This window comes from Lactuca serriola, chromosome 4 (genome assembly GCF_051521515.1).
Source record: "Lactuca serriola cultivar US96UC23 chromosome 4, Lser_US96UC23_V15, whole genome shotgun sequence".
Classification (NCBI taxonomy): Eukaryota; Viridiplantae; Streptophyta; class Magnoliopsida; order Asterales; family Asteraceae; genus Lactuca; species Lactuca serriola.
In genome coordinates, this window is record NC_136411.1 from 14,529,389 (window position 1) to 14,600,495 (window position 71,107).

General features: G+C 39.2%; 1 long non-coding RNA gene across 1 annotated transcript; it reads left to right on the forward strand.

Annotated features, from left to right (window-relative positions):
- The first annotated feature begins 38,449 nt into the window (after positions 1–38,449).
- Positions 38,450–46,178, forward strand: LOC145101057 (uncharacterized). Its single transcript, XR_013705437.1, has 3 exons — positions 38,450–39,662; positions 39,758–45,472; positions 45,767–46,178. It is a non-coding gene; the product is annotated as an uncharacterized LOC145101057 (long non-coding RNA).
- The last annotated feature ends 24,929 nt before the right edge of the window (positions 46,179–71,107 follow it).

Genomic DNA, 71,107 nt, shown 5'->3' on the forward strand with positions numbered 1-71,107 from the left:
TATTTGTTATTAACCAATTAAAAAAATTATTGATTTTTACATGTGGTCCCACCATTCCCATTCACCAAATCTTTCACGTGATCTCTCTCTCTCTCTCTCTCTCTCACACACACACACACACACATATGGACTCACTCTCACGTCCACCACCAGACACCATCAACCACCATCAGACACCTCCATCCACCAACAACCATCACTAGCCACCAACAACCACTACCGAGAACCAAAAATCAACTCTAAAAAAATATGACCGGAAACCTAAAAGTCACCACCATATCCACCTGAAAATCTGAAATTAAATACACCACCACCACCAACCATTTTTGCCATTAACGGCCACCACCACCCACTTCTGTCATTAACGACCACAACCAATAATGCACCCCTATTGAAGATTAAACTTACACTTCAAAATTCTAGATCCAGAGGCTCCACATTCCCATCAAACCCATTGTAAAGTTTTTGTTCATCAATACTCTTCTGATTTCTGACCAACAACGAACCCTGATTTTTTTCTTACCAGCCTTCTTTAGCATAGAAAACCCCCAATATCCATTTTTTTAAACAATTCCCTATCATATCTGGGGGTGTAGAGGTGAACTAATTTCAGAACTACATCAATTTATGTATGGTGGCTTATTCACGTTTAACATTTTATAGGTACAGAGGAGGGTGTCTCTGGTTTCAAGGGTAGGGATGTCAAAAAGTCTCATGGGGGCCCCGTCCCGTTTGGGGGAATTTTTTTTAAAAAAATTGAGGTTGGGGACGGGGCGGGGGCAAGGTTAACTCCCGTTTTAATTTCGGGGGCGGGGCGGGGATAGGCAATCCCGTCCCGAAACCCCAATGGGGACTCCGTTAATAAATTACACATATATTTACATATATTAAATATATAAATATAATAAACTATTACATGCTTTTGAGCTTCCAAAATTCATCAAAAAACATGTTTTTAAATTGTTAGTATAATGTTTTTAAGATGTCATAACCTTTTTATTTTTAACATATAAAATTCTATTATACATAATTATTTGTTATCTAAAAAATAGTTTCTTTTAGCATAAATAACAACTTCTTTTAGCCAAAAAAAAAAAAGACAGCCCAAAATCAATCGGGGGCGGGGGCGGGGGTAATAAAGGGGATTCGGGGGCGGGGGCGGGGGTAGGAAGGTTGAACATTTCGGGAGCGGGGGCGGGGGATGCACTCCCCGTCCCGTTTGCCCCCGTTGACTTCCCTATTCAAGGGAAGGTGTCACATGTTTCTGGATGGAGGGCAATCAAAATCTAGATGGTTTCTGGAGAGATACCCAAATCTAATATTTGTTGTGGTAGGAAATCGAAGGCGTACTCTTGAATACTTCCATGTCGTCATCAAACTCACCTGTTATCGGTGTCGTCATTATGGGCTTCGTCGGATCTGTCGATGAACATGAACAACTGTAGTGGTGTTGGAGAGAAAGGTGAGGGTGGTGGTGTTGGATAGAAAGGTGGAGTAAAGAGGTGGTGGATGGTCTGCGACGACAGTGCTGGTTGTCAACGATGGTTGTGGTTTCCATATGGTGATAGTTGTACAGAAGACCAGTAAGGGATTTAACAGAGGAGAGGTGTCACTGAGATTAGAAACGGGGATAGAAATGGGATAGGTAAATGGAAGGGGTGGGTAGGGTATAGGTAGGGTGGGGTGGGTGCGACATCCTCATTTTTATGGCCAGAAAAGACCGATTTTTTTATGCTTGTAAAATCAGAATATTCTTTTAAAAAGGTTAATTATGCAGAATTTGTCCAAAAAACATGATAATGATATTATCAAATCATTTTCGAACAAAATGTGTTTTATTTATATTTTTAAAACTTGGGATGTCAAAACTGATATAAAACATATGCATAAACAGTGACTTACAATATCTCAATATACTAACGGTCTACATTTCCTTGAATCTCACATTGTACATGCACCTTTGTATCGCTACCTGTGATACAAAAAAGTTGACTGGGTCAGGTTGGGGAACCTGCTGAGTACATACGGATTTCAATACCACAGTGTTATAATATATATATATATATATATATATATATATATATATATATATATATATATATATATATATATTGTGACATCCCTAAATTCACGGTCTTTTTAAAAATTTTATTTATGCTTATTTTAAAATCTGAGTATTTTTTTTTTGAAGAATAATATCAAATATTTCACATATAAACATATTTAATACTTTAATTAATACTTGTATTAAAATCATGTTCATGAAAGGGATTATGCACTCACTTGTTAAAGTGATGACTCGAAATTTGGACAACGCTTCGCTTTTAACAATTTTCTTTTCCTTCGACGAAACTTAGTATCATTATTACTAAATTTTAGTCTAATATTTATTGTGACTAATTATTAGTTTAGATTCATCATTAACTCAATGTCTACTTCATGATCTATCAAGTAAGGAACAACTAGGTAGAATCATATCGGAGGTAGGGTCCTTTTGGTATACGAAGTATATTGTTTGGAAAACCCACTTTAAACACCTCACTAAATCACAACCTAGACATCATCCCCGTAAGTAGATCAATCAGTATAACGACTTGAAATCACTGATAAATCTTGTTTATAGGTTCATAATAATGATAATGAACTTAAACATAAGTTATACTTAAAATAGGGTAAACTTAACTCACCTACAAGGGAGTTGAGCGAGAAGCCGGGTCCTGCGCGAGCAAAACTTCTGAGCCAAAAGCTCTTCTTCTCAGAGCCTTCTGGCGCTCCGGGACACGCCTCTAACACTTAAAAAGTGCTAGGGAAAGAAAGAGATGATTTGGGGTATTTGGGAGAGAAAGTTTAGAAAGGTCTGGAGAAAAATGAGGAAAAATGCCTCATATTTATAGGTTGGAGGATCGGGTTACATTTGGCGTAAATTTGATGTACGTGGGGTGTACCAGGCGCTACGCGGGGTGTACATGGCCACATTTCAAGATCCGGTGCACAACCGTGGGGAGGAAGGTACAGTTGGGATTTAGCCACGTGCCACCTCCGAAGTTTATTAAAAAAATAATTATTTTCTAAAATCCGTAACTTTCGCATACGAGCTCCGTTTTTTACGTTCCTTATATCCACACGTAGGTAGCAACGTGATCTACAACTTTTGTTTAGATTCCGTCAGCTAATTTTGAATTTATTTTTAAAGTTATATTTTAACAGGATTAGACAGTTAAAGTCCGTTAAAAATTCATAACTTTGTGATCCAATGTCCTTGTTGTCTATCTTTATATCATTGAGCTCTTATTAATGAGATATTCAATTCTCGTTTAGGTTGTGTCGGCTAATAATCGATCGATCTAAAATTCAATTTCCTGGCTATGCAGTGTTATGCTAAATCTTAGAAATATCTTAATTTCCTCAAACGAATTCAGATTTGGACGTTCTCTATATGCACGCTCTCGGTTTAACATATATTATGACTTTCGTTTAGGTTGCTAAGGCTAAAAAAGTATTTTTGTTAAAAATTCACTTTTTTACGATACGCGGCGTCGTGCCGGTTTGGTAGCAAAACTTCGATGTGTCATAACTTCTGCGTTATAAGTCAGATTTCAGCATTACTTATATGTATGGAATCCTTGTAACATATACTATTACTTTGGTTAAGATTATTTATTCTATATAATCTTCTATCAAAAAAGTCATTTTTAACGCTTATTATCTCTAAATTGACTAGCCCGAATATGCGGGCGTTACATGAGTGCTTCGCGGATTTATCGGGGATGTGTTATGAACTTGTTCAATGACAAGTACTCTATTGACTTGGTGTTGATTCCTCATCGAGGGTCAAAGTTTATTATCGGGATGGACTGGTTGGGTCCCAATGGGGCCATGATTGATTGTGAGCGACAGCTAGTGAGATATCGAACCCCAAGCAGGGGAGAATTGGTTATTACTGGTGAAAGGGCTTTGCATGGGCCAAATCTCTATTCAACTACAAGGTCTAGGAGATATCTTCAGTGGGGTTGTTCTGGATTTTCCTGATGTATTTCCGGAGGATCTACCTAGAGTGCCTATGGAGAGGCAAGTTGAGTTTCACATTGATTTAGTGCCTGGTGTAGCTCCAATAACCAAGGCACCATATCTCTTGGCACCACCAGAGATACAAGAGTTTTCTACGTAGATTCAGGAGCTGCTAGACAAGGGATTTATTCGCCCGAGTAACTCACCTTGGGAAGCACCGATCATGTTCGTGAAGAAGAAGGACGGTTCACAGAGGATGTGCATTGAATATTGGGAGCTGAATAATTTAATGGTGAAGAACTGTTACCCACTCCCGAGGATCGATGACTTATTTGACCAACTTTAGTGCGCATCTTGGTTTTCCAAGATTAATTTGTGATCGGAGTACTACCATATGAGATTCAGGGATGATGGCATGCAGAAGACGAACTTCAAGACTCATTATGGTCATTATGAGTTCGTGGTGATGCCATTTGGGCTCACCAATGCACCATCAACATTCATGGATCTCATGAACCAGATTGGCAGGCTGATGCTGGATCGGTCGGTGATAGTATTCATAGATGATATTTTGGTCTATTCCAAGACCAAGGAGTAGCACGAGGATCACTTACGAGAGGTGTTAGAGTCCCTATGGAGTGAGACGTTGTTTGCAAAATTCTCCAAATGTGATTTTTGGTTGCATGAGGTACAGTTTTTGGGGCACATCGTCAACCAGAATGGTATATTGGTTGACCCAGCTAAGATTGAGGTCGTGTTGCGATGGGAGGTTCCAAGGACCCCATCTAAGATTTGGAGCTTCCTTGGTCTTGCGGGGCATTATCGGAGATTTATCTAGGATTTCTCCAAGATTGCAGTGTCGTTGACCCACTTGACAAAGAAGAATGTTACTTTTCGGTGGTGGCCCGATTAGTAGTCGGTATTCGAGACATTGAGACAGAGATTGTGTGAGGCCCCTATCCTCGTGCTTCCCAAGTGTGTGGATGATATTGTGGTTTATTATGACGCTTCTTAATCGGGTTTGGGAGCTTTTCTCATGCAGAGGGGGTCGTGTGATTTCTTACGCTTCGAGTCAGTTGAAGCCTTATGAAGCGAACTACCCTACGCATGATTTGGAGTTGGGGGTTGTGGTTTTTTCCTTCAATATTTGGAGGGACTATCTATATGGGGTAAGTTGTACTATCTACACTAACCACAAGAGTTTAAGGTATTTGATGGATCATCCAAATTTGAATATGCGGCAGCAGAGATGGTTAGATGTGGTAAAGGAATATGATTGTGAGATCTTGTACCACCCTAGGAAAGCCAATATGGTGGTTGATGCCTTTGAGCCGTAAGGAAGTGAATGCTCCTATCGGGAATATTTGTATGATGATGGTTATTATTTATCCTCTATTGGATATGATCAAGAAGGCTCAGGTGGAGGGATTAAAAAAAGAGAACTGTAAGGCATAGCGTATCAGGGGGCAGATTCCTTTGTTTGTAAGAGACAGTAGGGGATTGTTGACTCGATTATATCTGAATTATAGTTATGGTATGACAAGGTGATTATGATATGGTACCCATGATTGAGACTCGTGTTAGGAGTCGCCTTGTTATCAAGTGAAAAATTTTCGGCAACAATGAATGGTCTGTGATTGTGTCTCCTAGTAGAAATAACAAGATAGTCCATGGTCGAAATGGTTTATGCTCAGTTTCATTGCAACATGGAGTTGATTTGGCAGTGATGTTTGTCTATCAGGAAGTCATACAAGTTAATCTTCAGTGGTTAATGCTAGTGGGGTAAGGATTTGTTCATTGATAGGGTATGAGAGCCCTGTTAAGGTTGGGTTCGATTATCGTTTTGGAAGGTTGTTGTATGTATGAGTCAACTTCTCATTCCTTATTGGGGTTGTGGGAGTATCGTCCAGGTTTTCGGGCGTCTGGAAGGTAGAAAGGAGTGATTTCGAGGACGAAATATAATTTAAGTGGGGGACAGTTTTAACGCCTGGATCTTGAGATAATATATTCGTAATAAAATTATCATTTTGAGGATTACCACAACGTGGTGGAGGTACCACCACGATATGGTGAGGCGAGAAGGGTTCACGTGTTTTATTCAAGCTACCACGGCGTGGCAGTATTGGCAACGACGTGGTGGATGACTGACGTGAAAATCTTTTTTTTTCTGGGTTTGCTCCATATTTAATGGAATGAGGAGGCTAGGTTTTTCTCATCCTCAGCCTCCATCAGCCCTTTCAATCCCTAAAAAAAACCTAACCAATTTCCTCTATAATTGAGCTAGTTTTGTTGTTCCTTGAAGCTAAAGAAGAAAGGAAGAGGAAGGAAGAAAATATCAAGCAATCAGGTATCTATTCTTCACCTTAGAACTCTTCTGGACCTTTGTAAGTGTCCAAGACTCGATTTTTATCATGCTAGATTGCTAGATCTTGAGTTTTGTCCCATAAATTTCTTTTTCTTGTTAGTTGGGATGGTAATATCTCTTAAAGTTTGCAACTTTATGAATCTTTGGGGTATTTGGTGTAATTTGTGCCTTGGATCCCTAGTTTGGTTGGGTTTTCAATCCATGCATGAGATTTAGGTCATAAACCCTCATTTTGACCTAATATGGGTTCAAGACATGCATTGGACATGCATGTCTATAAATCACCAACTTTTAGGTTAGTTTTGGTGCTAGAATCACTTATAGAAAGGATGGACTTTGGACTTTATGGAATAAGTTCTTATTGGTTAATTTCTTGCATTGCTAAGCCTTTTGGGTCTTATAGATTTGGGTTTTGGACCTTTTGGGTGGTCATAATGGATAAAGTTAAAAACTTTATCCTTCTAGATCATATTTTGGACGAAATTTGAGCTTTGGAGCTCTTGGAATCGAAGAAAACAGCTTTAAGTATAAAGTTGTTGGAACCTCGGCTACCAAGGTGTGGTCCTAGGACACCATGGCATGGCGACTGGGATTTTTGTTGTATGCGGGCCACGACATGGCCAAGGAAGACCACGAAGTGGCGGTCAGCTAAAGTCGACTCTAGCCGTTAACTTTAACCGTTGACTTTTGGCAAGGGTTGAATTTTTGGTCAATCTCTATTTTTAGAAGGTAGACTTAGGGTTTGTCTTGTGTAGATTATTAGGAGGTGTTTTGCACCCATGTTTTGGCAGGAGAGTAGTTAGCTGTGCTCGACACGATTTGGAGCTGTGTGTTAGTCGGCTTTGTAATTCAACTCCTCACAGTACTTGCGGGTCGAAGGCACCAATGCCAGCCCATTGGATTATGTTATAGTATGGTAGCTATCTTTGTTACTATTGCATGTATTGTATGTGTTTGTATGTATATCAGTCAGCGCCTGGCATGATGAGTGTGTTGGGCAGGGCCCATCACTTGTTACAGATAGATCTATTCCAGGCAGGGCCCAATGCCACACGGGCCCCGATGGTTGTTGGGCAAGGCCCATTGAGTGTATGATATACGGTATTTTGGGGAACTCACTAAGCTTTGTGCTTACGGCTTATGTTTATGGTTTCAGGTACTTACGGTTCGAAAAGGAAAGGCCCGACGTGACTGCATATATAATCCCCGAGAGTTTTCCGCATTGGCAATTAATGAAACTATTTTGATGTTTAACTAATATATTCACTTTGTTCAGCTTTGGAACAACTCGTTTGTATAATTTACTGTTTTAAAAATAAAAAATTTACTATGAATTTTTGGGACGTTACACCAACCCTTCTCACTTCCCAACCTCCATTCCTCTAAACCCTAAGAACGAAAACCCTTGCCTTGAGAGTGAGATTTGAATCTTTTGAATGAGTTTTGTGTATTCTTGTGTGTGAATGAAGATCATCAAGGAAGGGGTTTTGCTATTAAGTCTTTGGCTCCAACAACTACTCATCATTATGCATCTTCTGGAGGTATAAAGCTCCAACCCTGCTGCATATTTCTTTAGATCTTGTTCAAGCTTATATTTACACTCTTTTTTCCCAAAGCTTTGACCTTTGTGAGTATGGAATACTCCAAAGCCTTTAAGTTGTCCTATCATACATTTTAGGGTGATTTATATCCTTAAAATACAAGTTTGGGTCTTGGTTTCTTCCATGCAAGATTTATTGAGTTGTAAATGATTGAATAAAATAGGTTTCTATTTTTAGGATCCTTGTAGCCATGCAAAGGCATAAAGGTTGCAACTTTATGGCCTTAGATGTTTTATTGAACTCAGATATGAAGTTTGGACGTAAGATCTTAAGGAATTAAGACCTTCATATGAGGTTTTGAACCATGGTGTGTAGGCTAGGCGTAAATCACGTACGATGTGTGTACTGCAGCTCGGCCTCGACTTCCCTTTCTACATCATCCGCTTGTATGCAGGGCGTACAAGGATGTATACAGAGTGTACTACTAGGACTCGGTGTTTGGGCCATTCTTTTAGGGCTTAGACCTTTAGGGTTGGGATTAATAAGTTGGGTTGTGATTAGAAATAAGAAATAACCTTCTTGCCCTTATTAGGATAATAGAATAATTGGACCATTTAATATGGGTTAAAACCCAGATTATCAGTTAGGATCATTTTTGGAATATGATTAGTGTGAGGAGCCGTGTTAGCAGCAGCTTGAGTGTGTGGTTCAATTATATTCATTTAGAGATGAGTCTTCTTACTACACTAGTGGGTCGAAGGCACCAATGCTGACCCACTAATTTGGATATGTTGAATATACATGGTTATGTTGGGTTGAAGATTCGTTTGAAGATTGTGTCAATGGGCTCGGCTGATAGTCCGTTTATTTTGTACTCCGGTTTTGGGCCTGTCCATACCGTGAGCTTGTTAGGTTTATTATATAAGTATATGCTTGCATGCATATTAGGTTAATGAGTCAACGATCTAGAGAATAACGATAGCATTACAGATTTCTTTATCATTCTTGTAAACCTCCAATCCTCTACAGTTGATGTTCTTGATCGAGCTCTTCTGAGGGTTATTTTATAATCATTCGACACGTTTGATTCATACTTGAGTTGTTCATTACTTTTACGTTCTTGCTGTTTGATCTTTATTTACCTGTTTAAGATCTAATCGATCTTCTAGATTAAGTTTTAATCTCATCAATTGGTATCAGAGCAGCAGGCTGTGTAATCGATACACTTCTTTTCTGTGAAAAGGTTTCAATTAGGGTTTTTCCGCAATTACTAATATTTATTGAGCCGTCATCTCATTATTGACGTATCTTGATATTTATTGTTTTTCCCTAATCTGATTTATTACAAGTCTGATCTTTGAACAGGTTTTTCGATCATAATGGACGAGTCGCAATCAAACCCCATCAATATTTCCAACAGCATCGGTTCAACCACGAAGATTCCAATCCTATATACCCATGATTATGAAGTCTGGGTGCATCACTTCGAAGACTACGTTATAGGATCTGAGGATAATGGATACCTCATATGGGAAGCAATCATTAATGGACCTTTTTCTCATTCTGCAACGTCAAGAATTGTTAAAACTCAAAAGGAGTATAACGATCTGCTGAAGGATGTCAAAGATATTGCACAAGATGAAAAGGATAAATTCCAATGTAATATCAAGGCGTTAAGATTGATAAGATTCGCCCTTCAGTCCGACACCTTCAGATTGGTCAGCTCATGCACGACGGCAAAGGAAGTTTGGGATAGACTTCGCGAACTGTACTCTACAGACGAGGATCTTGAACATTATATCCAAACCTTGCTCTTATCTGAGTTTGGAGAATTTAGGCAAGGAGCCGAAGAAACTGTGACCCAGACGTTCGACCGCTTCAATCATCTTCTCAGCAGGATGATCAAACATGACATCGAAAGGAAGCTTATCGAGCAGAAGGTTACGTTCTTAAATGGTCTAAGGTCAGAATGGAGAGCCGTGGTGTCAACAGTTAAAGCCCATGAGCAGTTCAAATCATACTCTTTGGCGAAACTGGTGGGTATTCTCAAGTCTCAGGAGAAGATTGTGTTGCGGGAAAAGAATGTTGTTTCAAGCCTAGGTTCACTGGCCCTCCTGTCAAAAAGTAAAGTTGTGATGGAGGATGAAGACTTCAACTTGGAGGAGTATGACCTCACGACTGAGGATTATGCTATGATGGTGTCTAACCCCAAGATGTTCATTAAGAAGAGATTCCCCAGCAACAAAAACCGAAACTGGCAGGGGAGTTATAGTTCAGAAAAGGTTAATAATGAACCGAAGGTTGAAGAGCCCAAGAAGGAACCGAAAGCAGATGGTGATTCAGGAGTAAGCTGTTACTACTGTGGAGGGAAAAATCACTATGCTAAGGATTGTGTCCTCAAAAAGATGGCTGAAAAAGATGAGGAAAAGGATGAGGAAGCTTTGCTACAGAAAAATCTTGATGAGATGAGGAAGAAGAAATCTACCGCTAACCCTTCCATGAATGCTCTTATTGTGCAGGGTTCGGTTGCTGATGACGAGTTCGGTGGAGTGGAAGTTTGGTCAACCGACTCTGAAGACGATGAAGTGAGGAAGCCTTCTCATGGAAAGGCTTGTGTGGCAAAGGAGGGGAGCAGTGGAGGAAGGTGCTTCATGGTGTCCGATGTATCTCAGATGAGGGGATACAACACTGATGGTGGAAGTGATGAACCGAAGGAGCAGCAGGATATGTGCTGTACGGCCAAACCGCTCAGCGTGCAGTTCAACGAGCTCGATGAACTGATCAAGAAGGTACAATCGGTTTTCGTTTCATTTAAAGTACCACAATCCTCATATGAGAAAGAACTAAAAAATGTTAATACAAGAATTTCTCATCTAGATAGTAGTTTAACTCAAACTCGAGTCACCAATTCTAACCTAACTGATCAATTAAGCAGGGTGTCGTCGAAGAGTGAGGAGCGGCGCATGTGGATCGAGTTGAAGGAGTCTGAATTAGTTAAAGTTAAAGACGAAAACATTTATTTACAAAGAGACAATTTAAAGTTGTTAAAACAGCGGAATGTTTTTTGTTTAATTGCAAAACGTCTTTATTCTAATATTACTCAGCTTCACTTGGACTGTGAAATAGGCCAAAAGATCCATCGCATGATTTTGCCCTTCCTTGAGTTTAAGGAGGATGAAATCGATGCTGAAGCTTATAATTGTGAGAGTGTGATATCATCTGATGACATTAATCCGACCTACATGTATGGACTGGACAAAATAGAATCTTTCATTAAATCCAAGGACCACAAGGACATGCTTAAAAACCTTTTGGATGAAAATGATAGACTTAAACTGAGAACCGAAACCATACAAAAATTTGACTCTTTAAACGCCAACTTGAGCTCAGAAGACAAAATTGATGTTGAAAATGCATCTGAGCTTAATGAGGACGACAACATGAGTGAAATTTCTGTAGAGGACACGGTTGACTGCTCAGAGTTTGTAAAAAGCGAACCTGAAAACCACAAGAATCTAATTTCTGAAAATTCTGTGGAGTTCGCTCGATTGTCCCAACAAAAGTCCCCGATCTTAGCAGAGAAAGCGGTTGTATATCAAAAGGTCCAGACCACTCCAAATCAAGTGTACAAGGTCACTGGAGTAACCGAACATCAGACCGTTGAACTCACAGCTATTGTAAACGAAGACAATGCTGATGGCTGCGATGAGTTCTTCTGGTCAGCTCCAATCGATAATGCAGATGAAACGGTGGGCTTGTCAGAAAGGACTTCATGGATTAGTAAAGGTAGATACATACCAGAACCTCTGAACAAGCCGGATAATTTCGATGTGCCAAGTACTAGTGGTACGAAAGACATTCCTCAAGAGAATGGAAGTTCGGCAAAAGAAGACATTCCCTCTAGTTCCTCAGTTCAAAGTGAAACTCCCACAGTTCAAAATGAACCAGCTAAGGAGAAACCGAAAACGAAAGCCAATATCCATCATCAACCAAAGCAGATGAGGAATCTGAAACGTGAAAGGAACCAGAGATACAGGAAGAATCTCTCTGAAAGGAAACAATTCTGGCAATCCCAGAATGCATATTTCTCACATCAAGACAAGAATCTGAAGTTTGAGAACAATCCTGTCAAAAAGCATGAGAGCCACAACAACCGAAAGCCAAGGTTCGGTTCAGAAGAGAATACCAACCGAAAGCAAAGGTTCGGTTCTAATATTGACTCCAACCGAAAGCATAGGTTCGGTTCAGAGAACTGCTCCAACCGAAAGCAAAGGTTCGGTTCTGAAGTCAAAAGAGATCAAAACTCTAAGGTTAGTCCCACCAATGATCAAAAGCAAAAGGGTCACCTAGAGTCTCCAGCCAAGAAGTCATCTCAATCTAAGCCTACTCCTTCTCATTCTTCTAATTCTTCCGATTCATCTCCATCTTACTCTAAAGCTCATTCTGTTCGTTCTCAAAAATCTCATTCGTCAGCTGAACAAAAAGGCAAACAGAAGGTTAATGCATCCAAACCAGAGTCTAAACCGAACACACCTAATCCTAACAAAATCAAAGTTTTTACTATTAAAAAGAAAGATGAAACAACACTAATAAAACGAACATATCTTGTTGACATCTCTCTTACTATTCTTGTTCCTATGAAAAGCTCACGAGGACCCAAGAAACTTTGGGTTCCTAAATCTGCTTAACTTTTGCAGGTTATAAGTGACGAGCAGTTCGACGAAGAATGGTACATCGATAGTGTCTGCTCACGTCACATGACAGGGAGGAAAGAAGAGCTCAGGCAATACAGGTCTCTTTCAAATGGTGGCAACGTCAAGTTTGGAAACAATTCCTTCGACACCATAAAGGGATACGGAATGATAACTAATGGCGATTTTACTATAAGGAAGGTGGCATATGTGGAAGGACTACAACACAACCTCATCAGTGTATCTCAGCTTGTTGGAGGTACAGGTCTCAAAGTCTCATTCGACGATGAAGGTTCTGAAATTATTGAGAAGAAAACAAAGAAAGTAATCCTCAAGTCGGAACGTAAGGGTGAAATGTTTCCTCTAAATCTTAAACCCATCAAAGGAAACCCAGCTATATGCCTGTTATCAAAAGCTCAATCTGACGAAAGCTGGTTGTGGCACCGAAGACTCTCTCATCTCAACTTTAAAGATATTAACAAACTTGTCACTGGAGGTCATGTTCGAGGCCTTCCACTGCTCAAGTTCGACAGAGATCATTTGTGTGCTGCATGCGAAATGGGGAAGCAGAGTCGTCAAAGTCATCCATCTATAATTAACACAAAAGTTGTTGAACCACTCGAATTACTTCATATTGATTTGTGTGGTCCATCATCTATCGAAAGCATCGGTGGTAGCAAGTATATTCTTGTTATTGTTGATGAATTTTCACGATTTACATGGGTGTTCTTTCTAAAGCTCAAATCTGAAGCGACTCATAAGCTGAAAGTGTTCATCAAGCAGATTGAAGTACAGCTCAAGAAGGTCGTTCGCAACATCAGGAGCGACAATGGTCTGGAATTCAAGAATAGGGAATTTGAAGAATTTCTAGCAGAAAAGGGAATAAGTCACAACTTCTCAGCTCCCTACACACCTCAACAGAACGGAATTGTCGAAAGACGAAACCGATCTTTGTGTGAAGCTGCCCGAACTATGCTAAGTTTCGCTTCCTTACCTCTTTATTTTTGGGCTGATGCTATTTTTGCTGCTTGTTTTACACAGAACAGGTCCTATCTCAACAAGCGATTCACGCTCACACCTTATGAGATTCTCAACAACAGGAAGCCCAATGTGAAATTTTTCCACGTGTTCGGCTCACGGTGTTTCATCTTTAACTCTAAAGAACACCGCAACAAGTTCGATGTCAAAGCCGACGAGGGAATCTTTCTGGGCTACTCTCTCACATCCAAAGCATACAGAGTCCTAAACAAGCGTTCAAGAAAAATCAAAGAAACCTATTACGTGACTTTTGACGTGACTTTTGACGATAGCTATGTCAAAAAGCTACAGGCCAAAGAAGACACCGCTGGGGAAATCTTTCCTCAAACTGGCCAGGTCACAGTCTCGATCGCTAATCTATTCGAGAAGTTTATGGAGCTATTTGACGAACCAGAGAAAGCTACTCTCTCAGAAGCAGGAGCAGCAGACAACAAGGTAGACCATATGAAGCAAATTGTCGAAGAAGCTGCCAGGAGAATGAACGAAGGAGGATCGAATTCTGATGAACCTCCATCCAACGATGCTTCAATTGAGGGGGAGCCAAGCTCTACAACTGCAACCGAAAGCACTTCTCCAACCGAAAGTGCTTCTCCAACCGAAGGTGCATCAACGCCTGAATACCAAGCACCACAAGAAACCTCTGGACCTCAAGTTTCTCCAAACATTCCAGAAAGCTCATCTATCGAGGGGGAGCAAGCTGATATGACGCTCGACTACGAAAGCCAATCCGAGCCAGAAGAAATGATCAACGCTGAACTAGACCCCACCTTTGATCCAAACTACCCTCCTCTTGTCAAATGGACCAGAGATCATCCTATCTCTCAAGTGGTTGGTGATGTCTCTGAAAAGGTTCTGACCCGATCACAACTGAAGGCAAAACAGACATCCTTATTTTCAAAGGTTGAGTTTTGTATGTTTAACTCATTCGTATCAAAAGTTGAACCAAAGACAGTTAACACTGCTCTCGATCACTCCGATTGGGTTCAAGCAATGCAAGACGAACTGAACGAATTTGAAAGGAACAAAGTCTGGCGCCTCATTCCAACTCCTCCAGATGCCTCGGTTGTTGGTCTCAAATGGGTCTTTAGGAACAAAATGGACAAGGAAGGGAATGTTATAAGGAACAAAGCTCGTCTGGTGGTAAAGGGATATTGTCAGGAGGAAGGAATTGATTATGAAGAGACTTTCGCTCCTGTGGCTAGGCTGGAATCTGTAAGAATATTTCTTGCTTACGCTGCCCACAAAAACTTTGAAGTTTTCCAAATGGACGTCAAGTGTGCATTTCTTAATGGAGAACTCAAAGAAACTGTGTATGTGGAGCAACCTCCTGGGTTCGTGAACGAAAAATATCCAAATCATTGCTACATTCTGGATAAAGTTGTGTATGGCCTCAAACAAGCTCCGAGAGCCTGGTATGAAACGCTAACTAAATTCTTAAAGATGTCTAAATTCAAACAAGGTTCGGTTGACCCAACCTTCTTTCGCAAAAAGGAAGGTAACCACCTTATGATAGTTCAAATTTATGTCAATGACATCATCTTTGGCTCAACGAATCCCAGCCTAACAGCTAAATTCAGAAAGCTGATGGAGACTAAATTTGAAATGAGCTCAATGGGTCCTATTAACTTTTTCCTTGGTTTAAATATTAGACAGGGACCCGAAGGCATCTTTATCAATCAGGAAGCTTACACGAAGACTCTCCTAGCAAAGTTTGGTATGATGGGAGACTCCAAAGTCAAAGTCCCAATGGCATTCGGCACCAAGCTAACTCCATCCCTAGACAAACCGGCTGTTGATATCATGCTCTATCGTCAAATGATAGGCTCACTAATGTATCTTACTGCTAGCAGGCCTGACATCATGTTCTCTGTATGTTACTGTGCTAGATTTCAGGCAAACCCACGTGAACCTCACATGCTTGCAGTGAAGAACATTCTACGCTATCTCAAGCGAACTGCCTCCTTAGGTCTATGGTATCCTTCCAACTCAGGCTTTTTCGTTCAAGCCTATTCAGATGCAGACCTTGTAGGATGTGGACTCGACAGAAAAAGCACCACTGGCGGCTGTCAATTCCTTGACGGGAAGTTGGTTAGCTGGCAATCCAAGAAACAAACGTGCGTGTCGTTGTCTACTGTCGAAGTGGAATACATAGCCGCTGCATCCTGCACCTCTCAAGTGATTTGGATCCAGAGTCAACTTCGAGACTATGGACTCAATATGAAGAAGATCCCACTATATTGTGACTCTGAAAGTTCAATTAGGATCTGTCATAACCCAGTGCAACACTCTAAAACCAAACACATAGCACTGAGGTATCACTTCATCAAAGATCACGTGGAAGATGGAAACGTCGAAGTTCACTTCGTAAGAACCACTGATCAACTGGCTGACGTCTTTACCAAAGCTCTTCCTGAAGCGTCATTCAACAGAATATTACAAGGGCTAGGTATGATGGAATCAGAGTCAGTACCTCAAACTACCTCTCAACCTCAAACGTAAGAAGCGAAATTGACCGAACGTTCAGGTTCGGTTCAATCATCTGACTCGCTCATCACCACAAAGGTAGTTTTCTTGGTTGTATATTTCTTGTACAAAGTTGTTTATCTTATTGTTAAAAGTATTTTCTGATTACATGTCTAAATTCCTTGGTTTTCTCAAAATTTTCCAAAACCGAAACCTACCGAAGGTTCGGGTTCGGTTTCTCAAAATTTTCCAAAACCGAAACCTACCGAAAGTTCGGGTTCGGTTTCTCAAAATTTTCCAAAACCGAAACCTACCGAAGGTTCGGGTTCGGTTTTTCAGAATTTTCTTGAACCGAAACCAACCGAACGCTCGGGTTCGGTTTTTCAAAATTTTCTTGAACCGAAACCAATTGAACGCTCGGGTTCAGTTTTTCAAAATTTTCTTGAACCGAAACCAACCGAACGCTCGGGTTCGGTTTTTCAACTTTTTCTCAACCGAAACCAACCGAACGTTCGGGTTCGGTTACCAAATTTTTCAAAAGTTTTTTTTTACTCTTTCTAAGTCTATTTTTTCTTGCTTATTTTTTTTTATTTTATTCTTTTATTTTATTTTTTTCTCTATTTCAAAAACTCCAAAAATATTTTTCTCTTTTACTTTTGTTTATGTTCGTTTGTTTATGGGGATATAATTGTTGGATTACTTAAGTGTCCCTAGAAGCATGCTGCTGTATGTGTCCCAAGCCTCATAAGATTTTGAATAATAGCCTTCATGACCTGGTATAAACAAACCTTGTCTTCCCAATAAGGCTACTACATTTATTCTAATCGTGAGCTACCTCACTCTCTTCTCACATGAGTTAAGAGTTTTTCTGCTTGGTCCTTATTTTCACAGCAGAGGTACTTTAATTTCTTACACCATCTCCATTACATTTCTCCATTACATTCGTTTCATCAACGTAACCCTTGAGACTCTCAGAAATTACCACTGAGGTTTATGGTTACACAACATCTGTGTTTATGATCTTAGTTTCGTGTCACTACGAGCTGAGTGAAACCCAAAATTCAACACCTAAAGAATTGACGGTGAACAATTAATTTGCTCAAGTTTTCACCAACGAATTGACGGATGTATCCTACTGAAATCTCAAATTCTTATTTTTTTTATTCCTATGAAATTGTTAAACACCATAACATTTCTTCCCTTGGGATCCAGTTTTTAATTTTTTTTGAGATTTTATATTTTCCAATCTATTTAAAATTAATTCCTACCTACTTGTTCAACAGACTACACCGGTCTCACAAGTACTTTGTTCACTTTCTTTCTTATTTCAAGATTAGAATTGCTGAATCAAAGCGAAAGCCACCCTTACTTAGCCTAATTAAAAGAAGCCTTTCAACATTTATTAATAAATGTTTGATCGTCATTCAACGGGAATCCACATAAACACTTTAAGGTCTCTCTTGATCTTGAAGGAAGAGATTCGTGCCCGGGATCACTTGTTTCGTGTCATTATTGACATCACATTTATTCCTAAAAAGAGTTGTTTTATTCCTTTTTTTTACACTCTTAGCACGAAAATCTTTGATTTTCCAAAATTCCGTTACTAATTATTACAGGCTGTATTATTGCTTTGGTGGTTAATTATCAAGCTGTGGTCAGAAATCATCCACGTGGGCAATTAATTCAAAAGATGCCATTTAAAAGATAAGACGAAAGGTTGCTGACTCAGGCGGGAGTTAAAAGGATTGAATTTCAAACGACGGTAAAAAGGGGCGCGTGTGAATTTGAAACGCCCACTCTTTTACTGACATCATGGACGCGTGTGCGAATTTCAAGGGATTTCTCTCTGGCACTTAAAGGCGCGTGAGGATTTGAAACGGTTTTGTTCTGAAACGGCGCTTGTTGGGTGGCGTGATCCTAGGAATCTGACACTCTCTCTCCTACGTGATCATCGCATAGAAGATTTGAAACGATTTTTCTCTCTCCTTTCACCCACTATAAAAGGCAGTCTATACTCTTATTTACCTTTTTACTGCTTCCGGATTTTCTAGAGCGCAAAAACTCCCAAAAGCTTTACTGTTCATCTTCTTCTTTCAACCTTTAACAATGGTGGAATCATCCTCAGTCCATGCTACCTCACATATACTACCCATTCGCCCTCACCAATGCTTGGTGATCGACCTCAACCCTCTGGCGTACGACTCTTATATTTCGCCGATCATCGAGTGCCTGAAGTACTCCCAAATCGCTCCAGCTCTCTCCAGGATTGAGTCTGTGCCCATGGCGATTCTCTCGCAGGTGTATGCGACTGCCTATTACGACAAAGCAGTCGAGCGGGTGTTCTTTGAGGTTGCTGATCACAAGACCTCCATTTCTCGACAACGTTTCTGCACATTGCTAGGGTTGGCTACTGACCCATCGAGAATTAATCCGGAGACGATTCCGGTTGGGCATCTTTACAGCATGTTTTATAACATGGGGTACACGGAGGTGCTCACCTCCGTTGCGAAGTTCAAGAAATCCTGCTTGCCGCCACAGTGGAACGGCATGTTCACAGTCCTCTTCAAGGGCTTATCTGAATGGAGCTCAGGATCCGACGGTTCTAGTCGACTGTTCTTGTCGATTATGTATGCTATCTACAACGGAATCAACCTAGACTTTGGGTTGGTCCTCTGGCAACAACTCATCCATAGCCTTTCTTCTTCATCACGACATTCTGAGGTGTCGTTTGCCCGGTTCTGGATTCATATCACCAAATGGGCGATGGATAAGCATGATGTCCCAACTGCTGCTGGTGCATCGATGTCTTCGATCGGTACGTTTCATACCACGAAGATCATCATCTCTGATGCATCTAAATTTTCCTTCATTGGCTCTATTCCGGAGACAATGTATGGCGATGTTCCCTCTGACAGCAGGATCATTCGGACGATTAAGGAGTTCAGGGCAACTGGACCTAAGGAACTTACACCGGAAATGCTGAAGTCCATCCACGATGCTGACAAACCGGTTAACAGGGGCAAAAAGGCGGAAAAAGGGAAGCAAGTGACCAAAGCTCCTAAAGGTCCTTCTCCCAGGAAGAGGAAACAAACGAAACCTGCCCAGTCACCGCAGCTGAAGAGAAGGAAGACTCAACCGAAGCGAAAACTTCTTATCCCTTCTTCTTCAAGTGACTCAGAAGACGAGCGTTCGGGTTCGGACGGCTCTCCAAGAGGCGAAACCCCTCAAATAGGCAACACCCCACCCCGATCACCTACCCCAGACATGGAAATTCATGTCTCACCAGTTCCTTCACCTCCTCAAACCATCCCTACTTCCATTCCCACCATAATCCCCACTACCACCATTCCTCCAACCTCTTTCCCTATACCACCACCCATTTTCACAGATACAACCACAACCACTGTAAAGGTTACAACCAACGTATCTGATACGGGGGTTCATACCACTGCAACCAAAACACCACCCGTAACTGAACCACCTCAAACCGAAACCCAGCATACAACCGAACCTACCCACACTCAACCACCACCCGAAACTACCCCCACCACCAATCAACCTGAACCTACCCAAACCACCACACCCCCAGCTTCACCACCCCCACCATCTCCAGATCATGCATCTGATGGAGATAACCCGTTCCTTGGCGGTGAAAACATGACCTTCGATTCGGTCTACTTTAGTCCGTTTCAGGTTCAAAGTGACGAAGAGGATGATGCTCAAGTGACAAAGAAACATCTAAAGGAGCTTAACGAGAAGGTTGATTTGCTTCTTGCGTCATCCACAAACACTCAATCATCTCTCTCTGAAGCCGCTCTTCAGAAGATTGTTGATGCCTTCTCCAGGGCTCAGCATGATTCTGTAGCTTCAGCCACTGCCGCCATAGACGCCTCCACAAAAGCATGTGAGGCTGCGACCGCAAAAGTCGATAAACTATTCTCAGACGCCTCTTCCCTGTTGAAGTCCTTACAGGAGAGCGCTGATGCCACTAAGACAACTTTGGAACCAATCGTTCAGCAATTGGCCAAGTTCGTCTCAACGGAGTTACAGTCATTCGCTACTCTTCGCCAATCCATCAGCGATGACAACTCGGCCCTTCGTGCCTCCATTGATGAGCGCCTCGCTAAGCTACAGGAGGATCTCGCAGCTGAAAACTCATTAATGGACGTTCTGGCAAGCAAAACCACCGCCCTCAAGGTCAAGAGCACTCAGCTTTCAAACTCACAGCAACAGATTGAAACTCTTCGATCCGAACGGGAGGTCATAAAAACATGTGTTTCGGATGTACACGCTGCCCTATCTAACATCCTAGAAGCACACGATCCGATTCTCAATCATTCGGTGAGGCGAACCCTTGCTGAAAAACTTGCTCCTGCCATGGACCTTCTCAGCAAAATTGAAGGCTTACCTAGTTTCGTGTCCGATCCGAAACAAGGGGGAGAAGTGAAGTCCGGATCGAAACCACCTCCTTCCTCCAAAGCTACTCACACAACCGAACCACCTCCGACTGGTCAAGCTTCGGGTTCGGGTGTGAAGGATAAAGGGAAAAACATAGCTGAGGAAGAAGATGAAGATGATGAAACCATTGCGGACATGTTGAAACGCAAAAACAGTCGCAATGTTGATAATGATATCAATCGTGTGGCGCGAGAGGCTGAAGAAGCCGAACGCAAGAAGAAGGAAGCCCACGATCTCCTTGAGAGCAGGAAGACTCTCTTCCCTGCCTGGACTCGGGAGCGAATGATTAAGGAGGCCATAGATACTCCTAGCATCCTATGGCTCGAGCCGGTTATCTCATTTGACTGCTATAATTCTGTCGATTCGCTGTTCGACATGTCGTTGACTCGAAAGGCGTTTATCTTCCACGCCTTCTCAAATATTTATGAAGTCCCTCATCCGAACCCTGAGGTGGATAGGGAGTTGATCGAATTCTATCTGAAGGCTGCTCGTCCTCAGTATCAAACATGGAGCGCCCAGAAGATAGTGAACGTTCGGGTCTTAAAGCCTTACACCGAAGGAAGATTCATCAACATTCGGTTCAAGGTGATTCGAGGGCCTGCAAGAACTGAACACCTTATATCTTTGGCAGACTTACTGAATCTAAATCCTCATGATTGGATTGTCTTGCATAATATCCTTTTGACTGATGAAGCCGAATATGGTCCCATTATAAACCATCTCAAAAGGATGTTAGTCTGTTATATCATGGAGGTTTCCCTTATGGATCAGGAGGTTGCCATAGTCTTCAAGAAGAAACCGAAGATAGCTCCTGTGGGATCGGCCAGTGATCTCAATCAAATGAAAATGGGCAAGATCGACCCGAGACGCAATTCGGTTATGTTCACTAGAGCAGAAGGACAGAAATGTCTCTTTGCTTTAGCTGACAAACATCTTTACACCACTGCTTGTCTAGAGCAAGTGTTATCGATCATCCGAAGGTGTAAAGAGAATGCAGCGGATGATGTCAAGTACTTCAACGACATGATCCAGTGGTACATCAGGTTTAGACAGACAATACTTGCTCTCATCACGCGTTTGTTTAACACTGTGAAGAAGAAGGTACCTGCCTCCGCTGCTGGCCCAAGTAACAAGTAAATATCTCGCTCCAATTGACGCAAAGGGGGAGATTGTTGGGTTGAAGATTCGTTTGAAGATTGCGTCAATGGGCTCGGCTGATAGTCCGTTTATTTTGTACTCCGGTTTTGGGCCTGTCCATACCGTGAGCTTGTTAGGTTTATTATATAAGTATATGCTTGCATGCATATTAGGTTAATGAGTCAACGATCTAGAGAATAACGATAGCATTACAGATTTCTTTATCGTTCTTGTAAACCTCCAATCCTCTACAATTGATGTTCTTGATCGAGCTCTTTTGAGGGTTATTTTATAATCATTCGACACGTTTGATTCATACTTGAGTTGTTCATTACTTTTACGTTCTTGCTGTTTGATCTTTATTTACCTGTTTAAGATCTAATCGATCTTCTAGATTAAGTTTTAATCTCATCAGGTTATATGACTATGACTGATATGGTTGAGTGATATATATATATATATATATATATATATATATATCCAACCTGGGTTCGGGGTTTGATATGAACCTGACATAACTACTTGCAGTCATATAGGGTTGATATAGACCTGACATAACTACTTGCTGTCATATGGGGTTGATATGGAGCTAACACAGATACTTTTTGTCATATGCAGTTGATACGTACCTGAAATAGACATGTGTTGTTATATGTTTATGTGTATTGTATGTGGTACTTTAGGGAAGCTCACTAAGACTTGTGCTTACAATTATGTTTATGGTTTCAGGTACTTCCGGTATGAAAGGGAAGGGTTTGGCATGATCGCAACGCATCCAACCATGTTCCGTATTTTATTATGATTTGGATTTTGTACTCTGATGATTATTCATATAATGACATACTTTGTATGGGGCTGTTACAACATCATACCGAGTAGCACCACCAGAGATACAAGAGTTGTCCTCTCAGCTTCAGGAGCTGTTGGGCGGGCGATTTATCAGACCAAGCGGTTTTCCATGGGGAGCACCGATCATGTTTGTGAATAAGAAGAAGGATAGGTCTCATCTCATGTGTATTGACTATCGGTAATTGAACAAGTTGATAGTGAAGAACGTTACTCGCTTCCACGAATTGATGATCTCTTAGGTCAGCTTCAGGGTGCATCTCGGCTCTCCAAGATCGATTTGAGGTCATGGTATCATCAAATGAGGATTAGAGAGAAGGACATGGAGAAGACAACGTTTCGGAATTGTTATGGTCATTACAAGTTCGTGGTGATGCCGTTTGGGCTGACCAATGCGCATGCGGCATTCAGTGATTTAATGAATCGGGTATACAGGTCGATGGTCGATCGATCAATCATTGTTTTATTGATGACATCCTTGTATATTCCAGGGCCAGGGAGCAACATGAGGAGCACCTTTGAGAGCTTCTGGTAGTTTTGAGGTGGGAATGACTATATTCCAAGTTCTCGAAGTGTAAGTGTTGGTTATGGGACGTCCAATTTTTAGGACACCTCGTTAACAAAATGGGATTTTGGTCGACCCGGCCAATATTGAAGTTGTGATGCAGTGTGGGAGGTTGCAGACAACTAAGATTCTGTAGAAAATTTATGTTGACGGGCGTCGATCGGAGTTGGAGTCGCAGGTCGGCGACATGGTTTTACTGAAGGTATCACCCTAGAAGGGTGTAATACGCTTTAGGAAGAAGGGCAAGTTGGGCCCCCAATTTATTGGTCCGTTTCGAGTGATTGCCAAGGTTGACAGGGTAGCCTATCGATTGGATTTTACTGAGGGGATCAGTCAGATTCACAACACCTTCCATGTTTCCTAGATCCGGAAGTGTGTGGATGATGATTTAATAGTAGTTCTTATTAATGATATCCAGGTCGATGAGTGCCTGAATTATGTTGAGATACAAGTGGCGATTCTAGACCGGAAGACGAAGGCGTTGCACAACAAGGTTCTACCTTTGGTCAAGGTCCAACGGCAACATCGGAAGGGTTCCAAATGGACCTGAGAAGCTGATGCAAAGATGCGAGAGCACTACCCTGATTTATTTGTAGCACCAAACTTCGAGGACGAATTCTGATTCAAGTGGGGAAGAATTGTAACACCTGTTAGAGGTATGGATTTAATTTACTAATGTCAAATATTATTCTGGCCGACCATGGCGTGGTGGAGTCTTACCACAGTGTGGCAGTATTTTTAGGCCGCAAGCTTTTAATGGACTGCCACGACATGGCTATAGGTGCCACGACGTGGCATCTGCTGTTGGTGAAACCCTTAATTTTTAAGGTTTGATCCCTATTTAAGCATCATTAAATCCCAAGACCTTTTTCCTCATTATCCTCCTTTGCCCACTTCATCCCTTAAAACCCCTAATCTCCATTTATGGTATATTGAGATCATTTTGGTGTTTGGTGACCACTTTGAAAGAAGGAGGCCATTAGGAAGCAAGGAGTAAGCTCCGAGGTTTGTAGATCTGAGTTTTAAACTTCTTGAACAACCCCCAGAAGGTATAAAGTTCTGAACTTGATGATTATCTCTCTAGATCTTGCTAGTTTTGCAAGTTATGTGCTTTTAGTCCCGTATTCTTAGTCTAGGTGAGTTTGGATTGCTCTAGACCAAATAAGTTGCCCTTTTGGACATTTTGTGATGTTTAGAGTTATAAAAATGGGATCTTGACCCTTCACTTTTCTCCATGAATGTATTATGTGGCTTAGAACATTGTGAAATGTTAGGGTTTAATGTTTGGATAACTTATAGCCATGAAAGGTCATAAAGTTGGAAACTTTATGACTTAGAATGTTATTTGAGACTAGGACTGAGTTTTGGACGAAGGGACTTTAGTGATTCAGAGCTTATTGTTTAAGGCATTTTGAGATTTTGCTCTTTTTGGACATAGAATGGAGATATTTGCTCATTGGAAGGTCTTAAGGGATAAAGTTGTAAACTTTATCCATTTAGAACCTAGAATGGACCATATTTGGGCCTTGGAGCCCTTAGGATCGAAGAAATAGACTAATCATATAGGTGACCACGGCGTGGCTTGGACTGCCACGACATGGCGATTGGGCTAAGGCCCATCTATTTTGGCGATTTGTGGCCACGACGTGGTGGTCAGCTGTATGTTAACTTTTGACGTTGACGAAGTTTGAAATAGGGATATTTTGGGTATTTTGATTTATAGTTGAGATTTGGTTATTTTTTGATGTATAGGTGACCTGTTTAGTCAGCAGTAGGAGTTGTGACATGTTCAGCTATCTTTTTAGATTGTGAGGTGAGTTTTCCTCACTGTACTTGTGGGTCGAAGGCACCAAGGGTGTCCCACTAGATTTCATATCCTGTTGAGTATGTGTTAGATTGGTAGATCTGTATGATTACCTGTATTCACTGAGTATGCGTTAGATTGGTAAATATGCATGATTACATGTGTTGTTGGTTATTGACTGTTATTGTATATGTCGACATGTTGTGGTTTGTTGGGTTGAGGCAATTTGTGTTTTGTGCTGAAGGCCAAGATACCAGGGGTGGTCCGGATAGACTTAAGGCCTATGAGGGGGTCCAGTTAGGCTGAAGGCCCAAAGAGCAGTCTAAATAAGTTGTAGGCCCTACGCGGCGGTCCAGTCAGGTTGAAGGCTCATTTATGCATGTTGTTATTTGTTCTGGTTGTGTGTGGTACTTTAGGGGAACTCACTAAGAGTTGGCTTACGGTTTAAGTTTTATGTTTCAGGTACTTCAGATGATCGTGGTAAAGTAAATGCGTGATCGTGCACATCCTTCTGGTTTTATGTTATTGGATTCTGGAGATACTCTAATTTGTGATTATTGCTTTTGAGAACAATGTTTTGTAACAATTATTGTTTTTGGTTGGGTTTTAAAAATGAAAAATTTTACCTTGATTTTTGGGATGCTACAAGTTGGTATCAAAGCCATAGTTTGAGAGAATTGGATGAGCATTCGTGTGAATCCAGACCCAAACTAAGGATCTATAAAAGTTTTCAAAATTATTTTCAAAATGGTTTTCAAAATTGTTCTCAAAAAGTAACCAAGGAAGGATGAGATGTGTACGATCAGTGAGCAAGAAAGTCTACCCCAAGATGCCCACACTATTATTGTTATGATGTTATGATAGAACTGCATGCTAGTGATAAGTCACTACTATCTTTCACACCTACTCATACTCATCCCATGTATTTTCTCGCTGCCACTAAGTTATCACAAAATTAAATCACACAGAAAGCACATAACATAACTTAGGAAATTGCATTATCTTTGAAAACATTTACAAGATTTATTTATGTTACATGCCTATTACTTCAAGCCACACATCCTAATACTAATCATTTATCTCTTTCCCTCAAGTACTCCAGACAAGCAGCTCCAAATTCTCGTCCTCTTGTTTCCTCATCAAGCCCCATGAAATATGCCTTCGCCCTTGGCTTTGGTGGAATATTTGGCCTGACAGCTTCTTTCTTCTTTGTGCAGTCTTTGTGGAAATGCCCTGCTTCTCCACATTCGAAGCAGACTTCCTGCTTGGCCTTTCACTCATTGGCATAGTGACAAGTCTTCCCATGCTTGAAGCAGATCACATTTTTGGTGCATCTCCCAAAGTGATTCCTTTTGCACTTGTCACACCATTGTGTCATGCTGCTACTTTCAAGATTCTTGTCGTTAGGTTTTGAAAATCTAATATTTTTCTTGGATTTAGAAGATACTTCGATCTTCCTTTTCTCTCCTTCCTCAACTTTCTCTAGACACTTTTCCCTTATTTGGATCTCCATATTCTTGGCTGACCAGATAGCATATTTCAAAGTCTTTGCTAACTTTACTTTTAGACCAAATCCCACTAGTAGTCTGTTAGAAATCCATGTACTTGCATCCCGTTATCTCAACCATATCATCAGGATTGTTCCTTCTTATTACTTGGGGCTCAGTCTGGCTAACAGTCCGACTATAATTTCCTTTCTCTAACTGTTCTTCTTCCAGCCCACGTTGCATGACGGGTGGAGTGGGTGGGTTCATTTCTATTACCCTGAAGTAAATGTCTTGTCCCTTCCATCTAACGGTCTAACATCATTGTATGCACTCCTGCCATCACGATAGGCTCAGGTATAGCTGCTACCTCTGGTGCACGCTCAATCAAGTGTGGCCTAGGATGACGGTTTTCATTATCATTTCCTAATCTGCTATGTGTCCTCACCGTGACGTTCTATATACTAAAACATGCATTTAGTGTATCGAGACGAGAATATATATAAGGAAGGTTTAGACACGTAATCCTCCTTATCACTACGAAAAGTTATATGTCAGTTCTAATACCATAATTAAACATTTAGAAACTTGAACACATAAAATTTCACAATTCTAGGTCAGCAACAAACCATAAACCTAATAATAGAAATTAGACAAGCAACCGAAGGCATGCTACAAATCATTTAGCACTATAAAAGCAAATTAGGCATCTTATCCTGAAGTAAGGTAGTGTTTGTGTCAGTTTAGGTGTACTACCTAAAATATAATAGACACACCTCTCATGATCATCGCTTATGATTCTAAGTATAAGTCTATAAATAAATCCTTACTCCTAGTTCGCTTAAATTAATGCTCTGTTGATACTGTGACATCCATATTTTATGACCAGAAAAGACCGATTTGTTTATGCTTATTAAATTAGAGTATTCTTTTAAAAAGGTTAATTATGCGGAATTTTTCCCAAAAACATGATAATGATATTATCAAAGCATTTTCGAAGAAATGTGTTTTATGTATATTCTTAAAACTCAGGATGTCATAACTGATATAAAACATAAGCGTAAACAGACTCTTACAATGTCTCAATATACTAACGGTCTACATTTTCTTGAATCTCTCATTGTGCATGTACCTTTGTATCGCTACCTGTGATACAAAGAAGCTGAGTGGGTCATGTTGGGGAACCTGCTGAGTACATAAGGATTTCAATCCCACAATATTTATATATATATATATATATATATATATATCAAAACTCACAATATACAAATATCTCTCTCTTATAAGCAATCTACCCCATCCCGTTGATCCTCACATAATCCATACTCTCAGATTCAGAAATGAATGATTTTAACTAATCCATACTCTCGGATCAGGAGTAAATAATTATATGTAATCCATACTCTCAGATCAAGGACAAATGATTATGTCTAATCCATACTCTCGGATCAAGGACAAATGATTATGTTTAATCCATACTCTCGGATCAAGGACAATTTGTTATGTCTAATCCGTACCCTCAGACCAAGGATAAATGATTATGCTTAATACATACTCTCAGATCAGTGGAAAATGACTATACCTAATCTACACTCACTAACCAGGGATGAATTTCAGAGTTCTACCCTCCGTGTATATCTCATACATATTCTTAAGGAGATACTATCCAATATCAACTTAGGTCTTTTGCGTTAGTCTTATTTTATCTCTGGTAAGACTATGCTTCTCTACTCCTAATACTTATATCATTATAATCTTAAAATAATATATATATATATATATATATATATATATATATATATATATATCTTAACGCATATAGAACCGTACTTGGTTCGTATATCATGTTGTATCAAATTTGTCCTTAACTCATATTCCATGTAATAAGCATATAAATCACATATAAACTCTTTAACATATATTTAATACTTTAACTTATACTTATATTAAAATCATGTTCATGAAATGGACTATGCACTCACTTGATAAAAGTGACTGGCGAATTCGGCAGCGCTTCGCTTCGTGCTTTGAAAAGACCTAGACGCTAAGTTCTAAGGCTTAGTCTAGTTTCGTAATCCTGGTGACTATTATAGTCTAGATTTCTCACTAATCCTAATGTATACATCAAGATGTATCAAGTAAAGATCGGTCAGACATGACAGTTAGGAGGGAGGGCCATTTCGGCATATAGCTTTTTTAAAATCCAACAACCAAGCCAATGTGAACATCCTAGACACCTTTCCCGTAAGTAGATTAATCAGTATAATGACTTGAAATTACTGATAAATCTTATTTATGGGTTCATAATAATGACTTATGACTATAAATATACGTTACACTAAAAACGATAGAGTGTAGCTTAACTTACAAAGCTTTTAAGCGAAACCGGGAAATCGCACTGGCAGGTATCTGGCCTACTAGCTACTAGATGCCGGGCTCTCAGGAACCTCATAGTTTCACCAAAATATCCAAATTATTGAGAATTTTCGGGCTAAGTGAGTAGAAACTTTAGGATGAATGTTAGGAATGGAATGGGGGGAAAATGAGCCTTGAACGCTATTTATAGGCTATCCTTGGGTCTCTCACATCGTGAGACATGGTGTCTCACACCGTGACACATGGCATACACTGGCTGGAGCATCGTGGAGGCTTCTAGAAGCGCGCGCTGTGCATACTTACTCTGCCCGAGGTATACTTGGGAAAACTTCAAAAAATCATAAGTTCTTCATCAGATATCCGTTTTTGACATTCTTTATATCTTCGAAAATCTCTCGACGAGATCTACAACTTTCCTTTAGGTCTCAACTACTAATTCTCACTTTATTTTTCATCCATATTTTTATATATATCTAAATGATTTTGCTAAAATCATAACTCTCTCGTACGGATTCCATTTTTTGTATTATTTTTCTCAAAATTCCTATCTTAAAGACTACTATGATTTTCTTTTTGGTAACTTTAGCTAAAATCAACATTTTTCTTTGTAGCTTTTTACGTCACACATTCCTTGTGCGGGGCTAACTTTTATATCTTATAAAAATCATATCTAATTCATATGGAGTTGGATTTTTACAAAATTTATAATTTTAGTATCGGGATGACATGTATTTTCTATGTGTGTGTGTGTGTGTGTGTATATATATATATATATATGTTTTGGCACACTTATTTTCACGATTTACGAACGATTCGGTTTATTTTTCCTATTTTTCATAATACAAAAGTTATATTATATAAATAGAAGCGCACATAACTATTGATTATCTTATTCAAGGATTTTAATTTTTAATAATTATTAGTTATTATGTGTAGCCCAAATTTACAGGTGTTACAATGGGTTTATTTAATTGATAAATAAAGAAAAAAAATGAAAAGAAAATTTAAAGGGTATTATAGTCTTTTTATGTCTATGACCACCTTAAACGCAAAAAAAAAAAAAAAAAAAAAAAAAAAAAACAAAAAAAACAAAACAAAACAGTAAGTACAATCCGAGTGCAAACAAAACGTTATGGACCAAACACGAAATTTTAACAAACCACAAGGACGATTTCAATAATTTATTCTTTAATCTATGTTTAAAACGATATTGAATCATCAACTTTGAAAAGGGAGCAATACTTGATATCATTGAAATGAGAAAATTATACGAATCATCCCTCGTTTGGATACCAAAAAGTATGTTTAGTCCCTATTTTTAAAAATTAACTCGGAGCATCCTAGTGTCTCCATTTCCTTACACGGTTAATCTTTATCGCCGTTAGCCGTTGTTTCCATTTAAGTTCCGCAAAAGCATGTTTAGTCCCTCGTTTTTTTTTTTTTTTTAATTTATCATTTTAGTCTCTCGTTTCTTTTTAAAACACAATATTGCCATTTTCTTTTATTATTTTCACTTATTTATAACTTATCAATTAATTTAGATGAATTATAATTTTAAAAACTTATATTAATTTTAGACAAATAATTAGCAATTTGGCTAAGTTTCTCTTTATTTTTTTATTAAATCACATAAGTTTAATTAAATAAATTTAATGATATGCAGGCCAATTTACCATAATAAAATAAGAGGAAATCACAATGTTGGCATGTATTTTAAATTTGAGTAAATTACAAATTGGTCTTTTTGGTTTACAAAAAGTGTAATTTCGGACCAAAAACAAAATTACGCACGGATGGTCCATAATTGAAACTTCGATGCAGAATCGACCCCTCGACATATCTGTCGTTATCTTTTTCCAGTTAAGTTGGTCACATGCCACTCATGTGAGGGCAAATTTATCATTTTATATGTATGTAGACAACAATATAGTAAAAGTAAAATAAAGAACTATCGTTACCCATCATCTTCCCCATATATATATATATATATATATATATATATATATATATATATATATATATATATATATCCCTCTCTCTCCCTTTCTCTTTCGCTGGGCATCACCTTCCTCAGCTGACGTTGCCTTCCTTGCCGGAATATCACCTCTAAAACACCCCCTCTCTCTGTCTCTCAAATCTGAACCCAGCCAACCCACCCCTAACATCCTCTCTGTCACCAAAAACTACCAATATCGCCAGAAATCACCAACCGTCATTCTTTCCGAAAACCAATGTCGACGCCAATAATGTCACAGGGAACCACCGCCAAAAACCATAGGAGTCGTCCTTACCCAAACCATTTTCATCGGTGTCGCCATCTGCCCGAACCACGTTTACTGACGCCTTCATCTTTCAACGTTTAGGATTTGCAGCCACGGCCACCACCGACCAATGACGCCACCACCACCCTATCATCCGTAGAAGGTGAATCAAACTATATATATGGACTATGATGTTAGGGTTTTCTTCGCTACTATTTCACTCTCTTCTACTAGTACAACAATCAGAGGTTTCCCAAAGGAAGCTATGGTTTTGTATAGAGAGGATGAACATGAAGTGTCACGTTATCGGAGAAGAAGAAACTAAAAACGACGACGATAGTGTTAGGTTCTGCTACTAGAAAAAGACAAATCGCGTTAGGGTTATGTACCACCACTGTCAAAATTGATGGCAAAGATTAACCGATGGGTGATGTTAGAGCAATTATGATGGTGGTCCGACATTCCAGCAAGGACGAGGATGTTCCTAGAAGGAGGGCGGCGTTCCGGTGAGGATGTCGGAGTTCCAGTAAGGAGAGCGGCACTCGATTATTTTCTTATTAAGAGAGAGAGAGAGAGAGAGAGAGAGAATATTTATATAATTTATTACATAATTAGGGACAAACTTGTAATATCACAAATATGTCATCACATGAGTAGCATTTGACCAACTTAACTAGAAAAAGATAACGACATTTAAGTCGAATGACAAATTCTGCATCGAAGTTTTAATTTTGGACCATGCATGAAAATAAAATTGATTCGAAAGCGTACGTTTTGATAAACCACATGTACCAATTTTTCAATTTACTCTTTAAATTTTGTATATTTTTTGTTTAATCATGGGCAAAAAAGAGGGGACCTAAACCATTGTAAAAATCAAAATAAAGTTAAAAAAAATGGTAAATTCTATTCATCTATCATTTATATTTTGCTTTCCCACTCTCTACTATTAAACTAATATTATATATATATATATATATATATATATATATATATATATAAATTACCAAAATCGTTTGTGAGGGGTATCACTATTCATTTCAACTTCTATTTTTATCCGTGGATTGTGCTGTGGTGTCATTTTCTTTGTTTATGATTCTGCCACGATTAATATTTCTTTTTTCTATTTCCAAATCCAAGTTTACTAAAACCAAATCATGTTATATATGGTCAAACATTCATTATTAAATGTAAAACAATAGTTTTCTGGAAATAACCATTTAGATTCTGGTCATAGAAAATTTTCATATTTATAATCTTTTTCCCTCAATTAATTTTTATTTAACAGTTTTCACCCCTTATAATTTTAAAGTTAAATTATTGGTATTTTATACATTACGATTTGATCCCATATTATATTTTAAAGTTACACTTTGACCCCTTACATATTTTTTTTAATAATCTTTTTATTTTATCAATTTCTTTATGATACAATTTCAAGTCTTATTTTCGTCGGCCTCCTCCATACATAATTATTTGTATCCAAGTTTTATTTTTATATTTTTGTGCTCCACTTTATATTGTTTAATCGTCTCTGTGGTATGTATAGTGTTGATCTGCATTTTTTAACATACTGGGACTTTCGCAGCATCGCGCGGACGGTCAAACCCTAGTTATATAATACAACTCAAATAAAAAGATCAACACGTGATATATATATATATATATATATATATATATATATATATATATATTTGAAACCATATTAATTTATTGAGACATGAATGGAGACGTGATTCTATCCATTCATCTTAGAGATAAGAAAATAAAATAAAAATCTAAAATGCAAAATAAAAAGAAAATAAAAAAAATTATGTTTTTAATTATTATTTTTTGTTATTTTATTTACCAATAAATAAATAAATAAAATTACTGTTTTTGTAAATATATGTTAAATATTCTAATAGAATACTACACTGTAAATATTCAAATGTAATTTTTTAAATGTTAGAATATTTTAGTATTCTACTAGAATTGTTAGGTATGTTAAAATATTTTAATATTCTATTAAAATTGTTAGAATTTGTAGAATATCATAATATTATATTAAAATTATTTAAATATTTATAGTCTAATATTCTAATAGAATATGTGAACATAATAACGAAAATAATATTTAAAAAAACAAATTTGAAAATTTAAAATTATTTCACATTTCAAAAATATTTTTTTTATCTCAAAACTGAATGGCTAGGATTGCGTCCCTATGTTTTATAAAATATAGTGGTTTTAAATGAATCTACTCATATATATATATATATATATATATATATATATATATATATATATATATATATAGGGTTAGGATTAAATGTGAAACATAATTTAATGTGAATGTATGGCTTAGTATGGGTCGTTGGATTAGATAATCTAATGACTAAGAATGGGTGAGAAATTGATGAATTTTTAGTATATTCTTTAAGAAATTAATTGATAAAATCGTGCATAAGGGTAATTGTGTCCTCCAGCTTAAATTTAAATTAGGAATGACCGATTAATCTGGTACGCTTAACATAGAACAAATCTTACGTTTTGTTCTTCATTATTTATAACGAACAGATAAAACAATATGCATTCTTTTAAAATGACTCTATTCTTGTAGAATATACATTTATAGTATCAGTTTATGCGTGTTGGTAAATCACAACATTCTTTTAGAATGTAATGTTTTATATGACAAAAAATTATAGTTAGAGGCAAACAGGAATATATTTTTAAAGAATGTAAAGTTATAGTATATCTAGTTATCCACAATACAACTTCCATTTTATCATTCCCATTCTTTTCTTATTGGAGATTACTTTGAATGTTTCTACGATACAATTGAATTTCCATTATGACTCTCATTCTTGAAAATGAGTCATGAATTAAGAGTTCGTGTATGATATTCATTAAGAATAATAGTTACATTCTTGAAAAAAAGATATTCTTGAAGAATAAAAAATTAAATACAATTAGATAACTGAAGTTCCTAAAGAATAATATTACATTTTTAAAAAAAATATAATATATTCTTAAAGAACAATACATGTCCAACACACATTCTTCTTCAGTTTTGATGCATCTTGACATGAATAACTTGTTTTTATTTTGATGGTGTAGACTTTAATTCTTAAAGATACAGCAGACCTGCAACCAAGTGTAGAAAAAAGTCAGAAAACATTATTTGTGACAAAAAAAAGTTAAAGAATAATGGAAAAATCACTAGATTTTAGGTATTATAAAATTTGAAACATTAACATTTGAGTGTATAATTTTAAGAATAATGAAAAAGACTTCAATATATAGTTAATATTAATGGAAAATGGAGATAAAAACATACATTCAAGGAATATATGCAAACAAGCATTGAAGCTCTGGTCAAAAATCTATAACCAAACTTGAACGATTGTAGTTTGATCTTCCATCGAAGCAGCAATTCACTAGAGAGTCAGACTTCATCAATCTGCTTCAAGTTGGGTGTAACTCCATAGATAAACATTCTTCTCTAAGCATAAATTCAAGTTTATTGGGAAAAATAAAGCTACCTAATTTTGAAAGGGAAAAATGACATAATAGATTAAGGTAGAATACATCCAAACATGAATTTCTCTCTGCACTAACCATTCATAAGGTTGATGCTCATTCACCCCATTTTAAAAAATCTTTCCAAACCCAAGACGCCATCCTTCAAATGGGATCTTTAAAAAAACAAATATATAGATTGAAGATAGCATCTATAAAAGTTAATTTCAAAAATAAAGAGATTTTATGAACATCTTTTAACCACCTTATCCTAGAGTTCTTGAAAAAAAATTATAGCCGAATATCAGATAGAAAAGATTCTCTAAGAATGAAGTTGAGTATGAACTAGTGGTCAAAGGAAAACTCAAACTGGCATTTTCTTACAATTACCATCTCCAAGATTTTTATATTATTTTTCTTAAATTCTAAGTAGATTGATATGTATTTAAAATCTCATAAAACATTTTGTCTTTTTGCTCTCTCTTATCGATATCGATTACCACGTACATCACCATCCTCTCTTGCCATCGAATTGGATGAAACATCACCATAGAGAGTTCATCATCACAAACCACCACCATCGTTCACTGTTAATTCTTTAAGAACCAAATTTAATTCTTAAAGAATGCAATAACAACGTCAATGAATTCGTTTTCCTGCATGCCATAAAAAATACACATAACTTTAAAAAGGGAATAAGTTTGCATATTCATATTAAATAAAGATTGATATCCCACATGTCCAAACTTAATGTTAACTTTTTCCAATGTACAATTAGCTAGCAAGAAAAAAGTATAATACTATAATGTTAAGTTATTGTTCCAGACAAACATCTTCAAAAATATAGGAATAAACTAATATGTTTGTTTCCTTAACTTCTATATTTTTGTTCTATTTAGGCAAAAACTGATCCATCTTAAGTTTGTTTTTTTTTTGGAGATTCAAATAGGTGATGCAAGATGCTAAAAACCATATATCTCATCCTTCAATGAGAACACCATTTCCATTTGGGGATCTTCCTGTATATATTTTCTTGACCCACCCAAATAGGTTATTGGTTTGACATAACATCCAATGACAAAAGAATACAACATGGGAAAGTGCCTAGTAAAAAAATCAAGTTCGGCATTCCATGGGTATTTACAAAGAAACATCATCACTTAATTCATTTTCATTTTACAAAAATACCTCAAACATTCATTCAAATGTTATTAGACATTAATAAAATTCAAAGAATGGAAGAACAAACTCACATTTCAAGAAAAAAGTAAAACATTTGATTAATATAACCATGAATTAATGTCTAAAAAATCAAAAAATAAAGCAATTTACCTTTTTATAGACATTTGAGTTATTTGAATCCAATCCCCTTTTGGAGCAGGTAGAATAAAGATAAAAAACTAACTTAACCAAGATCAACCAGCCAATGTTTTTTTTTCCTTAGAGAGAAAGTATTGTTGGAACTGTGAATTAATGTGAGATGAATAAGATAATTTATATAGAAAAGCTTTAATATTATCACCTCCACCGGCATCGATTTTTGCAATTCTGATAAGTTCTGGCAAGAATCCTCGTTGTTCTCCAACATACTTTCCAATTGTCGCATAATCTCTTTCAAGCTTCCTCCGATTTCTTTAACTTTGGAATCAAATATCTTAAAACTTGTCTTCAATTTTTCGTCGTTTGAATGTAACGAATGTATTAATGTTTCGTTCCTGATTTGGTGGTTCCTAGTGGCAAGAAGGTTAACATCAAGGAGAGGGAATGTGATATAAAGAGAAGAAGGTCGACATCGATCTGGTGTGACGATTCCTCCGGCAAGTTGGAGACGATGACATTAGGCAAATTTGTGATCTGGTTTTACCTAGGTCAAAGATATCAACGCAAATTCCATAATTATAGGCTTATAATTTTGGATATTTAATTAATTAAGTACTAAATTTACTATAATGCCCCTATCTATTGATTGGTCCACAATTGGTTATACATTCACACAATAGATAGGGTTTATATATGAACCTAACTCTCTCTCTCTCTCTCTATATATATATATATATATATATACATATGAAAAATATTTTGTATTAAAATTAATACTAAATAATATGTTTAATTCTAATTAATATATTTTTGAATCGGTGATTTCGATTAATATCGATTCTTAATTACATATATATCAATATGATTGTTTTATTTACAACTAGGCGAATGCCTGCGCGTTGCGCAGAAGCATCTATATAACTGAAATCTTTACAATTTTTTTTAAATATAACAATAAGATTATTGTTAAATCTGATATAATAATTCGTATACTAAGGAGATATAATATATTGATTATTTTGAAGAGTAAATTACACGAATGGTCCCTATGGTTTGGGGTGATTTGCACGTTTGGTCCCTAACTTACTTTTTTTAACTCGAAAGGTCCCTACTATTTGTTTTGTTACGCACTTTGTCCCTATTGTTTGTTTTTGTTAAGTTTTTGGTCTCTGTGTTATCTAAAAAGACTATTACTTAAATATGAAAAAATTGTGGGGTAGGTAAGATAAGGTGAATGGGTGAGGTTGGAGGTGTTTATTTAAATAAATTAGAAAATCAAGAAAAAAATAGTCGTCTTAGGTAAGACAGGGACCAAGTGCGTAACAAAAACAAATAGTAGGGACCTTCTGAGTTAAAAAAAAAAGTCAGGGACCAAACACGTAAATTACTCTAAACCGTGGGGACCATTCATGTAATTTACTCTATTTTGAATTATATGATAATATATACATCTATTAAAACTGCATAATCTCAATCTTTTGAATGACCTCTACCCACGGGTTAGTCATGCATAAAATAAAATATAATATATAGTTTAATGTTATTTATAGTTGTAGTTATTATTAATTAATTTTTTAAATTTATTTGCTTAACGTTTTAATTTCTATCATTGTAATCATTTATATTGAGTTATTTTTAACTATTGTTATTGTAAGTTATTTTAAGTTAATTATTTGAAAACTTTTAACGATTATAAAAATATCTTTAGGAAATATTTTAGTTAAATTAATATTACAATTTAGTTTTTACATTTAACATTACAATTTATCATTTTTAACTATTCATAAAATATTCTTTGAGTTTTTTAAGTGGAGCTAAAATTTATATTGAAGTTGACCATGTAATGTTATATTTAAAATAACAATATAATTATTTTGTCCAAACTGTTCAAAAGTTATATTTTAAATTGATAATGGTTTACATACAACAACATATTGAATCTAATAAATTAAATATAATATGTTAAACATTAAAGACATAACTTTATAAGTAGAAGTAAAAATATTATTTTAATATTAAAATTTAGTTTATTTATGATTACACTTTAGGTTTGATACTTATTTAACTTTATCAACCAACTTATAATCATTATTAGAAAGACACTACAATTTATCACTTTTAACTATTTACAAAATAATATTTAGGCTGTTTAAGTTGAACTAAAATTTATAATTAAGTTGATCCTATAATGTTATATTTAAATTAACAATTTAAGTATTTTATACAAATTGTTTAAAAGTTGTAGCTTTAAAATGATAATGATTTACATACAACAACATATTAAACCTAAAAAATTAAATATAATACGTTAAAAGTGAAAAACATAACTTTATAAGTAGAAAAAATATATATATTCTTTTAATATTGAAATTTAGTTTATATATAATTACACTTTAGGTTTTATATTTATTTAACCTTATTAACCAACTTATAATCATTATAAAAAAGAAATTGAAAAGTCATGGGAGTTTCAAATAAATATGGTGAAAGGAAAAATACTAGCTTACATATGATGATATAATTATACATAATATTAATTCCCATACAATTGACGAACAGTATACTCTGGCTCTTTTTGAGTTGTGCCACCAAATTTTCGTTAATTGCTGTTTTCGTCCGTCGCCGCCCCTGTCATCCAATCAGATGTAACGACTCCTTCCACCGCCTTCCATTGTTTTCATTTACCTTCGTCTTTTGGACTGCTGATCAAATGAACCCGTGTTTCCTTCACACTGTTAGGCAATTTTACTCTTCGATTGGAACCCCATCAACCCGCTCAAGAGGGAAGACCCGACACAGAGATTAGAGATTAGGAGGACATAAAAGAAAATTCAACGTATCGCCACCACCAGTCTCAGCCACCGCGATGATTCTTACGATTCATCGACAGTTCTACAGGCGTATTTTCTACGCCGCCTCCCTAAACCCTTATTTGACCCTTCCCTCCGTTGAACACCAGAGAATCCCCACAACCATATGATGTTTTCTCGACCTTTGCTACATAGTTGTTACGTCCACCGCTGCCACCGCACGCGCGCCCTCCAATAACATGCTTACATATTTCGTCCTCCACCCCCGACTGTATTTAGGCTGTTCTAATTTTCTGGTCTTTCTTCCGTTGCTTTCCAATTTCTATCTCCATATGTTGTTAGAAGTCGTCAGTCTCAGGTAAGGTCCATCTTCTACTATTGATTTAAATCCTTGATCGATTGAAGCTTAAATTTGAACTACACCTGGGAAGAGAGACAGATAGGTTCTTGGTGTGGGAGATTGACCAGAGATTGGATTTGGAATAGTAGGTTATGAATCTGATGGTAAAACTTCAAACTACCAATACCATCCATGCTTTACTTTTTGAACTAATGGTATCTTGAAATTTTTTTTGTCGATTGTAGGATAGCCTTCCTGCTGTCAGCGTATTAGGTCTCTAGATAAATAATTTCTTGGAATGTGTGTGTTATTGTTGGTTTGTGTTTTTTATACTCCAGTAGATATGCTGCTCTATCAGTTACAGAGAAATGGAATTGAAGGTGTGTGCTCTCCTGTCACGACATCCGTTGAGGATGCCACCTCAGCACAACGAGCACGCCACAATGCCCATACCGTCTGCTCTTATAAATCCATACATATTCTTTAATGATTAGAATTTTAGTATTTCATCATAAATAGTGTACTTATTGATTTCCTCAATCGTTGATCTTCTTCTATTGATCAGTTTGGGGGCTCCACTTGTGAAACTTATGTCAAGGCCTGCAAGTATGTCTCTGCCACAAGTAGCGGTTGATGACTTCTATAGTTAAGGTTTAACCAGCTCCTTCATATCTCCCTATCTCTTTATCCTTAACATTCCCAAACTAAATTAATTGAGATTTTGTATTGTCTATTTATCTTTACAGCTCTACCAACCAGTTTTATGATGAAATTTGAAAGTGAGTTTGACGATGCACCACAAGTGTTTGATGAAATGATATAACAAAATCTTATTTTTACTTTCTTATCTAAAAAAACTCACAAAAAATCTCACTGTTTAAAAGCAAATACCATAACACTCATACCATAGCAAAACATTGTAGGATGTATAAACCTTAAAAGCAAATATTTGAAGTGTCAAGACTATAAATATTCTATTTTTTAGTTACAAAAATCATTCACATCTTCCATACCACTTCAATTATCGAAACATCTTTTATTTCTATTTCTAACCGGTTGTAACATTTCATTTTAGTTTATGGGAAAAAAAATATGCAAGCCATTAATTAAACGACTCTTATACTCTCCATTTCAATTATTGGAACATATTTGATGTAGTCTGTAGTCAAGACAATTTAACTAGGCGTATTGTCAAACGCAAAGAATAGGGGCACTATCGTGTGCCTGACGACCAAGAATTGAGAAACTGATCTCGACTCTTTATTGCAAAACAAAAACGAATTCAGAATATCACACACCAAAAAACCTGATGGACGTTTTGACCCAGTACTTATAGCTAAACAATACGAAACCTAATACCACTAGAAAACCTCAACATATAAAGACTAAATAAAAAAAAACAAAATAAACTAAACTTGGGCTTTACTCCTTCTCGAATACAATGTCGGCTAGGGGTAAATTAGGAAAAAACACGATCACTATATTGCATCAACGCATCATTCTCCCCTGCTTGAAAAAGAACTCGTCCTCGAGTGATTATCAGGATACAAAGGCAGATCCGGCTGAAAAATGGTGAGGTCAGACACATTAAACGTAGGCGAAATCGACCAGCCATCCGGTAGATCAACAACATAGGCATTATCATTCACTTTCCGAATTATCTTGCAAGGGCCAATTTTCTTCATCTTGAGCTTGTTATACGTACCCACTGGGAACCGTTCTTTTCGTAAATGAACCATAACGAGATCACCCACTTCAAATACTTTCTCGTGTCGATGTTTGTCACGTGCTTCTTTATACTTAGCATTAGACAACGCTAGCTTTTGTTTAACCTTTTCTTGGACTGCTTCGATTTTTTTAGCCAAATTTTCAGCTGCTAAATTGTGCCCAGGCAACGCAGGTAACTGAATAAGATCTAGTGGATGTTTAGGCTGCCTTTGGTAAACAATCTGAAAAGGCGATTTACCAGTTGACCTGTTGACCATGTTATTAAAAGCGAATTCAGCTGGAGCGAGAAATTGGTCCCATTGTTTAGGGCGATCGCCACAAAGACACCTTATTAAATTCCCTAAGGTTTTGTTCACCACTTCAGTCTGCCCATCTGTTTGGGGATGGAAAGAGGTACTAAATTGGAGCGTGGTCTCAAATAACCTCCAAAGAGTGCGCCAAAAATGACTAAGAAACTTGGAGTCACGATCAGATGTGATTGTTGAAGGAATGCCATGTAAACGAACTATTTCCCGAAAGAATAATAAGGCAATATTAGACGCATCCGCCGTTTTCTTGCAAGGGATAAAATGGGACATTTTGGAGAAACGATCAACTACCACAAACACAGAATCATTTCCTCTTGTTGTCTTGGGAAGACCTAAAACAAAATCCATAGAAATATCTTCCCAAGGGCCGTCAGGAATAGGTAATGGAGTGTACAAACCAGTATTTTGGGATTGGCCTTTGGCTTTCTGACAAATAACACATTTAGCAACAAATCGACCCACATCCCGTCGTAATTGCGGCCAAAAATAACGCTCTTCAACTAACGCAATAGTCTTATCCCTTCCAAAATGGCCTCCTAATCCGCCTCCATGCAATTCTTTGATAAGTTCTTCCCGTAAAGAAGTACGGGGAATACAGAGACGATGATCATAGAACAGATAACCATCAAGCTTAAACATAGGTGGAACTATCTTGCTGCTCCATATCTTTTTAAAATCTTCATCATCAGCGTATAACTCCTTCAAATCTTCGAAACCAAGGATTTCTGTTCGTAAGGTTACTAATAACTCAGCTCGACGACTCAACGCATTAGCCACCTTGTTCTGATCATCGGATTTATGTTTTAAAACAAACGAAAAACGTTGCAGATATGAAACCCACCGCCCATGCATGCAATTTAATTTTTGTTGATTATTAAAATACTTAAGTGCTTCGTTGTCTGTATAAAGAATAAACTCACGATGGAACAGATACTACTCCCAATGTTGTATGGATCTATAAATCGCATAAAATTCTAACTCATAAGTAGTCCACTTTTGTCGTGCCTCACTAAGTTTCTCACTAAAGAATGCCACGGGTTTCCCGTCTTGGGACAAAACAACACCGATGCCTATAATCGATGCATCACACTCTAAAGTGAAAAGTTTATCGAAATTGGGCAAAACTAGTAAAGGAGCAGAAGTCAACTTTTCTTTGATGAGGGCAAAACTTCGAGTAGCTGCATCTCCCTATTGAAACTGACCCTTTTTCAGACACTGGTGATAGGAGCCATAATAGAACTAAAATTTCGAACAAATCACCGATAAAAAGTCGCAAGTCCGTGAAAACTACGGACTTCACTAACGGTTTTGGGAACCGGCCACTCGCGTATGACACGTACTTTTTCCTCATCTACTCGAATTCCATCCGCAGTAATGATAAAACCTAAAAATAGTAGCTGATTGGTCAAGAAACTACATTTCTTTAGGTTGAGATAAAGTTTATTACTGTCCAAAACAGTAAGAACCTCCGTGAGGTGTAGAAGATGCTCACTCTCTGTCTTACTATACACGAGAATATCATCAAAATAAACGACCACAAAAGATCCAAGGAAAGGTTTTAACACCTAGTTCATGAGTCGAGAGAAAGTGCTGGGAGCGTTAGACAAACCGAAAGGCATGACCAACCACTCGTATAGACCATCTTTAGTTTTAAATGCTGTCTTCCATTCATCACCAGGGCGAATACGGATCTGATGATACCCGCTTTGTAGGTCGAGTTTAGAAAACACCTTGGACCCTTCCAACATGTCTAACATGTCATCTAATCAGGGAATTGGAAATCTATATGCCACTGTTATCTTGTTGATGGCCCTGCTATCAACACACATTCGCCAACTACCATCTTTCTTTGGAACCAACAGAGCGGGGACTGCACAAGGACTCATGCTCTCACGAATGAGAACCTTTTTCAATAAATCTTCAACCTGTTCTTGTAGTATTTGGTTCTCTTTTGGGCTCATGCGATAGTGTGCTAGGTTGGGTAACTTAGATCCCGGAATGAAATCAATTTGGTGTTGAATATCGCGCATTGGTGGAAGTGTTGCTGGTAATTCACTGGGAATAAGGGACTTAAACTTCGATAGGATAGGTGTTAATTTGGCAGGAATGTTATTTTCGCCCCCCTCCTGGATAGAACCTGTAGCAACAATAGCATAAATGACAGATTCCCCCTTTATCTCTTCTTCAAAATCTCGATGAGACAACACCACCAGGCTATTTTTCTTCACATCGTGATGAGGGGTCGTGGGTTTACTAGATTCTATCAAAGGGACTAAAATCATCTTCACCCTATTAACCTTAAAGGAGTATGTGTTTTCCTTGCCCTTGTGTATCGCATCCTTATCAAATTCCCAAGGTCGCCCAAGCAGAATATGACATGCATCCATGTCCACAACATCAAACCACAATTCATCTTTATATTTTCCAATAGAAAAAGGGATTTTACATTGATCAGTGACGCGGATCTCCCCAATTGATTTGATCCATCCTATTTTGTATGGGTGCGGATGCCTTCTGGTAGGTAGTTTGAGTTGTTGCACAATTGTTTGAGAAACAATATTATATTTTCTGTACTTCCACCATCAATAATAACGTCAAATATCTTTTGATGTACTACACAACGAGTCCGAAACAGGTTATGGTGTTGCGAGGGTTCTTCAGTTACTTTAGGCGCAAGCATAATGCGGCGGATGACACATGATTTAGCAGTGTCATCCTCACAAAAAGTCTCGTCAGCTGCAAAACAAATCTCAACTTCTTCGTTGTCACCCTCCTCACTAACAACTTCATCATCAACTTCTCCTTCTTCTCTTGTGGTAAGGTTAACTTTGGCTGTTGTTCCTCTGCAATCGCTAGATCGATGACCCGAGATACCACATTTAAAACACTTCCCTGGTATGGGTCGAGCGTAAGGGTTGGTGGATTTCAGGGTGGTAGTAGCGGTTGCGGTGACACCTTTACCCTTGTCGGGTGCTGGTGTTCTTGTAACCACTTGGCTGTTTTCTGTTGGTTGTGATGTTGACCCACTGGTGAATTTATTCTGATTAGCAGGGAATGAAAAGGTTTTACTACTCTTTGCCAATTGTGTTTCTGCCCTGATAGCTAGATTATACGCATCATCCAATGTATATACAGGTACTAGGGATATTCTGTCTTGAATCGGAGGGCGTAATCCGTTAGTATAGTGCGAGACCTGTTGTGATTCGGTTTCTGTGAGGTCATTCCGAGCGGCTAATCGATGGAATTCGGTGGTGTAAACCTCCACTGATTGATCTCCTTGCGTGCAATTTTGAAACATGTTGAATAAAATTTGATCATGATTAGGGGGTAAGAACTTGCGCTTTAGTTCACGTTCCATTCGATCCCAGGAAGTAATAGGTAATTTACCTTGTCGTTCTCGCGTGGTTTGCAGGTTCTTCCACCAGGCCTGAGCTCCTCCTTTGAGTTTGTAAGCCACGAGAGTGACCCGTTTATTTCCCGGGATATCATAGAATTGAAAAAAAATCTCCAGCTCATTCATCCAGTCTAGGAAGCCTTCGATGTTCATGGATCCGCTGAAAGAGGGTACATCTTTGGCTCTTTGGTGGTAATCGAAATCATGTGCATCCCTACGTAGACCCGGACACCCTCTCGCACCTTCATCACCGTCATCTTCTTCTAGATCGGAGTCTTCCCTGTTCCGTTCTTATTCCTGCATCCGTATTCGATCATAAGCATTGATGATTGGAGGAGGTCGCTGAATGGGTTGCTGGTTGCGAATGAACTGTACGAGCGGTGGTTGGTTATTGCGATTGAGTGCTTCTTGGTTTGCTTGCTCCCTACGATTCTGATTGTTGTTGGTTGTAAGAAGTGCTAAACTTTCTGTAATTTGCTGCAAGGATTGTTGGAGGGTTTGGAGGGTTTGTTCGATCTTGACGATTCGTCCAGAATCGGTTTCTTCGCCCGCCATGGATGTTGGGCTCTGATACCACCTGATGTAGTCTGTGACTACAGGAAAAGACAATTTAACTAGGCGTATTGTCAAACGCAAAGAACAGGGGCACTATCGTGTGCCTGACAACCAAGAATTGAGAAACTGATCTCGATTCTTTATTGCAAAACAAAAACGAATTCAGAATATCACACACCAAAAAACCTGATGCACGTTTTGACCCAGTACTTATAGCTAAACAATACGAAACCTAATACCACTAGAAAACCTCAACAGATAAAGACTAAATAAAAAAAAAACAAAATAAACTAAACTTGGGCTTTACTCCTTCTCGAATACAATGTCGGCCAGGGGTAAATTAGGAAAAAAAACACTATCACTATATTGCATCAACGCATCAATATTGTCTTATACTAGCCATGGTAATGTCTTGCAGGTGTGACAAAGTTTTGTTATCAATTAAAGTCAGTACTTTTTTTGGTGCTGTGAAGGAGGTATGTTGTTCTTGGATTTTGATTTTTTCTGCATATTTTGGTCAATTGGTTTCTTGCTATTTGGAATAATTTCCTCCGTGCAACTTTTTACACAAATTCAAGATTTTTTATACATCTATAACCTATTCGGTTTTAATTGTGTTTAATTGAAGGGTTGTACACTACCTTTTACTGTTACTGTTATGCTTCATGAATTTAATTCTTCGCTTCTTTACTAAAAGATTTGTTAAATTTCTTCATAAACATCTTATCAAATCCACACACAGTAATGCACTTTCATTGTACTTTTTACAGTTGGAGAGCATAGTGCGAAGCATTATCTCAATGCTTTCAAGCCCAAATGATGAATTTCCTGCAAATGTCGAAGCTGCGATGATGACCATATTGCCCTTGTGTTATTTGTTTTTTATTGAGCATTTGTTTAAGATGTTTGTGTTTTTTTTTTGGGTGTGATTACATAAAGAATGCAAGACTCAATGTAGGTTTCTCTTGAAGAGATGAGTTCAGAGTAGTAATGCCCCTTGCAGTCTTTGATGATGTCGGCTTGGAAATGGCGATACAATGAAGCGTAAGTGAATGGCATTTAAAGACTATATATTGTATTTGTTATAACTTATAACTATATTATAAATATTAACAAAAACTGTAAATGAAAGGGTAAAATTGTCATTTACGACAAAAATAGCTTTCATTGTTACTACAAAAAAAAAAAGGCAACTTCATTTTTATCACAAAAGCAACATGGTACTTTCATATTGTGGTCAAGAGTCTTTTTAGATAATAATTAGTTTTGTGGTTATCTTGTATGGTGTATATCCGATACTTAGTTTTGAAGGTAGATAATTATCCTGTATTGTATACCCTATATATGTACTTGTTGGTTATGTGAATAATAAGAAGAGAAACCCTTCATACGTATTCTGAGTCTATATGGTATCAGAGCATACCGTTTGAAACCCACATCAAAAACAAATCGAAGCACGAATAACCTCGAATCGCAATGACTGATAAGGATACCACCGCTCCTCAAGAACCTCGTCTCATCGTCCAAGATGCTCCTTTTCCGACGGGGATCATTCTGGACGAAACCAATTATCAGTTGTGGTCCCAACTGATGGAGATGAGGATTGGCGCTCGAAACAAACTTGGGTTCTTGACGGGAACCTCCAAGAAACCTCAATCCGGCGCGAAACAGATCGAAACCTGGCTAATGGATAATAATCGAGTCAAGAGTTGGCTCATCGATTCCATGAGTCCAACCTTGATCTCGACGTTTATCCGGTTGAAGACGGCAAAAGAAATCTGGGACGCCGTGGCGAAAACCTTCTACGATGGAACGGATGAAACGCAGTTGTTCGAGTTAAATCGGAGATCGTTCAGCACGAAGCAAAATGGACGGCCACTCGCAGCATACTATAACGAACTGGTTGGAATTTTTCAGGAGATTGATACCCGACTAATGGGTCATGAAGATGAAGTTGATAAGATCGTATCCTTGAAAAAAATCTTGGGACGACTCCGAGTGCACATCTTCCTCGCGGGATTGGACGCTGAATTCAATCAAGCGAGGGGAGAGATCTTGCGTAAGGACCCTCCAATGGACCTAGAAGCTTGCTATGCTTTCGTTCGCAAAGATCAGCAACAACGATCTACAATGGAGGACGTGAAACGCGAGACCGACAGTGTCGTGAACTTGGCTACTCGGAGTCGCACCGTGAAGGAGAAAAAAAAGGAGAAGAGTTCCAACAATAAGAAGAATAATTTTGTGTGTACCCACTGTGGTGAAGAGGGACACTCAAAACAAAGGTGCTATGAACTAGTTGGGTACCCCGAATGGTGGGACTTCTCAAAGAGGCCACGAAGGAAGGTGGGACAGACATCCATGGCTACAACAAAAGGTGATGATGGGACTCCGGTTGCGGCACATACCGAGTCATTTAGTGATCACGGTAAGCCTACTATATCCCGATTTTTTAGTCATGAATGGGTCATTGATTCCGGCGCTACGGATCACATGACAAACGATCCTTCTATATTGGAAATTAAAACCCAACCAACACAAAGTTTAATTAAAACGGCAAACGGAGGATCGGCTGACGTAATTTCCGAAGGTTCAGCAAAAATTTCGGAATCAATGAATCTTGAATCAATCCTTGTTGTCCCATCCTTATCTTCAAGTTTGTTATCTGTTAGCCAAGTTATTGACCAACTCAATTGTTATGTCTCGTTTTGGCCAAATAAATGTTTCTTTCAGGATATCGCGACGGATCAGATTCTTGGCTATGGTACTAGGAGGGGCAGGTTGTACTATCTCGAAGAAGAAAGATTAGCGGAGGCGTATAACGTAGAAGGAAGAAACGAGTTAGCGTGGTTATGGCACCGTAGATTAGGACATTTGTCGTTTGGGTATTTAAAAAGATTAAAACCTGAATTATTTTTGAATAATAAAACATTTGATTCTAGTTGTGATATTTGTGAATTGGCTAAGCATCATAGAGTCTCATATCTTCCCAGTGAAAACAAAACAACAATTCCATTCATGAAGATCCACTCGGATGTTTGGGGTCCGGCTAAAATTGCAACCCCAAGTGGGTATCGTTATTTTGTAACTTTTATCGATGAATTCTCACGTATGATTTGGGTGTCGTTATTGAAAAACAAGAGTGAAGTACCGCATGTGTTCAAGGAACTATATCAGATAATTAAATCTCAATTTAAATGTGAGATCAAAGTGCTCCAATCCGATAATGGAGGTGAGTATGTTAATCAGGAAATGGAGGCATTTTGTAAGGCAAACTCCATTCGACATCAAACATCATGCGCCAATACTCCTCAACAAAATGGGCTCGCGGAAAGACGAAATAAACAAATACTCGAGATTGTAAGAGCATCTCTTTTCGACATGAAGGTACCCCGTCAATATTGGGGAGAAGCTGTGCGGAGTGCGGCATACCTAATGAATCGGACTCCTTCAAGAGTCCTCAATTTCAAAACACCTTTACAAGTAGTACACGAAAAACTGGAATTAATCATCGGACCCAATCTCGAACCAAGAGTATTCGGGTGTTCGGCCTATGTGCATAGTAATGATGGAAAATTGGAACCACGGGCCAAAAAATGCATGTTCATTGGATATGCTGATTACAAGAAGGGGTACAGATGTGTTGATCCGAAAAGTGGGAAGGTTTATGTTACTCGTGATGTTAGCTTCCATGAAAAAATTCCATATTTTACACCTGAATATTTCCCTCAGGGGGAGAAATCTAATGAGGGAAATATACAGCCCAATGAGTTGGGTCCATCCGGAAATGCGATTTATGAAGATGGACTAAGCGAGAATGGGCCGAACGACATAGGTAATGGCGGATCCGATTCAGGGGGAGATGGGCAAAACGGTAGTGAAGCCCAAACAGATAGTACACCAACAGATAGTACAACGAGCCCGATACCAAGCGAGTCTGATCCAAGCGAGCCTGTTAACGAGCCTCATCCAAGCGAGTCTGATCCAAACACGTCGCAAGGTATGTTTTTTTAATGAGAACTCTAACGTGTATGGTGATGTTGTAGGTGAACAGGAACATGAGACACCTGCGTCTAGGTATCCAGTTAGACGTAATAGAGGGGTACCACGTAAACAATATCAACCGGATCTAACATCGAAGTCTCGATATCCGATCAATAACTTTGTCTCGACGGCCAAGCTAGCCGACACTCAACGTTGCATGGTGGAAGAGTTATCATCCGTGGTGATTCCGAAAAACATACAAGACGCAATGAAACACCCTGAATGGAGAAAAGCGGTGTCTGAAGAGGTTGACGCTCTCAAAAGAAATCAAACGTGGGAAGAGGTGTTACTCCCAACTGGAAAGAAAACCGTAGGGTGTAGATGGGTGTTCACTGTGAAGCTCGATTCAAATGGAAAGGTGGCTCGGTACAAAGCAAGGTTAGTTGCAAAGGGTTACACGCAAAAGTTCGGTATTGATTATGAAGATACCTTTGCACCAGTGGCTAAAATTAATACTATTAGAGTCCTTGTGTCAATTGCGGCAAATCAAGACTGGCCACTTAAGCAGTTCGACGTGAAAAATGCTTTCCTCAATGGTTATCTAGAAGAGGAAGTGTTTATGGATCCTCCTCCTGGAATGAATTATGGCGGCAAGGTGTGTAAATTGAACAAAGCACTATATGGGCTGAAGCAATCCCCTAGGGCGTGGTTCGGAAGATTTTCAAAGTTCATGAGAAAGATCGGGTATAAACAATCAGACGCAGATCACACTTTGTTTGTGAAGAGTTACGGTGATAAGGTCACAGCCCTAATCGTGTATGTGGATGATATGGTTGTTACGGGCAACGATCCAGACGAGATTAACACACTACAAGGTTTGTTGAGTCGCGAGTTTGAATTGAAGGATCTCGGGGACTTACGGTATTTCTTGGGAATTGAAGTTGCTAGATCTAAGCATGGGATAGTAATGTGTCAACGAAAGTATGTTTTAGACCTTCTTGCAGAAACGGGAATGTTGGAGTGTCAACCGATTGATACTCCTATAGAAGTGAATCATAAGCTTACAGAATCGACAGGTCAAGTTCCAACCAATAGAGAGAGGTATCAAAAATTGGTCGGAAAATTAATCTATCTTGCACATACACGACCGGATATTGCATATGCGGTTAGCATTGTAAGCCGTTTTATGCATGCTCCTAGTGAGAGTCACATGAAGGCTGTTTTCCGGATTCTACGTTATTTGAAGTCGTCGCCGGGTAAGGGTTTGTTCTTTGGCAGAAATGGAAGCGTAGAAGTTAAAGGGTATACGGATTCTGATTGGGCAGGAGACAAGTCTGACGGTAAGTCCACGTCAGGTTATTTTGTATTTGTTGGTGGTAATCTTGTAACGTGGCGTAGTAAGAAACAGAAGTTTGTGTCGCGCTCGAGTGCGGAGGCAGAGTTTCGAGGTATGGTTCACGGTGTATGCGAGTTACTTTGGGTCAAACGGGTGTTAAAGGATTTGGGCATAAATGTGAAGGGTACTATGGAGTTATTTTGTGATAATCAAGCGGCCGTGAAGATAGCGAGTAATCCGGTTCAACACGATCGGACTAAACATGTTGAATTGGACCGGCATTTCATTAAAGATCATCTTGAGAAAAAGACGATTAGTTTACCGTATGTGAATTCGAATGAGCAGTTAGCTGACATGTTAACCAAGGCTGTGTGTGTGCGAATATTCAACGACTCTTTGGACAAGCTTCGAATGATCGATATACATTCATCAGCTTGAGGGGGAGTGTGGTCAAGAGTCTTTTTAGATAATAATTAGTTTTGTGGTTATCTTGTATGGTGTATATCCGATACTTAGTTTTGAAGGTAGATAATTATCCTGTATTGTATACCCTATATATGTACTTGTTGGTTATGTGAATAATAAGAAGAGAAACCCTTCATACGTATTCTGAGTCTATACATATTTATGACAAATATAGCATGCTACTTTCACTTTTCTTGCATTTAATCTTATTGTCATGAAAGAACTGTAAATTTGTTTCCCTGAAATCTTATCACATCAAAATTTTCTTAATTAAAAGCAAAATAAAAAAACCCACATGGTGCGAAGCCCGGGTTTTCTCCTAGTTAAACATAAAAAAACATAATCAGATTGGAAAATAAATGAATGAAATATTTCCATACAAATTGGAAAATAAATCAATGAACAATTTCATACAAAATGGAAAATAAATGAGTTTTTTTTTTTTGAACCGGCAAATACAAACTATAATCGTACGTAGGATCGTTTTTTGGGTTTGCAAGATCGGGAGCGGGATCTTAAAATCCCACAAAATAAACATAATTTTAATTAATAATTTTAAAACATGAAAAATATTTCAAACATTCAAATTGTAGCTCAAAAATTATAAAACTGCAAAATATTAGTTATAAGTCACAACAAAAAATGATAAATGGTAAATTGGTAAAGGGTAAAAGACATAAAATAGTAAAAAAAAATCATTTGCAAAAAAAATAAAAATCAAGTGAAGGTAGGATAAGATCGAATCTCGATCATACGTTCCTACCTACAATCTTACGATCTTAACTGTGATCGTACCCCAAATACTATCTCACTCGTTTTCATATATAGGATCGTGATTTTGACAACCATTGTTCTACAACTTTTGAATTTTTTTCCTATCTTTAAATTTTTAAAATAGTAATATAAATATATATCATGGAAAGGCTTAGATCAATCAATCACTTAGCATCTCCAATGAATATATTGCTAATTCTTGGGTATTCCTATCGGCACGAATAAATTCATATATAAACAATGATAACATTAATTTGACTGTTGTACATTCAATCGGTCGAATCATATATGTCAGTTCTATGATTTCAACTGTTTTAATATTTTTTTCGTTAGTTATATATATATATATATATATATATATATATATATATATATATATATATAATCTTATTAAACATATGATCTATCTCTTGAAAATTAAGAGGTATATCTATTATAACACTATGTATAATCCTATAATTCATAGAATGAAAACATGTAGACACGCCTTTTATTGTAACTTACGATCTTACCTTCTTCCATTGTCTAGATGTGAAAAACCTAAATATCCTCTACACATCATCGGTCGTCGCTTCTCCCATATCTCTTTCGTCTCTATCCTAACTCTCTTGAATCTTCGACAGGTCTCCGTTACCATCACATATCTCTTTCGTCGCTTCTCCCATATCTCTTTCGTCGCTACCACCACCCTCTTGTCACCAACACTACAACCTACAAGTTGGTTACCGGCCACCTAAATTTTCTTCCCTTTCAACTAGATGAAAGTTAACCTGGACATCCACCTTTGCAGCCACCGTTGTCCGCCACCCCCTTTGTCGCCCCGCTTCTACCTTATGTTAAGACGAGAAACCCTAACCCTATCTTTTCGCCACCATCAACGCCAACGTCACACAGCGTTCACTAGAACCCCTAACACTGAGTTACCTCTACCAATTGTCTCTCCATACAGTCTCTACCTTTGCACCAACTGTCTCGTCTCTTCATGGGGTCAACCAAATGGGGCAATGCTTCCTTGATGAATATATATATATATATATATATATATATAGAGAGAGAGAGAGAGAGATAGGTTCAAGTATTCTAACTAAATATTATGTGGATGTAGGATTGATTGTAGACCAATCAATTTTAAAGAAATATTAAATAATTAATAAATTGTTTAAAGGGTATAATTGTAACATCCGGATTTCCAGGTATCATAATTTAAGTATTTATTTTTGAGTTAAGAAGAGGGACTCGATGAGTTGACGCCTAAACTCGTCGAGTAGGATCGCGATTGATGAATCAGATTAATGAGTGGACTCGACGAGTCGACAAGTCGACTCGATGAGTCCGCGCTGTGGACAAAAACCCTAAATCTTTGGGCATGCGCCCTATTTAAGGGTCGTTATGGCCTTCATTTGTGGCCACGCACACTTGAGAAAACCCTAACAAACTAGAGAGCATAGAGAGTAAGGGAAGGAGCTAATTTCATCACCATTAGTGCATTCTTGCAAGAAGGAAGGAGGGGATTCAAGCTAGGTTGATTGAGGAACTCAGATCCACTATCACTTTAACAAAGGTTGTTGTTTGAGGTATGAATCTGTGCCTATTTTCGTGTATATAGTAGATCTCATAAATCTAGGGTTTCCTTACCCCTTTCTTTAGTTGGAATACGGAGCATGTGGAGTCCCATTGAGGAATAGACCTTAGATCTGGACCTTGAGTGGTCCAGAGAGTCCCAATCATCCAACTTTATGTAGTCCCATAAGAGTTTTGAGTCTAGGTTACCATCATAAGACTTATTTCATTAAATAGAGCCATGTGTGTGATGCATGAACATAAAGATGGGACCTTTACGTGACTTTTGGGTGTTAGAAGGCCAAATCTATAAGTTAGAGAAACAGATCTGACCCCAAAAGGTCGTTTGAGCATTTCCGTGGAGGAAACTCACCGAGTCCATGGAAGGACTCGACGAGTCGGATCGGGTTGCTCCGCGATTCGTGATCAGTGGTAACCCGCCGAGTGAAATGTTAACTCGACGAGTCGAATGACGCCTTAGGAGGATTCAGAGGACACGTATGGCCTCGCTGAGTCACACTAGTGCACTCGACGAGTCTGGTCAAAGTTGGAAAGTTGACTGGAGTTGACTTTCGTTGACTTTTAGGGTTGGACAACAATTGGACATTTGGACTATTAGAGGGGTAAAATGGTCTTTTCTCCTTCTGTGAGATTATAGGAAGGGATTAGTCTAGCCTTTGAGAATCGTTGTTAACTAGAGGTAAATTACATTATGTGATTAGGCGGAGGCTAGATCTGTATTATGAGTTCGAGACTTTCCGAGATTACACGAGGTGAGTCTTCTCACTATACCTTACCTTGAATGGTATCTATGTGTAGACCGGAGGGTATTATGTGCTCCTGTATATTTTAGATTTATGTGCATTGTGTTATATAGACCGGACTATAGGGTCCAACGACTCATGAGGCCAGAGGTTCCTAATCAGACCGGACCGAAGGGTCCAACGAGCTACGGGACTGGAGGGTCCCCCTGAGACACATGGACCGGAGGGTTATATCGAGTTATAGCCTCGAGTGGCTAATGTGTTGTGTGTGGTATTTTGGGGAACTCACTAAACATTTATGCTTACCGTGTTATGTGATATGAGTTTCAGGTACTAGCGAGGATCGCGGGAAGGCGCCGACATGATTTGTACACACTGATAGAGGACTTTGTATTTGAGATTCTGGGATATGTTTTACCGTGATAACATTTGATACACTTGAGTTTTGAGATGATTTGTATGAGACATTTTATGTTTAAAAAATGAAAAATTGTTTTAAATTTTCACGTCGTTACAAGTTGGTATCAGAGCCTTGGTTTGAGGGATTCGGATGCACCTTCGGGTGTATCTGGACTCAAACTGAGGATTTGAGAAAATCTTTCATAAAAGAAACAATTTTTCAAAAAAAAGGAGTAAAAGATTTTGAGAAAAGAAAAAAGGAGCAGTGTGTACGATCAACCAGCTCCCGAACAGTGATTTCCCAAAATACCCTTACATTATGTGTTATGAGATATTATGTGAAGTGTTATGCATGCTAGAGTAGGCTAGGTAAATCATATTTTAGGACTAGGGTGGCCTGATATGTGATGCCTTAGCCTAGAAGTTTATGTTGATGTGAGTTGCTTTAAGTGCATGTAGGTATCAGAGAGTAGCTTGTGAGAAGCCTTCTTGAGAGTAGGCAGAATTCAGGGAGTATAGAGTACTTGCAAATTGGGATCCAAGGAGGAGGACTTGGTATGGATACGGACACGGTGTGGAAGGTAGTATTGGGCCTGTACTACTGAAAGCACCGGATCGGTAAACATTCCAAGTAAGAATCCTTAGGGTGCTAAGGAACATGTAGGAACGGCTGATTGAGTGTGAGTAATCTCGGTCGTGTCTCTGATTGTTTTATGTCGTATTTCAGAGGCAAGTTGGGGACGCGCCACAACCTAGGAGGCAGTGGGACCAGTGGTACTAGTGATGAGGAGATCCGTAGGATGATTCACGAGGAGGTAGCCGCCGCCATCCGAGCTGAGATACCGGAGATGTTTGGGTCTATCAAGACCACATTGATTGAGACATTCGACGAGCGATATTCTGCTCTGACTGAGGTGGCTGCTGCTGCAACCACTGCGGCTGTCGTTGCCACAAGGCCGCAGGTGGGTGACTCGTTGCTGTACCGAGAGTTCAACAACACGAAGCCACCGGAGTTTGACGGGACTCAGGATCCGATAGCCGCGATGAGGTGGATATCTGACATCGAGGGATGCTTCTACACATGCTCATGTCCTGAGCATCTGAGGGTACGGTTTGCGCTGAACCAGCTTCGCTTAGGAGCGAAGGACTGGTGGAAGTTTATGATGGCAGATTTTACTCCTGCAGAGCTTACCGCGGTGACTTGGGAAAGGTTCACCACTATGTTCAGAGACGAGTATGTTCCCCCGGTGGAGAGGGAACGTTTGGCCCAGGAGTTCTTTCCCCTCAAGCAGGGGACGGAGTCCGCGACCGTGATTACACGGATGTTTCACGAGAGAGCATTGTTTTGCCCTGAGCATGTGTCTTCTAAGCAGGCACTCATGAGTCGATATATGAGTATACTGAGGTGAGACATTCGTGAGTTCATGGCGAACTCGTCATACCGGACATTTGTCAAGCTCCAGGAAAATGCCCGGAAGAGGGAGATCGAGCTAGAGACTCAGGCCACGGAGGAGGCCGAGTCTCAGAGGAGGGATAGGCGGCCGACATAGTCTCAGCTAGCAGCCAAGCAAGCAAATCCCACTGATTCGAGATCCGGAGGACCGAAGGGCCGCACTTGTGGGAAGTGCGGCAAGAGCCATGGGGGAGTGTGCAGGACGGGGGTGTACTACAAGTGTGGCAAGGAGGGGCATTTCGCGAGGGATTGCCCCAAGGGGTTTGCAGTTTGTTTCCACTGCAACCAGACCGGCCATCGGAAGGCCGAGTGCCCACAGCTACTTCATGGATCAGCAAAGGGATCTGCACCTGTTGCTACTAGAGCCACTGAGGCCTAGCCAGTGAAGGTCGAGGCACCGAAGGCTCGCGGGAGAGCCTTTCAGTTAACAGCGGAGGAGGTCCGCGCAGCGCATGATGTCGTGGCTGGTATGTATTCTTTTATTTACTTATGTTGAGTTTGAAATATTGTGCTTATATATTGTGGTATGCTTAGGTACTTTCCTTGTGAATTCTGTACCTACTTTGGTATTATTTGACTCGGGTGCGAGTCGATCTTTCGTGTCTTTAGCATTTAGTTAACACATCAGTGTCCGACGAGAGGCGTTGAGTAGAGCTCTGCGAGTTTCTATAGCTGACGAGCGAGCGGTTCTTGCTACTGATGAGATTCGTGGGTGTGTACTCGAGATTTTCAGTGTTGAGTTTCCGATAGATTTGGTACCGATTGCGATGGGGGATGTCTGTGTCATCGTGGGTATGGACTGGTTGAGCCAATTTGGAGCTATTATCGACTGAGAACGTTAGTTGGTGACCATATGAGACCCTAGTGGGGGAGTACTTACAGTATATAGCGAGGGTACCCGATCTGGGTCAGCATTTTGCTTGGCTGCCAGAGCGAGACAGAGTTTACAACAGAGCTATAGAGGGTTTGTAGCCTATGTGATGGATACACGAGTTGCCGCAGAGAGGCCGAGTTCTATCGGTGAGGTTCCGATAGTGCGAGAGTTTCCGGATGTTTTCCCCGAGGAGTTGTCGGTTGTGCCTCCCGAGAGGCAAGTGGAGTTTTGCATCGATTTGGTTCTGTGGGCGGCGCCTATTGCCAAGGCACCTTATCGTCTTATGCCACCGGAGATTCAGGAGTTATCCTCGCAGCTTCAGGAGCTGTTGGAGAAGGGATTCATCCGACCGAGTAGCTCGCCATGGGGAGCACCGATCCTTTTTGTCAAGAAAAAGGATGGTTCACACCGGATGTGAAGTGATTACCGGGAGTTGAACAAGTTGACGGTCAAGAACCGTTATCCATTACCGAGGATCGACGATCTATTCGATCAGTTGCAGGGAGCTTCTTGGTTCTTCAAGATAGACTTGTGGTCTGGATATCACTAGATGAGGATATTCAGAAGACGGCGTTTAGGACTCGTTACGGGCATTACGAGTTCGTGGTGATGCCTTTTGGGCTCACCAATGCACCAGCAGTGTTCATGGATCTCATGAACCGAGTATGTAGGCCGATGTTGGATCGATCGGTGATTGTGTTCATTGATGATATTCTTAGGACTGTTCACTATTTGGGATAAAACCGAATTGTCCAATTGGACAATTTGGATCAGACTATTTGGTTCGGATATTCGGATTTTTGGATTGATTTTTAGCAAAACCGAATTATTATTTTGGATTTCGGATTGGTTTTGGTTTATAAAATAAAAACCGAATAGTCCAAAAAAAACCGAATTACAATTTATTATTTTGTTCTTTTTAATATATATCTTTAATAAATTATAAATTTACTAAATTATTCTTTTAATATATTAAAATTTTTCATCTATTATAATACTTTAATATGCTCTTCTTATAAAAAAAATTGTCTATAAAGTAGTAAACTATAATATATTTTTCTTGATAGTTATTTATAAGTTTTAATTCACAACTAATTAAACAATATTTTTTTAGTTGATATTATAGAGTAAGTTAATACTAAAGTTATATATTTGTTGAAATGTCTTGATTCTTGAAGACTGAATTGTAAAAAACCGATTCAACCGAATTATAATTTGGTTGGATCGGATCGGATTTGAATTTAGTTTGGACTATTTGGATCTACGTTTTGAAAACCGAAATTAATTTGGATTCACTTGATCGGATCGGATTAAACCGATCCATCCAAATGAACACTCCTAGATATTCTAGTGTATTCGAGATCTAGAGAGCAGCATGAGGAGCATTTGAGGGAGATCCTTGGAGTGTTGAGATCGGAGAGGCTTTATGCCAAATTCTCTAAGTGTGATTTTTGGTTACGAGAGGTCCAGTTCTTGGGGCATCTCGTTAATCAGAATGGGATATCGGTCAATCCGGACAAGATTGAGGATGTTATGAGTTGGGAGGTGCCGAGATCCCCCACCGAAATCAGGAGTTTTCTAGGGTTGGTCGGCTATTATCGGAGATTTATCAGGGATTTCTCCAAGATTGTCGTTCCCCTCACCAGATTAACACAGAAAGGCGTGGCTTTTGCTTGGGGTCTAGAGCAGCAGACCTCGTTTGAGACGCTTCGCCTAAGATTATGAGAAGTCCTAGTGTTAGCCCTTCCGGAAGGAATGAGGGATTTTGTGGTGTATTGTGACGCGTCTATATCGGGGTTGGGTGCGGTGCTTATGCAAAGAGGGCACGTGATAGCATACACATCGAGGCAGCTAAAGCCTCATGAGACGAGGTATCTATGACATCCCCAAAATCTCGGCCAGAAAAGACCGATTTTCATTTATGCTTTTAAAATAATTTCAGAGTAAATCCTTTTGATTTGAAAGAGTTGCGGAATTTGTTCCCAAAAACAAAACATGATAAAACAATGTTTACCAAAGCATTTCATAAAAGAAATGTATTTTCATTATATAATCAAAACTCGCGGTGTCATGTTCCGATACAGACCAATAAGCATAAACGATAACATTACAAGTCATTCAACAAATATATACATATACAGACTTGTAAACAAAACAACTTGATGGTTCGTCCATCTTATGCCCTTGCGCCACTTCCTGTAATACAAATAAAACTGAGTGGGTCAGGCTTGGGAGCCTAATGAGCATATAGGGTTTTCAACCCCCAATAAATAATTATATTTAATATTCACCAACCAATAATAACCCAATTACGCATTCCCGTTATTCTCACTTTATGTCCCTAAGACAGCTAACATAAGGGACCTAGTCTAAGAATATTTCATCGGGGCGACAACACATGCTTCGGGGGTTCCTCAGCAATATAAGTCAAATAAGGCAACCATGAGGGGGATGGAGTACAGCGAATGAACACCCGAGTTCATTAACACCTACAGGTGGCGAACCTGCTAATGTTTCCACAAGACTATCTAGAAAAGTCCGTGGTCGTCATCTAAACTCCGCTAGATGACTAAATCAAACAACAACGAGGCCTCTCATCTGTTTATTACACACCAACTATCTACCCATGTTCTACCCAACATATTAGTAGATAAAATATACATTTTTATACATAGTTTAAAAACCTGTATAGCATGCTTTAATCAATACATATTCCACATAACAGATGAGGCACACACACACATAACACGTATTTCATAGAGAATATAATCAGAGCTATAAGATAGAAGAAAGTGAATACACATTCACACATATAAACAACAATATACTTAATACACTCAAACCATACTTGTATTATTATCGTGTTTATGAAAGGTAGTATACACTCACTTGATCAGAAGATGATTGGACAGCACTACGACTTACATAAGTAGTAATCCTCAGCAGATCTGGAAGATCTTCACAAAAATCGAACTTCTCGCGGGCAGAGCTTCGGCTCGGGAATCGCACTTCTCGGGATCTCGGGAGCGCGAAACTTCCTTCTTAACTTGGATATGAGATCCGGGGTGTCGGGATGGCTTCGGGGGTTTACGCGCAGAGCTTCGACACAAAATGGAGGAGAAATGAGAAAATAAGCCCGGAACCCTCGCATCCTATTTATAGGGGGCTGGAGCCTCGGAGTACGCGGGGCGTACTGCGTTACGCGGGGCGTACTGGTCGAAATCGTCATTGCGTTCGTCATCCGAAGAACTCGAGTGCGAAGGTCGTCATGCTTCGCTGTACGCGGGGTGTACAGCAGTACGCTGGGCGTACTTCGGATATGCCCGGTGACTCCCCCTTCGGATAATACCGGGTTTTATAATTAAATTTAAATACAAATTATTTAATAAACTTCGGAAATTCATATCTTCTTCATACGAACTCCGTTTTCGACGTTCTTTATATCCACGCGAAGGTGAGACTACGCTCTACAACTTTCGTTTAGACTCCGTTGGCTAATTTTAACTTTATTTTTACTATTTATTTTTTTAATAGGCCGGGACAGAAAACTTCGTTATAAATTCATAACTTCTTCGTTTGACGTCCGTTTTCGCCTAACTTTTCATCGCTTCGATACCAACAACGAGATCTTCGATTCTCGTTTAGATCGATTCGACTAAAAACCGCTCGATATCAAATCGAATATTTCGGGCTGCATACCGCTAAGTCGAAACTTCAGAAAATCATAACTTCCTCATACGAAGTCAGATTTGGGCGTTCTTTATATATTCGGAAACCTCGTTTCAACTACTACAACATTATCAAAAAATATCAAGTTTATTTTACACTTAAATTTTGACGCTTGTTTTTATTCTTAATTAATCAAACCACATAATTAAGCAATTAAGCACAAAACACATAATACTCAAATAATACACTTCTATTATTTCAAAATGGGTTACAAAGGTTAACCTAGACTATTACATTGCTAAAAATGGCAAGCCCGGAAACACAAGCGTTACAATTCTCTCCACCTTAGAATGATTCCATCCCCGGAATCACACATCAACAAACAAATGCGGATAGCGACTCAACATGTCACTCTCCGTCTCCCAGGTGAGATTTGGCCCATTCGTGTGTTTCCATCGGACAAGCACTAACCCAACCATTTTGCGTCGCAACTTCTTAGTCTTTCGGTCAACAATTGCCTCTGGTTCTTCAATCAACCTTTTGTTTTCATCAATTCTCAATTCAGAAATTGAAATTATATCAGGAACTTCTCCCGTGAACTTCCTCAAATAACACACATGAAAAGTGTTGTGAATTCCATTTAGTTCCTCTGGTAGTTCAAGCTTGTAAGCTTGGTTCCCAATCCTCTGAAGAACTTTAAACGGTCCAATAAACCTTGGACTCAACTTTCCCCTTTTACCAAATCTTATAAGTCCCTTCCACGGCGAGACTTTAAGCAAAACCGAATCTCCAACTTCGAAAGTCATCGGTCTTCGCTTCTTGTCAGCATAGCTCTTTTGACGATCCTGAGCTGCTAACATTCTTTCCCTAATTATTTTCAACTTTTCAGCAGTTTGATGGACCATCTCCGGTCCCATAAACTGCTTTTCCCCAGCCTCAAGCCAACAAGACGACGTACGACACTTCTGTCCATACAAAGCTTGATAAGGTGTCATCTTAATGCTTGAGTGAAAACTATTATTATAGGAAAATTCTACCAAAGGTAAATGTTCATCCCAGTTACCTAGGAATTCCAGGGTACATGCTCTCAGCATATCTTCAAGTGTTTATATTGTTCTTTCACTCTGACCATCAGTCTGCGGATGGTAAGTTGTACTTAAACACAACTTGGTACCCAATTCCTCTTATAGACTTTTCCAAAACCTCGAGGTGAAACGGCTATCACGATCCGACACAATCGGTAACGGAACACCGTGAAGCCTCACAATTTCTTTCACGTAAGAATTCGCAAGCTTCTCCATAGACCATTTCTCCTTTGGCTGCTATGAAATGCGCACTCTTAGCGAATCGATCAACGACCACCCAAATCATGTCGTGACCACTTTTTGTTCTGGGCAGTTTAGTGACAAAATCCATCGCAATGTCTTCCCATTTACCCATAGGCACAGGTAAAGGTACTAAACTTCCATATGGTTTCTGATGTTGTGTCTTGACTCTCGCACAAGTCACACACTCGGCCACATACTTTGCAACATCAAGCTTCATCGTCGGCCACCAGTAGTAGGGTTTCAGGTCCCTATACATTTTAGTGCTACCGGGATGAATCGAGTACATGGTTTTGTGAGCTTCTTCCATCAGAAGATCTCTGACTCCTCCTGTCTTAGGTATCCAAATCCGATCTTGGAACACTTTCACTCCATGACTGTTTACACCGAACACCAACGTTTTGCTCAAACGTTCCTCCTTTCGGTCATTCTTCTTAGAAGCTTCGCTTTGAGCTTTCTTTATACTTTCCAAAATAGTCGAGACAACTTCAATTCTCAACGCACTTGGCCTTTTCCTTTCAAGATTGACTTTCCGACTGAGAGCATCAGCAACAACATTAGCTTTACCGGGATGGTAAAGTATCTCACAGTCGTAGTCCTTGAGTAACTCTAGCCAGCGTCGTTGCCTCATATTCAATTCTTTCTGATTAAAGAGATATTGGAGACTCTTATGATCAGTGAAAAGTTTGCACTTCGTGCCATAGAGGTAATGCCTCCATATTTTCAGAGCGAAAACTACCGCTGCCAACTCCAAATCATGAGTCGGGTAATTCTTTTCATGCTCCTTCAGCTGTCGAGACGCATATGCCATCACCTTTTCTCTTTGGGTCAAAACACAACCCAATCCAAACCCAGACGCATCACTATAAACAGCGAAGTCTTCAACTCCATTGGGTAAAGAAAGTATCGGTGCCTCGCATAGCTTCTTCTTTAGCTTCTCGAATGCTTCTTTATGCTTATCACTCCAAGCATAAGTAGCTCCTTTGTGGGTCAAAGCTGTTAATGGAGTAGCAATCGAAGAAAATCCTTAGATAAACCTTCGGTAATATCCGTCTAATCCTAAAAAGCTTCGAATCTCCGTGGGACTTTTCGGTTGTTCCCACTTTATCACAGCTTCGATCTTCGCTGGATCAACCATTATCCCTTCTTGGTTGACCACGTGACCCAAGAATTGGACTTCACGAATCCAAAAATCACACTTAGAGAACTTTGCATACAGCTTCTCCTTCTTCAAGACTTCTAACACTTCTCGCAAGTGTCTGCCATGCTCCTATTGGCTTTTCGAGTAAATCAGAATGTCGTCTATGAACACTATCACAGATTTATCAAGGAACGGATTACAAACCATATTCATCAAATCCATGAACGCTGCTGGAGCATTGGTTAGTCCAAACGACATAACCAAGAACTCATAGTGTCCATATCTAGTTCTGAATGCAGTCTTCTCGATATCTTGCTCTCTTACTTTTAGCTGATGATATCCCGACCTTAGATCGATCTTCGAGAAATAGCTCGAACCTTGCAATTGATCAAATAGGTCATCAATCCTCGGCAACGGATATCTATTCTTTATTGTTGCCTTGTTCAGCTCTCTGTAATCAATGCACATTCTCTTACTTCCATCTTTCTTCTTCACGAGTAACACCGGAGCTCCCCAGGGCGATGAACTAGGTCTAATGAAACCTTTGTCCAATAACTCCTGAAGTTGCATCATCAGCTCCTTCATCTCCGTCGGTGCTAATCGATAAGGTGCTTTTGCTATTGGCGTGGTTCCTGGTAACAAATCAATTCTGAACTCCACTTGTCTATCAGGTGGTAATCCAGGAAGATCTTCGGGAAATACTTCCGGATAATCACACACTACTGGAATACTCTGCATCACCTTCTTTTCCTTTTTAGCATCAATCACGAATGCTAAATATGATGTACATCCCTTGGTCAAACACTTTCTGGCTTTCATTAGGGAAATGATTCCAGAATTCACTATGTGTTTGTCCCCATACACCATAAACGAATCTTTCCCAGGCGGGTTTACTTTAACTATCTTCTTCTTGCATAAAATTTCGGCATCATTGGCGCTAAGCCAATCCATCCCCAAAACGATGTCGAAACCATTAAGTTCGATAGGCAATAATTCCTCGTGAAACTTATTCCCATTAAGGTCGATTAAGATGTCTTTCATATGATGGCTAACAGGTACAAACTTGCCACTAGCTACTTCGACTAATAAAGCATTATCTAGTCTATCAACAGGCAAAGCTAGCTTTCTACCAAACTCATGCGAAATAAAGGAGTAGTTGGCTCCAGAATCAAACAAAATTTGAGCAGGTAATTCGTTTACGAGAAAGGTACCTGAAGCGACATCAGCTTCATCTTTCGCGGCCTCAAGTGTCATCTGGAAGGCTCTCGCCTTCGGCTTTGGTGGAATGTTGGGCTTTGCTGCCTCCTTCTTCTTTGGACAGTCTTTCAAAATATGCCCCTCTTCATTACAACCAAAACACATCCTTTTGTTGTTCGGACACTCATTGGCAAAATGCCCAATTTTTCCGCACTTGTAGCAGGTTACATCCTCGCTACACTTCCCAAAGTGCTTTTTCTTGCACTTATCACACCACTTCGCTTCTCTTCCTTTTCCTCCACCAAACTTTTTCGAATCAGATTTCGAAAATTTGCTTTTCTTAATGGAACCAGATGTTCCCTCAAACTTTCTCTTCTCACCAACCTCAACCTTGTCGGTGGTTCTCCCCTTAATCATGTTCTCAACAGACTTGGCAGCCCAGATAGCTGCCTCTAGAGTATGTGCCTGACGTACTGGCACCTCGTACTTCCATGGGAGTCCCTTCGCATACCGGTCCACCTTTTTCAACTCGTCTGGGACGATACGCAAGGCAAACTCCATCTTATCGGTGAAGTTATTGGTGTATTCATCAACTGACGTGCTGCCTTTCGTCAATGTCAGAAACTTGTTCTCTAGTTCCAACAGATTTTGAGCCGAGCAGAACTTGCGCTTGAACTGCACCAAGAACTCTGCCCATGTCAATTGCAGTGGCTCATTAGGGATTAAAGTCTTCCCTAGAGTGTTCCACCAACGAACGGCTCCACCTCAGAATTGACGCACTGCATAGATAGTCTGCAACTTGCCTCTGCAGCCACAAGTCATGAAGGCTAACTCCATTTCGGAGATGCAATCCATAACTCCAATCGGATCCTCCTTTCCATTGAAGGTCGATGGTTTGCAAGTTAGAAAGTCCTTGTACTTGCATCCCATTCCATCGTTCCTTCCATCATGGTTATTTTGCCTAACTATCGGTGGGTTGGCTTGACCAACAGACCCACTGAAGTTTCCACCTTCCGAGTGCCCTTCATTTAATTCAGGTTCTTCCACACGAATTGACAATTCTTCACGATTCTGTTGAAGCAACTGTCTAGTTTCATCCATCTGACGATCCAACATTGTTTGAATCAACATTTGCACACCAGCCATGGTTATTGGCTCAGGTGCTGTTGCTACGACAGGTATTTGTTCAATCACTGGTGGTTGATTCCTGTTTTCATCAGCATTTCCAACTCCACTTCTTGTTCTCACCATTTGATCTACACACCGAATAAGGTGAAATTAGATCCTCAATCACGATAGATATTCAAATCATCCTTATCACTCCGAAACGTTTACATGCTAGTTCTAATATCGTAGACGTACGCTTAGAATCCTACACACATAAGGTTTCTAGATCCGGTCGGCAACAGACCATAGATCCGAACAAATAATATCATATATGGCAACATATAACATTTAGCACATAAAGTATTTTAGGCAACTTTCCTAAAATAAACTAGTGCTCGTGTCTAAAACATAACAGACACACATCTCAAAATTTCACTTAGCATTCCCAGGAGTTCTTTCCCCTCAAGCAGGGGACGGAGTCCGCGACCGTGATTACACGGATGTTTCACGAGAGAGCATTGTTTTGCCCTGAGCATGTGTCTTCTAAGCAGGCACTCATGAGTCGATATATGAGTATACTGAGGTGAGACATTCGTGAGTTCATGGCGAACTCGTCATACCGGACATTTGTCAAGCTCCAGGAAAATGCCCGGAAGAGGGAGATCGAGCTAGAGACTCAGGCCACGGAGGAGGCCGAGTCTCAGAGGAGGGATAGGCGGCCGACATAGTCTCAGCTAGCAGCCAAGCAAGCAAATCCCACTGATTCGAGATCCGGAGGACCGAAGGGCCGCACTTGTGGGAAGTGCGGCAAGAGCCATGGGGGAGTGTGCAGGACGGGGGTGTACTACAAGTGTGGCAAGGAGGGGCATTTCGCGAGGGATTGCCCCAAGGGGTTTGCAGTTTGTTTCCACTGCAACCAGACCGGCCATCGGAAGGCCGAGTGCCCACAGCTACTTCATGGATCAGCAAAGGGATCTGCACCTGTTGCTACTAGAGCCACTGAGGCCTAGCCAGTGAAGGTCGAGGCACCGAAGGCTCGCGGGAGAGCCTTTCAGTTAACAGCGGAGGAGGTCCGCGCAGCGCATGATGTCGCGGCTGGTATGTATTCTTTTATTTACTTATGTTGAGTTTGAAATATTGTGCTTATATATTGTGGTATGCTTAGGTACTTTCCTTGTGAATTCTGTACCTACTTTGGTATTATTTGACTCGGGTGCGAGTCGATCTTTCGTGTCTTTAGCATTTAGTTAACACATCAGTGTCCGACGAGAGGCGTTGAGTAGAGCTCTGCGAGTTTCTATAGCTGACGAGCGAGCGGTTCTTGCTACTGATGAGATTCGTGGGTGTGTACTCGAGATTTTCAGTGTTGAGTTTCCGATAGATTTGGTACCGATTGCGATGGGGGATGTCTGTGTCATCGTGGGTATGGACTGGTTGAGCCAATTTGGACCTATTATCGACTGAGAGCGTTAGTTGGTGACCATATGAGACCCTAGTGGGGGAGTACTTACAGTATATAGCGAGGGTACCCGATCTGGGTCAGCATTTTGCTTGGCTGCCAGAGCGAGACAGAATTTACAACAGAGCTATAGAGGGTTTGTAGCCTATGTGATGGATACACGAGTTGCCGCAGAGAGGCCGAGTTCTATCGGTGAGGTTCCGATAGTGCGAGAGTTTCCGGATGTTTTCCCCGAGGAGTTGTCGGTTGTGCCTCCCGAGAGGCAAGTGGAGTTTTGCATCGATTTGGTTCTGTGGGCGGCGCCTATTGCCAAGGCACCTTATCGTCTTATGCCACCGGAGATTCAGGAGTTATCCTCGCAGCTTCAGGAGCTGTTGGAGAAGGGATTCATCCGACCGAGTAGCTCGCCATGGGGAGCACCGATCCTTTTTGTCAAGAAAAAGGATGGTTCACACCGGATGTGAAGTGATTACCGGGAGTTGAACAAGTTGACGGTCAAGAACCGTTATCCATTACCGAGGATCGACGATCTATTCGATCAGTTGCAGGGAGCTTCTTGGTTCTTCAAGATAGACTTGTGGTCTGGATATCACTAGATGAGGATATTCAGAAGACGGCGTTTAGGACTCGTTACGGGCATTACGAGTTCGTGGTGATGCCTTTTGGGCTCACCAATGCACCAGCAGTGTTCATGGATCTCATGAACCGAGTATGTAGGCCGATGTTGGATCGATCGGTGATTGTGTTCATTGATGATATTCTTAGGACTGTTCACTATTTGGGATAAAACCGAATTGTCCAATTGGACAATTTGGATCAGACTATTTGGTTCGGATATTCGGATTTTTGGATTGATTTTTAGCAAAACCGAATTATTATTTTGGATTTCGGATTGGTTTTGGTTTATAAAATAAAAACCGAATAGTCCAAAAAAAACCGAATTACAATTTATTATTTTGTTCTTTTTAATATATATCTTTAATAAATTATAAATTTACTAAATTATTCTTTTAATATATTAAAATTTTTCATCTATTATAATACTTTAATATGCTCTTCTTATAAAAAAAAATTGTCTATAAAGTAGTAAACTATAATATATTTTTCTTGATAGTTATTTATAAGTTTTAATTCACAACTAATTAAACAATATTTTTTTAGTTGATATTATAGAGTAAGTTAATACTAAAGTTATATATTTGTTGAAATGTCTTGATTCTTGAAGACTGAATTGTAAAAAACCGATTCAACCGAATTATAATTTGGTTGGATCGGATCGGATTTGAATTTAGTTTGGACTATTTGGATCTACGTTTTGAAAACCGAAATTAATTTGGATTCACTTGATCGGATCGGATTAAACCGATCCATCCAAATGAACACTCCTAGATATTCTAGTGTATTCGAGATCTAGAGAGCAACATGAGGAGCATTTGAGGGAGATCCTTGGAGTGTTGAGATCGGAGAGGCTTTATGCCAAATTCTCTAAGTGTGATTTTTGGTTACGAGAGGTCCAGTTCTTGGGGCATCTCGTTAATCAGAATGGGATATCGGTCAATCCGGACAAGATTGAGGATGTTATGAGTTGGGAGGTGCCGAGATCCCCCACCGAAATCAGGAGTTTTCTAGGGTTGGTCGGCTATTATCGGAGATTTATCAGGGATTTCTCCAAGATTGTCGTTCCCCTCACCAGATTAACACAGAAAGGTGTGGCTTTTGCTTGGGGTCTAGAGCAGCAGACCTCGTTTGAGACGCTTCGCCAAAGATTATGAGAAGTCCTAGTGTTAGCCCTTCCGGAAGGAATGAGGGATTTTGTGGTGTATTGTGACGCGTCTATATCGGGGTTGGGTGCGGTGCTTATGCAAAGAGGGCACGTGATAGCATACACATCGAGGCAGCTAAAGCCTCATGAGACGAGGTATCTATGACATCCCCAAAATCTCGGCCAGAAAAGACCGATTTTCATTTATGATTTTAAAATAATTTCAGAGTAAATCCTTTTGATTTGAAAGAGTTGCGGAATTTGTTCCCAAAAACAAAACATGATAAAACAATGTTTACCAAAGCATTTCATAAAAGAAATGTATTTTCATTATATAATCAAAACTCGCGGTGTCATGTTCCGATACAGACCAATAAGCATAAACGATAACATTACAAGTCATTCAACAAATATATACATATACAGACTTGTAAACAAAACAACTTGATGGTTCGTCCATCTTATGCCCTTGCGCCACTTCCTGTAATACAAATAAAACTGAGTGGGTCAGGCTTGGGAGCCTAATGAGCATATAGGGTTTTCAACCCCCAATAAATAATTATATTTAATATTCACCAACCAATAATAACCCAATTACGCATTCCCGTTATTCTCACTTTATGTCCCTAAGACAGCTAACATAAGGGACCTAGTCTAAGAATATTTCATCGGGGCGACAACACATGCTTCGGGGGTTCCTCAGCAATATAAGTCAAATAAGGCAACCATGAGGGGGATGGAGTACAGCGAATGAACACCCGAGTTCATTAACACCTACAGGTGGCGAACCTGCTAATGTTTCCACAAGAATATCTAGAAAAGTCCGTGGTCGTCATCTAAACTCCGCTAGATGACTAAATCAAACAACAACGAGGCCTCTCATCTGTTTATTACACACCAACTATCTACCCATGTTCTACCCAACATATTAGTAGATAAAATATACATTTTTATACATAGTTTAAAATCCTGTATAGCATGCTTTAATCAATACATATTCCACATAACAGATGAGGCACACACACACATAACACGTATTTCATAGAGAATATAATCAGAGCTATAAGATAGAAGAAAGTGAATACACATTCACACATATAAACAACAATATACTTAATACACTCAAACCATACTTGTATTATTATCGTGTTTATGAAAGGTAGTATACACTCACTTGATCAGAAGATGATTGGACAGCACTACGGCTTACAGAAGTAGTAATCCTCGGCAGATCTGGAAGATCTTCACAAAAATCGAACTTCTCGCGGGCAGAGCTTCGGCTCGAGAATCGCACTTCTCGGGATCTCGGGAGTGCGAAACTTCCTTCTTAACTTGGATATGAGATTCGGGGTGTCGGGATGGCTTCGGGGGTTTACACGCAGAGCTTCGGCACAAAATGGAGGAGAAATGAGCAAATAAGCCCGGAACCCTCGCATCCTATTTATAGGAGGCTGGAGCCTCGGAGTACGCAGGGCGTACTGATCCGAAATCGTCATTGCGTTCGTCATCTGAAGAACTCGAGTGCGAAGGTCGTCATGCTTCGTTGTACGCGGGGCGTACAGCAGTACGTTGGGCGTACTTCGGATATGCCCGGTGACTCCCCCTTCGGATAATATTGGGTTTTATAATTAAATTTAAATACAAATTATTTAATAAACTTCGGAAATTCATATCTTCTTCATACGAACTCCGTTTTCGACGTTCTTTATATCCACGCGAAGGTGAGACTACGCTCTACAACTTTCGTTTAGACTCCGTCGGCTAATTTTAACTTTATTTTTATTATTTATTTTTTTAATAGGCCGGGACAGAAAACTTCGTTATAAATTCATAACTTCTTCGTTTGACGTCCGTTCTCGCCTAACTTTTCATCGCTTCGATACCAACAACGAGATCTTCGATTCTCGTTTAGATTGATTCGACTAAAAACCGCTCGATCTCAAATCGAGTATTTCGGGCTGCATACCGCTTAGTCGAAACTTCAGAAAATCATAACTTCCTCATACGAAGTCAGATTTGGGCGTTCTTTATATATTCGGAAACCTCATTTCAACTACTACAACATTATCCAAAGATATCAAGTTTATTTTACACTTAAATTTTGACGCTTATTTTTATTCTTAATTAATCAAACCACATAATTAAGCAATTAAACACAAAACACATAATACTCAAATAATACACTTCTATTATTTCAAAATGGGTTACAAAGGTTAACCTAGACTATTACATTGCTAAAAATGGCAAGCCCGGAAACACTTCTATTATTTCAAAATGGGTTACAAATTGTCGAGGACCGTGAGGGGTGTTGATGCAATTTGGTTGATTGTGGATCGGTTGACGAAGAGCGCTCACTTCCTTGCCATCAATGAGAGCTCTTCTGCGAAGAGGCTGGCAGAGATATATGTGAGAGAGGTGGTGTCACGGCATGGTGTGCCGATCTCGATTGTGTCAGACCGAGATGTACGTTTCACTTTCAGGTTCTGGAGGAAGTTACATGAGGAGTTGGGTACGAGATTGCTCTTCAATACTGCTTACCACCCGCAGACGGATGGACAGAGTGAGCAGACGATACAGACGCTCGAGGACATGCTTCGGGCATGTGTTATGGACTTCGGTGGGAGTTGGGACACATACCTACCTTTGGATGCATTTTCTTACAACAACAGCCACCATTCGAGTATAGGTATGCCTCCCTTTGAGCTTTTATATGGGAGGAGGTATCGAACTCCCATCTGTTGGGAAGAGGTAGGGCAGTGAGTGATGGGTAGCACTGAGATAATGCTTAAAACGATTGAGCAAATATAGCAGGTCAGGCGGAGGTTGCTGATAGCCTAGAGACGCC